The sequence below is a fragment of the Cupressus sempervirens genome, chromosome 9 (genome assembly GCF_028749045.1).
Source record: "Cupressus sempervirens isolate cs-2001-9-10 chromosome 9, ASM2874904v1, whole genome shotgun sequence".
Lineage (NCBI taxonomy): Eukaryota > Viridiplantae > Streptophyta > Pinopsida > Cupressales > Cupressaceae > Cupressus > Cupressus sempervirens.
Genome location: NC_143126.1, coordinates 417,930,601 through 418,002,689, shown reverse-complemented (window position 1 = coordinate 418,002,689; position 72,089 = coordinate 417,930,601). Strand labels below are relative to the sequence as shown.

At 35.3% G+C, this 72,089-nt stretch overlaps 1 protein-coding gene and 2 pseudogenes across 1 annotated transcript; 1 reads left to right on the top strand and 2 right to left on the bottom strand.

The window, feature by feature from the left end:
- Window positions 1-3,662, bottom strand: part of LOC149539076 (6-phosphogluconate dehydrogenase, decarboxylating 1-like) — an 8,065-nt pseudogene extending 4,403 nt beyond the window's left edge.
- A 5,436-nt stretch (window positions 3,663-9,098) lies between these two features.
- LOC149539075 (origin of replication complex subunit 6-like) lies at window positions 9,099-9,991 on the bottom strand. Its single transcript, XM_089802516.1, has 4 exons — window positions 9,878-9,991; window positions 9,720-9,766; window positions 9,248-9,352; window positions 9,099-9,132 (listed from the first exon to the last, which is right to left on the bottom strand). Exons 1-4 carry the CDS (start codon window positions 9,989-9,991, stop codon window positions 9,099-9,101), a joined length of 300 nt encoding a protein of 99 aa, XP_089658642.1.
- A 15,677-nt stretch (window positions 9,992-25,668) lies between these two features.
- On the top strand, window positions 25,669-59,865 carry LOC149539074 (uncharacterized; annotated as a pseudogene).
- The last annotated feature ends 12,224 nt before the right edge of the window (window positions 59,866-72,089 follow it).

Sequence of the window (72,089 nt, the reverse complement as noted above, 5' to 3'; positions counted from 1 at the left end):
ACATAACACTAAGAAGTTCTATATGGTCAAAATTTGACTCCTAAATTGCCTTGATGTTGCACAAAACATCAAGTTTTCATGGCTTCAAAAACTTCATCAGAGGTTATACCACCATCTTCAATTGATTATGTTTGGCATTGACTTGAGCCCTTTAGCAACATAAGGATCAACAACTTGCATTGAGAGTTGTGAAACCTTGTGGAAGGAGACTACTTTAATTTGAGAAAATATACAATTAAGCTTTGAGTTCATTGCCACATAATATGGATATCCAAAGCCCTCTAATATGGTATCTACCATCAATTTACATATTACCAAAGTCTTTGAGATCCTATGAAATATAAAGCTCCGTGCAAACTTGGCAATAAGAACAAGTTAATTAAAATTTATCCACTTTGACCTGCACCACATAACCAAAAGAGGTGGCATTGTAGATAGGAATGGCCTATATGCTAGTGGTTGGTATAAAAATTCAAGTCAAAATTGGCATTTCATGCTTACAGATCAGAGACCAGAAAATCCTTTGTCCAAGCAATAAAAAATTTGTGGACATAATAAGGGCCATAACTAAGAACATCTATGATTGACTATTATAAAGTGATTAAGCTAAAGCTTTTGTTAAGTTCTAGAAAACACATTTCAACTTAAATCCCATGAGAGGACCACACAATATAGATCCAAATATTGAACATTTCCAAGTGATGTCCTCCTAACAAAGAACCCAATGAACATAAGCTATATCAATCATTTGCAGGCAAGGCCAACAAATCCAGCTTTCAGGAATCAATATACATTTATATTGACATTAAATATGGATGATCAAGCTTTACAATGCTTGCAAACTCAAGAACAACTACATGCTCCCCATATTAAATGGTCTAGTTATTTGTGGACTTTCACATTTATAATCAAGTACAAGGTAGGGAAGATAAATGTGGTTACCAGTGCTTTGGTTCTCAAAGGATTTCATGTACAGCTATGACTAATGAGGTGGCAGGTTTGAAGCATCTCAAGGATGTATTACACTAAAATCTAGCCCTTCAAGCCACTAATAATCCTTGTAAAGAATCAAATATAGGCATTATGAGTTCCCATTTGGACTTCATGATGCATGATCAATTTTATTCCAGAGAAAAGAAATTGTGTTGTCCTCAAGCTACCACGAGGAAGACCATATTATGTGAAGCACATGCTAGTTAGCTATCAAAATAATATGGGAGGAATAAAATCCTACAACAACTAGAAGAGTGTAAATATTTTTCTTCTAAGACTTGAGATATTGCGATCTAAGTGAACAGATGTTACATTTGAAAACTTGCCAAGCTTAGGCAACTAAAACTAGGCAAAACATTGATACTTAGTATCTTGGAAAATTTAAAAACATAAGCAATGTATTATCATGGATTTTATATTGAGTCATACATAGAGGTTTTGATGGTATATTTTGGTCATTGTCATGGATCAATTTTCCAAGATTGTTCACATTGTAGCTTGTGAATACCACAAAGATGCTTCTTATAAGGAGAAATGAAATTCTAATTCATGCTTGGTATAATTTATGGAAGAAGCCATGAGCATGACCATAGTGTAGTTGTGGATGTTATTCTAAAGCTTAAGAGCAACGAAAATTGATTCATTGAATGCAAGGAAAGTTGTTGCAATGTTTCCTCAGATACAAATGAAGACTATGGCAATGGTTGTATGCATAATTTTCTTTAACAATTCAATTAATTGCTTCACAAAGTATGTCTCTTTGAAAATGGTGTATACCCACTCTTGTAAAGAGTTCACACAACATAAGTATTTTTTAAGGGATGAAGAATTTCTTTGAAACGATGAAAAAGGATATTTAGAAGTGACCAAATACTGAAACCTGTGAAGAGAAGGCTCATAGGAGGATGCTTAAAAAGGAAAAACATAGTTGGTGATCTACTATAGTGTATGTGCAAAAGGATTGATTCAAAAAATGTCAATGTAACAAATTACAATGAAATCGATCAGTGATACTTATTTCCTCTAGATTTTCCAAAAGATCTTCTACATCTTAAAATTGTTGATATGTATGAATAGAAAGAGGACAAAAGCATGATACAATCATGCCGCAAGGCAGCTAATCCACCTTCGAGTTGGACCACCCAAATGTCCAAAAATTTTCAAAATAAAGAAAGTGAAAAAATAATAGAATATAAAAGAGTCTAAGTTTGGCTATCTTGGCATGGATTCAAGAAACAATAAGCAGTCAAGTTGGAACATCTTAAACAAAAATAATTTTATCTTAAACCAAGCAGTTCAATACTTCAAGATTTTGAGGATTCAATATAGAAGCATCGATCTCCTTTCGGTCAAAATTAAGGTTGGCGGCAGTTATCCAATGCAGAGTTTTGAAGATCATAATATGGTGTTTCTAAAGATGGATTTAGTTAGAAATTGGGTTCAAGTTGTAAAAACTACTTCTAGATAATTGAGATTGGAATAACATTTTTATTTTGATAAGATTGCAATACAGTTTTTATCTCATGGAGATTGTATAGCTGCTATCATAAAGAAGGTTCCACTTGTCTTGTATGCAAAAAATATGCAACCACACAAAGGATGCCTTTTTGGATCTTATAATAAGGGAAGAAAGTGGCGAATGTTAAGGTAGAATATTGAATTTAACTATATCAGAGTTTGATCTAGATCTACTTAGATTCTTGGGTGCTATTGTAACTATTTTTTATTGTTTGTGAGGAATTTCATGCATCAGTTCAATTCGATGAAAGTTTAGACAGGATTTCCTTGATAATTGGGATTTACATTTTATAAATTCATCTAAATATGAAGGATGATCCTAATCATCTTCTACCCAAGATGATGGGTTGGAAAGTTACAACTCCAAATTGTCAAAAATAATGACCACAGATGAGAGGATTGTGATACTGAAACCAAATTGACTCTTAATTTTCTTTACCTAGAAACTTCAGCAGATCATATCACCCATCAAAAAAAAGCACTCATGGAAAGTGAGAAATAATTGAATCTTGAATTTCCTTACCTATAGACTTCAGCACATCATAAGCCTCTGCAATAAGCTGTATGTCAGCATACTCAACCCCATTGTGCACCATCTTGACAAAATTGCCAGATGCAGCCTTTCCAATATAGGTAACAAAAGGGCCACTATCCACCTGCGTAGCGATCTTAACAATTTTATCCTCAATATACTTGTAAGCCTCATATGACCCTCCAAGCATAAGAGAAGGACCATTCCTAGCACCCTCTTCACCCCTTGAAACCCCCATGCCCAAATATAGAAGCCCCCTCTTCTTTGCCTCCTCCTACCTTCTCTCCGTATTTTCATACCATTCATTCCCACCATCCACAATACAGTCTCCTTCCATGTGGGCAACCAAAATCTCAATTGATTTGTCCACAGGGGGCATTTCTTTGATTAGAAGGATTATGACTCTGGGCTTCTGGATTGAGAGCACAAATTCCTTGGCATCACAAAAGCCTTTTACTGGTAGATTGCCTTTCAACTTGGCTCTATCTACCGCCTCATCTAATTTTTTTGGGCTTCAATTGTAGACTGACATGGAGAATCCTTTTTCTGCAATGTTGAGAGATAGATTCTACCCCATCACAGCCAATCCAACCAATCCTATTCTCGACAATTCAGCCATCTCTTTTTCTTGTATTCACATAATCAAAATCAAGAGTAAGGTTAACATCCAAGGGAGGCTTAGAACTTTTAGCTTACAAAGGACATTTCAAAAAAACTTCCTTGGATTTTTATGGCAATGTCATTGTATAGAGCTCTAAGTTTAACTGTTTCAGGATCAACTATTGAACCAAACTATTTTGGTGTCATCTTCAAAAAGGCTAAACCATCCAAGAGCAAGGTTTTCACAATAAAGGAAACATATGAAAATCTCATAGTAATCTAGATTGCAATTTAAACTAGGAAACTAGGCAAGGGATACAAACACTGCAATTAGATCAGCTCTCTCAAGCTCTCAGACCATAATGTAGCTTTTTTATAAGAGCTAGTGTTTTGTTTAGTTAACCCCCAAGTTTTTGCCTTGTGTTTTAATTGGATGTGAATATTTGAATTCCACTTACACTTTTCCTACATTGTTTCACTACCATGCAAATGGAATGTTACTATAGTTAGGATAAAATATTATTATGTTTAACTACAACATCCTTCAACCATGCAGAAATATAAGCTTGTGCTTCCAATCATCGATAAAAGAAACACTCAAGTACCAATGCTTACCTAAGAAACACATTCTTTCACATAAAACAATGTAGCTAAGTTGATTTTACATTCTTAGTTATTAATTATTATATGAGAAATGCATTGCATGTCTATCCACATTGGAATAACATCAAATATATAAAAATAACTTCGTAAAATTTTAGGTATAATATATGAACCGAGTTACCTCAAGTTCATATTCATCATCAATTGATTTGCCACTATTGTCAAATTTTTCCTCATCTTCACGTATTCTCTTGCTTGGCAATGCATCCAAAAGTTCTGTCCATACAAACCCAATACATTTAGTTGCCTACAACAATCATAATAACCAAAATTTAGACCAAGCTTTTGTTCCAATTTTCCATACTAAATCAATGTGAACCTAAGAAATAGTTAAAGATGGTGTAAAAATAAATTCAACCATGTAAAGAACAGAAAAATGATTATGCAGCTGGTCTATCAAACCAATGTAAGACATAAGAGTACAATGCACTTTGAAATCTTCAACAATAAGGATCTGAGATATGCCAGCCCATATGAATTTTATATAGGAGAAATTTGTAAAGGCCACAATCACTACAATGTAAACAAGCCCGAAATAATCTTTCAAACTTTTCAGCACCAAGCAAGCACAAAAATATAAGAATGTATCTATTAAGTAACAAGAATGAACCTAGTTTTTAGGATTCCGGTTAAGTTTGCGAAAAGAATGGAGAGGATTCAGAGGGATTTTCTCTAGATAAGGACTAATGACCACAAGAGATACCACCTGGTTGCATGGGACCTAGTCTGCCAGCCCAAAAGCCAGGATGGTCTTGGTATTAGAAAAATTTCTCACCTTAATCAATCCCTTTTAGCTAAACATCCTTGGCGCATCTTCCAAAGCATAGGTGTTTGGAGAGATATTCTAGCTGAGAAATATCTGGGTAGACTATCTCTTAACTCCATATTTCAAGGGGCTGAGTTGCCGACGAGATCCCATATTTGGAATGGGATCTTGAAGGCCCTCCCCCTTGCTAAATCCAGAGCTAAATGGAAAGTTGGAATGGGAGACAAAATCCTTTTTTGGTAGGATAGCTAGCTGTGTCAGGAACCCCTCATTAATCACCCCATATTTGGTAGGTGGGTTGATCAGTGTATTGGTAGATACGATTTGATGGTAAGGAACTATAGAAATGGTAATCAATGGCACAATCTGGCTGAACTCTTGCAGGACCTCAAGCCTTTAATGTCCTCTCTGAATGCCATCTTCATCAACCAGAATGGAAACTATTTAGTTTGGGGAGATTCTTCAGGGGGCCTTTACTTTGTGGCCACCAGCTATCTATCCCTTGTGAGTAAAGAGGAGAAACCTATTTGGGCCAAAGCCTAGATCCCTGGGCTTACGCCTAAGATAAACATTTTCTTCTGGCTCCTCCTTCAAGATAAAATCCTCACCCAGGATAATTTAGCCAAGAGAGGCAAAATCTTACCTAATAGATGTTGCCTCTGTAAGGAAGATCTGGAAACAGTTAATCATTTGTTCATCCACTGCCCCTTCTCCTCCAGGGTGCGGACCCATCTGACTACTAACCTGGACTTCAACTGGTGCCCTCCAGCTTGCATCCAGGATTTCTTTAGTCAGTAGAGAAGCCACCACCAAGGTTTGAATTATTAGTTATTGAGCTCCTAGATCCTCCCACACTTCTATTGGGGAATCTGGAAGGAGCGCAACAACAAGATATTTAGAGAGAGAGAAGCCCCTGAGGTTATAATAGCTGAGAAAATCGAAAACCTTATGACAAAGAACTATGCCATAACCAGAGAAGGAGACATAAAGGTTCAAGGGAATAGTAAAGCCAGGAAAGAAGATAGGATCAAAAGAGGACAGGAGGCTATTTGGTCTTTTCCCCTTGAGAACTGGCATAAAGCCAACTTCGATGGGGCAGCCAAGGGGAATCCATGTCCATCTGGATGCGGAGGTATCATAAGAAATAGTTCAGGAGGTGGCATTGCTGCTATCTCTTCCCCTATTGGCCACCAAACCAATCATCTAGCTGAAGCTAGTGTTGCTAGGTTCACTATTAACTTGGCCTTGGCCTCAAGGATTGAGCAGTTGTGGCTTGAAGGTAACTCCTTAAATATAATAAATTGCATTTTAGGAGTCACAAAACCCTCTTGGACCATTGAAAGCATTATTGAGGACCTAAAATCGGACTTAAGGAAATTTAAAAACTACCATGTTGGCCATGTTTATCGTGAAGCAAACACGGTCGTTGATTGGTCCACCAACAAAGCAGTTGTTAGCAACTCAGTGATGATGTGGGGAAGAAACAATGACTTTTCAATAGCGATGATTGAGCTAATTCGAAAGGAGAAAATCCATGGCACCAACATAATGTCCTTTTAATAATGATAGGAATTGCAAAATTGTACTTCAAAAAGGAAATTATTGGGAGTTATGCAGAAAACTCTCCGCTCCATAATCACATGTACTGAAGACACGAGCTGAAGGAAGCTAGAAATAAACCCATAAACACGCGCAAAATTATTTTTTCCCTCGGTGCCTTTTGCTACTCTGAACTCGACAATACTACTAGTGCTTTAGGGTTAGTTGAGCCAAAAACTACAATGGTGGGTGAAAGGATCAAAAGAGAGCCATGGGGCGAAGCGGAGAGATGGAAAGAGAAGAGGAAGGTCTGGAGAAAGCTTCAAAAGGGAGGTAGAACCAAATTTATAGAGAAGCTTCATGGATTTGATGCGGAGGTTACTAAAGCTATGGTTGATTTCTGGCAAAATGGCAGGGTCAAAATTGATGGTGTTTCCCACCAAATCACTAAGGGTCTTATTGCAGAGGTGACTAGCTTTTCTCAGGATAGCTTGAACTTCTACAGGGACAAGAAGATTTCTACCAACACTGTCAACAACTTTGTCAAGGATGATAAGGAGAAAAGCAAATTGGTCAAGATTGACACCTACTACAACATTGATTTCATCAAAAATTTCTGGAGGTATGTTCTCAGGATTATCATTGAATATGTTACTCTTGACCCCAGGTTTGATAGAATCAGGACTCATCATTTTGTTCTGTTAAATCATTTTAGACACAAAGTGAAAATTTCTTTTCCTTTTTACATTTTCACCTCCATGGCCAAGAATATAGAGGGGTTCAACAAATTCCATATCAAAAATCTTTCCCTCCATGAGGGTCTCCTGCTTCTAATTTACGAGTTCTTGAAAACCCAAACTAGAGGTAAAACCATTGGGGATTTGGGTAGTGCCTCAAAGGACACGACTAGTTCTGATTCTGGGGATGACCTTGTAGTGAAATCAGAGAAAATTGACACCCCGAGCAGGAAGAGCCCCAAATGTCTTCCCCCTATCCCCCCCTCTCCTCATCTTAAGGAGGTAAAAGAGGCCAGTGATGATGATGTGGAGTCTGATACAGAGTCTGAGGAGGAGGACTCAGAGATGGGGAAGGAAAGTGAGATGGAAGAAGATAAGGGGAGAGAAAATGACAAGGAGGTGGTGACCCCTATGTACCCCAAGGTTAACCCCAAGAAAAGAAAAGTGAACCAGGCCCTGTCCCAAGATCATCCCAACAACCCTGTTGATGTGCCCCCCAGCCCCACCCTGCCCAATTCACCTCAAGATGTTCTCATTTTGCCCCCAAAGGAGATGATTGAAATCATGGTTGAAAAAGGGGGGGAGGTAATCAGAAAGAACAAGAGGAGGGCATGGAGGAACTTCTATGGGGACAAGGTCAATTTGGGTGTTGTTAAAGAACCTGCTAAAATCCACGTGCTGGAGGACCTTGACAAAAGTACCCACTACGACGAGCTCATTGACCTGGCTCTTTTGGTTATCTCTGACAATATGAATAATATTACAAAACCTTCAAGATTTCTATGCACCCAAAAAGAACACTCACATTTGAAAACTCAAAGTTCAATGTACCACATATCTCGATCAGTTTCATCCTATCAACTTTTAACTACATCTAGATAAATAAGTTAGGTTTTTGCACAGCAAGTTCCAGAACTTAGGGTGGGTACATGGATAAACAAGCAACCAAATTTTAAAGAAGAATAACTTAAGGCCATTACTATAGCATTTTCATATGTGTGATGATAAAAAGCAACACAAGAGTAAGGGTTTGAATTTTGTTTAAGTTGTTCACCCAAAAGAAAAAGAAAAAAGAGAAAAAAATTGCTCCTAGGTTATATCCTTCATTCATATTGATTAAAGAATCAAAGGATTATTATTGGCCTAATAACAAGCTTAAAATATGCAAGTACAAAAAAAACTTATTTCTTCTTGCACATAGGTAAAAAGCTACTGCAGTGAACATTGGATGACCAAAACCAGCACTTGATCTATGGGACTCTAGTAGAGCAGCTATAAATCTTTCTTTGTATCTGTATAAGGTTAATATTAGAATTGCATATTCGATCATAATTTTGGGCTGACAAGACTCGAGGATCATATGCTAACCCCACACTTATCAGAGAGCTCAAGGTCAAAGTATAAGAGCATAGGATTTCATTTGGTATGCCCTTAGGCCTTGCTCTGATGAAATCATTATACCCACCCAAATAATTTCCCCAAGCATAGAGCATACTATAAGCCTTTGAGCCATAAATTTCAAAAGATTGGAAATCCAAGAAAACAAACCATTTGGGTTCTGAAATCTGAACTAAGGAAACTTGGTTTCTCAAGTTCCATAGAGCACTATACAAATATTTGACCAGTATGTTGCAAAAGGTCTGAAGTTTAAGTAAATAGACCATTTGAGAGCTGAAAACTGAGTCAAGGAAAATGGAACTTACAAAGACAAGACTCTTTGGGTAGACCCAATCAATCTAAGACATCCAAACTAGATTCCAAGTTCTTGGATGTCCAGCTTTGGCCTGCACGAAAAATTAAAAGTGCAGACTCATCATCATTTTTGAATATAATCCATTAATGTCAAAAGAGCAAATAGACAAAGAATTGCAACTGATTCGATTTAGATAATTAACCTACCTGACTCCAAGTGCATTTTGCATTGCATTCAAGGATCTAGTATATGCCTTCTCAGACATGCCACTTAGCCTAATGGCCTTCTGTCTATCAAAGGGAACTTGTAATCTGTACAAACAATGCATTCAATCATTGCAAATTAAATGTCATTGTTGCAAATTTTCTAATAAAATAATAAAGAATGAGAACTGGAAATCCATGAAGGGTAAGCAATGGGAATCATCTAATGTTCAAGGAATAATTTCTCCTCTTGTTAAATTATTTCTTCCTGGGCAACATAGATCCAGTCCTAAGGAATATAGTGTAATGGCAAGGATAGATGACATTAATAAGATTTGACCTAGTGTTATATTATCTCACTATCGGCATGTGGCATGATCTTTGTTGTAAGGATGCTATAAATTTGAGAAATGACCTGATCCTTTTCATTGTAAAATCAAATGAACCCATCTGAATAAGGTTTAAGAAAAATTACTTTGTAGCAGCAAGTTCAAAGCAGAGAACCAATTTGCAAACCTCACCCTGTGGATGAAAAGGGGTTAAAAAAGGACTCAATGATTAATATTACCAATAAATTGCATTCCAGATGATAAAAATTGCACTAAATTTGGCGCATATCTTAGATAAACATACCACACCAAAAGTGAAAGAATTAAAATGCACATTACATCTTAGCTCCTCGGCTTTCCCGATAACCTTGTTGTCTTCTGCAAGGCCCAGTTTTCTTCCTAGACCATCCATGCCCATGTTTCTCTGTAGTGTATGGTTGGGAAATGAATGTTACCCTCCTTTGGCCACTCCAACTGAAGGACTTCTCATCCTTTGCAGCCCACAAGCTCATCCTCCAAATGGACCAACTATAGTTCCACTCGCAACCCATGCAAATCAACCCATGCGAAATAAAAAAAATTTGATTTTAACATAACAAGCCCGTGTTGGTCAAAATTTTGAGCAACACAGGCATGAATTTTAAAAAAAAGACATTTTTCCTTGCCTATTCTGACCAATTTGACCCATTTTAATAGCTAGTCAAAATTTTTGGTCTAAAAATGAGGTCAAATGTACTAGTGTCGGAGGTTCTTACTCATCTTTGTATTCAAGTTGTGGCATGGGTGGTGGATACTTAGGTGGTAGTGGCTCATCCTATTATTAAACTGTAAGTATAATTGTCAGATTTTCTACTATAAAATTTTAGTCTCTGACAATGAAGTCTAATCTTTTCTTTGTGAGAGCTTACTAGTGTTTGAGTAGTAGACTACAAAGCTATCTTAGTATGATGTCTCCTTAACACATCTCTATGGAATACATATATGTGATCATGAGGTTGCCATAGGCTGGAATAGAATCAGGGTTTAAGAGGCATAACTTAATTTTTTAAAGACAACATTCTTTTTAAATGAGAAGAGGCTCTTGTAGCTTGAGGTGGCTGAATGAGAATCAAAGTGCAGAAATATTATACAAGCTACTAGTTGGTAGCTTGAGAATTTGAAGAGATTCTAGTGGCAACATTTACTATTTCATACATTAAAGATATTAATATCTCAGGTGTGGGAAGGCATAGGATGCAAGATGAGTAGCACATTATTGTTTGCTTGTATCTAGAACTTTGTTATTTTTGTAGGAATTTTCATAGAATGACTCTTGCAGATAGAGGTTCTATGCATCATCTCCAAGTACATATTACAAGTACATTTTGGTATTATGGATCTTATGTTGATCTAAAAATGTTTGCATAATCTTGCCTTTCTGGCACTTTTAATGATGGGATGTTGTTAGATCAATAAGATATATCTAAGTTTGAACTGGTATATGGAAAATTGGAAGATTTCCTTTATGATTGCTGGAAAGTGCTTCATTATGCCCTTGATACCATCAAAGCCTACTATTAGAAAGAATGTTAGATGGTTTTCTTGTAATTGAGATACAAACCAAGTCGGCATAAATGTTTCCATTATGAGATAATTATTGTTTTTAGACTATTTGTCATCTAGTGGTGTTGATGTATGTAACTTGATATCTTTTTGTTTTGATTTGTTTAATTTTTTAACAATATTAACTAGTTCCTATTATATTCAGATTGGTGGAGGTTCTTACTCATCTTTGTATTCTAGTCGTGGCATGGGTGGTGGATACTCAAGTGGTAGTGGCTCATCCTATTATTAAACTATAAGTATAATTGTCAGATTTTCTATTGTAAAATTTTAGTCTTTGAGAGTGAAGTCTAATCTTTTGTTTGTGAGAGCTTACTAATGTTTGAGTAGTAGACTAAAGAGTTATCTTAGTATGATGTCTCCTTAACACATTTCTATGGCATATAAATATGTGATCATGAGGTTTCCATAGCCTATAATAGAATTAGGCTCTAAGAGGCATAACTTAATTTTTTAAAGGCAACTTTCTTTTTATATGAGAAGAGGCTCTTGTAGCTTGAGGTGGCTTAATAAGAATTGAAATGCAAAAATATTATACAAGCTGCTAGTTGGTAGCTTGAGAATTTGAAGAGATTTTGGTGGTAGCATCTAATGTTTCATAAATTAAAGATATTAATATCTCAGGTGTGGGAAGGCATAAGATGCAAGATGAGTAGCACATTATTGTTTGCTTGTATCTAGAACTTTGTTATTTTTGTAGGAATTTTCATAGAATGACTCTTGTAGATAGAGGTTCTATGCATCATCTCCAAGTGCATATTAAAAGTACATTTTAGTATTATGGATCTTATGCTGATCTACAAATGTTTGCATATTCTTGCCTTGTTGGAACTTTTAATGATGGGATGTTATTAGATCAACAAGTTATATCTAAGTTTGAACTGGTATATGGAAAACTAGAAGATTTCCTTTGTGATTGTTGCAAAGTGCTTCATTATGCCCTTGATACTATCAAAGCCTTCCATTAGAAAGAATTTTGGATGGTTTTCTTATAATTGAGATACAAACCAAGTTGGCATAAATGTTTCCATTATGAGATAATTATTGGTTTTTAGACTATTTTTCATCTAGCAATGTTGATGTATGTAACTTGATATCTTTCTATTTTGATTTGTTTAATTTTGTAACAATATTATCTAGTTCTTGTTGTATTTAGATTGGGGGAGGTTCTTACTCATCTTTGTATTCGATTCATGTCATGGGTGGTGGATACTTAGGTGGTAGTGGCTTATCCTATTATTAAACTATAATTATAATTGTTAGATTTTCTACTGTAAAATTTTAGTCTCTAATAGTGAAGTCTAATCTTTTGTTTGTGAGAGCTTACTAGGGTTTAGGTAGTAGACTACAAAGTTGTCTTAGTATGATGTCTCCTTAACACATCTCTATGGCATACAGATATGTGATCATGAGATAATTATTGGTTTTTAGATTTGAGGGAAAGGCATGTCAAATCCTCTACTATAATGCCCATGTTGCTATGGAACTTAAGTGTTTTAATCTAGACTGATTTTTGTTATGTTTAGACTATCATGAGTAAAATCCTTAACCCATTACTTTGAAGATAAGTTATTTCTTCAAAAATTAGGATATCGGTTAATTTAAGGATTAAAGTGGGAAGGTAAAGGCTACACTACACATATTTGTTTAAAGGTTAATGCAACACTCTCTGCAAGGTTTCTTGTAAAGGAACTTAAGCTCCCAAGATAAGGTGAATGTCAAGAAACTTAGACAAAGATGAGTTGAACAAATAGATGGGGGATCTCTTGATGAAATTTTGATGTGTTTGATTATGAGAGTTACCCTTGATTGATCAAAATTGGTCTGTGTGATGTATGTATGGGTTTAAGCTGGTATATTTTAGTGCTCTAATCTTTCAAAAGAATAATATGTAGGAACACAATTGTTTATGGAACCAATTCAATCAAGGTGGATGATTGGAGAAATTTTTCTATTGATACAAAAAAAGGTATGGCTTTGATTGAAGAAATTTTTATAGTGTGCTTGATGGAGGTCATCCTTGATTAATTTAGATTGTAGTTATTAAGGTAGTTGTGGGTTCACGTAGGATATAAGGATGACAAAGAAAATTGCTATTCATGTAGATAATATGGGCTATTTCTCCCAAGATCTTAGTTTTGTTAAGATTTTGGATTGTGAATCTTCCTTTTGATCTTTTTGGGTTATGGCTAAAACAAAATTTATGAGGAATTGGTGCAACCAAAGGGTGGGTGGGGTACAATGGGATTTTCTTGTGATGCTAAACCTAAGACATCTAAGGTATATATTCCTTCTTGGCTTAGTTGTGGCTTGGGGCTATACACTTATGATAATATTCAATTAAGTTTCACAACTTTCATGGGATCATGTTTGTTTAATTGTATTGTTCAAGGAATAGTGGCGGTGGATTTGTGGAGTTGTGATGTGGGCTGGTCCAATACTAAGATTCTTCTTTTAGATTTGAGTATTACATTATTATATAGTCAAATCAAAGCTTAACATGTGATTTAATTGATCCCATTTGACATGAATTATCATGGGATGGATATATTTTATTGTTATAGCATGCCATATGTTTTATATTTTATCATTACAACTTGTCAATTTTCTTGAGCTATTGATACTAGTCATTTACATAGGTATGTTGTCAGATAGCAAAGCAACTGAAACATATAAATGCAAGTCTTTGAAATTCATCCCATGCAATGCATTTGAAAGCAGGAAGAATCAAACTAGAGGAATATTGAAACTGCCTCTTGAACTGTGCCTAACTTGAGCAAGCTAGTTAAACCTAATCCTTTTCTATTACACCTCTTTAAGGATCATTAAATGTGCTCCTGTCTTTTTTTTTTAAATGGAAGCTATATTATGTAAATTAGCTTTTACCTTCCCAAGAGTTAATACTTATTACCAATAATGTTTTATGAATGTGACATTGTATTGAGTTATGCTTGTATAGTGGCTTAGTATGGTTTAAATAGTATAATTCACTATCAACCTTTAATGGTTTCAATGGTTCCTGTAGAGTACAAGAGTGAAAGGAATCAATGACTATTTTTCTTTTTGGTTCATGGTTTCAATGGTTCCATAGACATGTAGGCATAAGGTTCATTTAAAGTGATCTAGTGTTTCACTCTATCTCCAAACTCTTGAGAGCAGACTTCAGTGTAAGCTACAAAGTCCTTCTTGCATTGTTAGGAACACAGTCTCTTTTATGCAAGTATGATGACCAAGTAAATAAATTAAAGTTTAATGATTTAAAAGTGTTGCTTACACAATGACTTGAAGAAATTTTTTAGGAGGGCAGCAGATCTTGTGTTTCGAAGAGGCCTCGATCTTGCAGCTGCGAGGAGCACATATGTTACCACTTACATATGAATGATAGTTAAAAAAAAATTTCCTCACAAGGCCTTTCAAAGGATGGCTACACAAAATTTCTCAAGGTTTTGTCATATTAACACAAGGGCTAGGTAGATTTCTCAACCCAAATTTAATTTTCTTCAAACTAAAGCAATGTAATTGGGATTATTTTAGACTTTTTCTACATACTGACATCTGAGGTCCTCTATTCTTGTGGGATGATCAAAACCACCAACTATTTTTGCAAAGGGCATCTAGGTTCCCAAATGGAAGAGCATAATACTCACTTCAAGAACCTCATTTGAAGGTACAAATTTAACATCTCTAAACAATTTATTGCACTTAACTGTTTAAAAGACTTATTCCCGCATTAGCCATCTCCAATATTGAATCACTACACATAGGCTAACAGGATGGTTTGTGCTTTGATACCATTATAGGACACTACGTTGTTTCATATTGAATTTTTTTTAACCTAAACTCTGACAAAATTTGTCAAATAGTTTGCTTTATTTTACCATTGTGAAAACCCAACTAATTTGTCCTTGAAATAAAATCTAAGGATTACCTTCTGTAGTTTGCACAAGCTCTGTCCTTTGCTACATGAGAGTTAGGATTCATATTGGGTTGGTTACTTGCACAAGTTCTTTGTGAAAAGCATTTTATTATTTTAAAATAAAGCATGGAGTAATTCTGAAAGTAAATAACAACAATTTTTGTACTTTAGCTTTTAATTTATGATATTTACAAAAAGTATTCCACCAATATGACCACCATGCAATGCTGACTACTGCTATGTAATATACTAGCCCTTGTAAATTTGATATATTTCTTGAGAAAAGAATTATATTATTTATAATCAGAGAGTAGAGCCATATAAAGAATAAATATACCTATTAAGAACATGCTTGCCTCTGTAGAATGATTTTCAAAAGGTAATGTCCATCTACCTGGAGCACACATAGATCACATCTAATTCATATTTCCTTTTATATCTTACTGAAGAGCACATATTTCCTCAAGAAAAACATTGCTATACATTAATATGTTTTAATCTTTTAGTCCTCTTCATTAGTTGATGCATTAATCACATTAGTCATTTCTATCAAGATTAGTCAAGGCATGTTGCTGATAGCACCTAAGTAACTTTCACCTTGTGACATCTGTTTGAGGCATTTTGCAAATAATTAAGATACATTATCTACAACTCCACATTTTCCAAACATCTAGGCCTTCTAAAAATTATAAGATCATTTTAGTTATATTTGAAAATATTAATCAACAATTTCCATATGTGCAAATATAAACATTAACTACAACATGTCTAATTTATTTGTAGATATATTTTCCTGTGAAAAAAGACCATACCTAACAATATGAAAGTAGAACAAAATAATGAGACAATGGTTGCATTGTGTGCTCAATTTCAAAGAAAACCTGATAAATGTTATTGTCCTTGAAAAAAGTGTAAGGGCTTAAAGAATTGAAGAATTCTAATCACAACAGCCCAGAGTCATTGTAGGCAACATGGTCACATTGAAGGGGGCCACAATTTTCATCCATTTCTGAATGTGGATTTCCTACTAGAGGAATGTGGAGGTGTGAATATCCAAGCTGAGGATAACACTCCCATGGAAGAAGATGATAATGTGCCAAAGGATATGATTGAAGAAGATGGTATTGGGGTAGGTGATGAAGAGGCTCACAATGATGGAACTAGCAAATCTGATAATGATGATGAAATGGTCTTGATATACCTTTACTTGAAAAGGCACACAAGCCCTTATATGAAGGCTCCCAAACAACTCTACTCTTAGCTATAGTGTTATTGGTGAACTTAAAGGTTATGAATGGTATATCCAATGTAGTAATGTCACATATGCTAAGGTATGCCATTTTTGTCATCTTCAATGTTAGCATACAATTACTATTCATTATATTAACAGTGTATATTTGTTGTTGTAGGTTGATTAGTGAGTTTTTCTTACCACCATCAAACATTATTTCTTGTTTGTACCGAGAATTATCTAACATTATGAATCAGATTGGAATGAAGTATTAGACAATAAATGCATGTCCCAATGTTCACATTCTATATCATAAACAACATGAATTTGCAACAGAATTTCTTAGTTTTCATATTAGTAGATATCAATCAGTTCAAATAACAAAAAAGGTGCCTCACAAGGTTCTTTGGTACATTCTAATTATTCTACATCTTCAATAATTATTCAAGTGCACTAGCTTGACACAATTTATGGATTACCATGCATGCAATAGAAGTCAAGATGACATTATGCAAATGCCTGTCGATGGTTCTACATTTAAAGAGATAGAAGAAACATGGTCACACTTGAAAGAAGAACCTCATAATCTGAAGCTTTCATTGGCAATGGATGATGTCAATCCATAAAGAGGGAGCACATAATTTTTTCAAAGATTGTGCTAGGTATCTTTTTATTCTATAGTTATCTAAATTAATTTATAAATAGTGCATAAAATGGTCATAATAATTATGTAATGTTTATGTTCATTCAATTACTAGGTAAGTACCAAGTTAAAGATATGAATGTGTATATTGAGCCTCTAATTGATGAGTTTTTGATGTTATAGAATGGCGTCACTATGTATGGCATCTCTAGATCAATAGGACATCAACAATTTCAATTCCATGCAATGCTTGTATGCACAATACATGATGCCTCTGGGCTAACTCATTTTTGCGGTATGTTATATTGTTAAGTTCAAATATTTTTGGTCTATTATAGTGCTTGCACATTACTATCATATGCTTAAGTTGTGCATGATAATTGTACATGATCCAATTGTACATGATCTTTTAGATCTTTAGACAAAGGGAAAATTCGCATGTCCAGTTTGTGGTTTGAAGATCTCATCATTCGAGAAGTTTAAGAAAATAGGTGTTCGATGAGTTTAGGCACTTTCTCTACAATAATCATAGGTATCAAATTGCTGAAAAACATCATTTCAATGGGAAAGAAGAAACATCATCAAGGCCATGAAGAATGGCACCTCATCTATGAAAGTTGGAATACAATCGACTAAATCATTGAGGTAATGTCCAATTTTTTATCTAAAGTTTAAAATTTATATTTTGATATTGTCTTGTATTTATTAATGTTGTAATTGATGCTTGTGAAGGTCATCGAGGCATCAATGACCAACTTCCTAAAGGAATGAAAAGTTATCCTACTCAATTTAGTAGGTTACTGTACTACAAAGATCTCCCACTCGTGCATTTTTTTGATGCTATGCATATTGGAAAGAATGTAATAGAGACACTATAGAAAATGTTGGATGGAAGGTGTGATAGAAAACAAATTGTCAAAATTTGTATTGACATTCATGAATCCAATCATCCACTAAAAGATTTCATTGAGTCAAATAGCAATGGAGACTGCATAAATACAAGTTCCCTTCCTTGGCTATTAACGGAGCAACAACGTGATGCATTAAAAGAAGTCATAAAAAAAAAAAAAAAATCAACAAGATTTGCTACAAATATAAGCACCCTTCTATCAAAGAAAGGTGATTTTGGGCCAAGGTTGAAAACACATGATTGGCGTACCTTCGTCAAGGTAAGTCATGTTCTCTATTTATAGTATATTTGTGAAATTGAATGTACTACCTATTGCATTATTTATTACTATATTAAAATGATTATTTTTTAATGTTTGCAGTACATCCTACCTCTATCCCTTCCACACCAGTCATGTTCTCTATTTACAGTATATTTGTGAAATTGAATGTACTACCTATTGTATTATTTATTAGTATATTAAAATGATTATTTTTTAATGTTTGCAGTATGTCCTACCTCTATCCCTTCCACACTAGTTTGACAATAGTATTAAACAAGTTATATATGATCTTGAAAAATACATGAGGTTAGAAGTGTTTTTTCTTAGATTTGTAGCTTTTTATCTGAAATCTATTGTATAATTTTATTTGAAATCTTGTTTATGTGTTTTTGCGTGTTGAATCTCTTTTAGGTGGTTATCATCTAAAGAAATTGATAAAAAAAGATATAAAATATTGGAAGAGAAAAATTCCATAGCTTATATGTGAAATGCAAAAGTGTTTACCTGTAACCTTTTTCAATGCTGAAGAACACTACTTCATACATCAAGTTGAGGAGATTGAATTGTGTGGACCTATACAAACTAGGTCAATGTGGATGGTTGAGAGGCACTTGAAATTTATGAAGGGCTTGGTTCGAAAAAGAGCACATCCTGAGGGTTCTATGATAGAGTTATATATGGTATAATAGACCATGGTGTATATTAGTGAATATCTTCCAAAGTTTGTAGCAGATATCCATGTAGATCACATTTGGGATCCCAACTCTAATGAAAAATTTGAAGGGGAGTGCCTAATGGGGAAAGGTAGATTGAGGAGGGTGAGTGGTAATTATAAGTTTTTTTTTGAAATTTAATAATTCTTATCCATCATCAATATATAAGTTGTTTCTAACTAGTGTAATTATCTTCTTTATAGTTGGTCATGAGTGGGATACACTACATTTGTATATTGAAAACAATCTTGATTGGATGATATTATGGATTGAACAGTCTCAAGAAAATGGTTGCTCATTAACATGGGATGGTGTTGCATCATTGGTTAAAGAAGCTCATCATAATGGAGAACCCAATGTTATGCCAATGGTACTTGATCTAATATATGGCTTAAGAGATACAAAGGTACACATAAGATTACTAATCATGAGACATAAGTTTAATATCAACTCACAAATCGATGCGAATAATCTTGACATGTTTAAATAATTATAGGTTAAACATCACAAAGCTATGTACTACCACATGTGGCTATAAATTTTGGACAAAAAAGTTAGATGAAATGAAGAAATGTGTGATTTCGAGATAAGTGCTATCTTCATGGTCACTAATATTTCATCTAGAACTAACATACATCCTCAACAATTTGAAAATTGATACTATGGCATTTTGGATGATATACTTAAGTGCAACTTTAATTCATTCAAAATAGTTCTATTTGTCATCAAATGGTTTAAGTTACGACTGAATCAAAATGATCCTAATACGACTATTATTGAACATGATAGTGGATTTACTATGATTAATACAAGGTCATTTGAGCCAGTTGGAGATTAGTCCTATGTTCTTCCAAGCCAATGCGAGCAAGTGTTTTACTTTGGTGTTCCACACAAACCAAGTTGGTCATTTTTTGTTAGATATGACCCAAGAGGAAGGTTGGTAAAGTATAATGTGATGGAAGAAGAAGATATTGAAGAAGCACAAGACAAAGTAAATGATTATCAAGAATGATAGTTACCCAATGATGAAGAAGAAGATGGTAATGATTTTGTTCATACTGACGATAATGGTGATAATGATGATGATGATGTTGTTGACAATCATGATAATGGTGAAGAAGATGGTGATGATCATAATGATTATGGTCATGATGATGATGGTGATGAACATGATGATGATGGCGATGAAGATGGTGGTGGTGATGATGATGATCAAAGTGACAAGTACGATGATGGTGATGATGATGATGATGATGATCATGACATGGATGAAGATCATGATGATCAATGAAATGTCTAGGTAGGATCAATGTCAACTATGATGGGGTCATGTATGACCAAATTTTTCTTTCCAAACCATATGTGCAAATATAAACATTAAGTAGAACATGTCAAATATTTTTTTAGAGATACACATTAGTTACACCAAATTTTTGGCTAAATTAAGACAAATGATTTACATATACAATCTACTTAATTATTATTATTTTTGGTAAGTCTATTACTTTAATTTTGCTGCTAATTTCTAGGACTTACTAATTTTTTTCATAGGGTGACATGGATGCAACATCTCAGACACCTTCAATGGAGGTAAACATTAATTATTGTAAATTTTAATGTTAATATAGAAACAAATGGAATATTATTATATTATTTTCCTTATGGATTTGGAGTTATTTTGATGAAATTTTATTGATATTTGATATCACAAATGATAGGAAAAAGTTAGAATGACCGCTGATCAAATACGATCTGAAATACAGGTGTCATTTCTACATGACATTACCCTTAGTGCTGACCTTGTGTTCATCACCCATAAAATTAAACAAAGATACATTGATGAACTTGTTAACATTATCATTGAGGGTGACAAAAGTGAGGAGAAAGAGGCACTAAGAAAAGAATTGGACCGTAGAATCCAATCTTTGAAGGTAAGCAGTAATTCGACTAAAGCAATAATAGAGGTTCAATAAATGTTAATATTTTATAGTATCTTATGGATCATGATCTCTAATTTTATGTGTTCTTATATAGACATATGTGCCAGTTGCAACATCATATGGTGAACATGGTGAGGGTTGTTGTGCACAACCTTCGTGTAACTAACACTTTCTTTGTTTATTTTCATCAACATTATAACACTTACCTTTTTTTTGTGGATGCTTCTAGCTAGTATCCCATTTGATCTTTATCGATTGAAAATGTCTTTGCTAACAATATTGTATTCTTCAACTCATGATGAAGTGCAAACTCCTCCTTTAGTTGGCAGTCCAATATTGCTTGGTGCATTGTCAGCAAAAAGGACCATGCAAACATCCTTGTCTATGCCCACTAGAACTGGTAAAACCTTATTTTTCTATATTTTGTAATGTGCTATATTTTGTAATGTATTTCTACAAGTTGATGAATAGTGAAATAGCATATCAATGCTTAAATTATGTCTACAGAAGCTTGCATACACACAAACACATGCATACACACACTAAGCATACATACATACATACATATATATACCCATACATAGAGAGACATGGTGATAGGAAAAGAGGTATTTCTACAAGTTGATGAACAATAAACTAGCATATCAATGCTTAAATGATGTCTATAGAAGCACACATGCGAACCACATTCCAAAAAGGCATTGTTTGTTTGCACTTCATGTCCAATACCACATTGTACCAAAGTATGGCTAATGCACCTTTATTTTCTTTTTCAACTGATTAATGATAGACTCCAATGATATCAAGAATTTTGAAGTCTGAAACCTTTCTAAAAGGTAAGATCATAAATCCAAATTATTATCGTGTTAACTGTTATATCATCAACTATGAATCTAAATCACAATTTTTACTTCTGTTTTACTACAATCTATTAATGTCACCCCCATAATTATTGATCTTATTTTTTATGTAATTCTATTGCCTATCATGATATATTTATTGCTGCTTTTATCATGCCATCATGTTATACTACTGTAACAATGCTGTCATGATATAGTCAAGAAATTTCTCTGAGCCTACTATTATTTTCCAGCAATTCCACAATAATGTAATTTTTTTTTACAATTCTTCTCATGTGAATAAAGTAATTAACTCTCTAAGCAATGCTAATACTACCTATCTATGATTTTCATCAAAAAAATCATGTCAAGTCCATAACCATTCCTAGATCTAAATTTTGAAGAGTTGTTGCAAACAACTGCAACAAATAATTTCTATATATCTTGTTCTTTTACAATGTTTGTATGCCCCAACCTATTAGAGGCACCAAATCCTAAGTGTATGTGCGCCAACTCACTAGAAGTAGCAACTCTAACAATTTTTAGGCACCAACCCCTTGAAGCAAAGAACCAACTTCACTTAAGTGTGAAATTTCACCTTGACAATGTTGCTATCTTTAGCTGATGATGGACATTATAATCTCTTTAATTCTTAAACCTTTCTTCTTGCATTTTGCTTCTTCAATGATCTTCTCAAATCCACCTTTTATAATCTCTTTTAATATATGTGCCTTTTTATATTTGCTTCATATAAATCTACCTTGTTTGCACTTATCCTTTTCCCAAATCAACACTTTTTATCCTTTAATGTTTGCCCTTATTATCCTTTCAAATGTGCACTAATTCCTCATACAAGTCTTCCATAGGCATTATAAATCTGCATATACTATCTCTTGTTAGTTTATATGATATATCTTTATCATACACATGACACACACATGTTCCATTTCACCTACCCTCATTATGTCTACTCTTTACTCAGATATTTCTCATTGCACACACCACACATGTACTTCTGTTCTATATCTGCCCCATTCTGTATGATGATATATTGTAGAACTTACACTCTTTTCCTCTCTTAATGATTTTCAATTATCTTGTATGCCTTCATGTCTTCATGTAGAAAGATTTTTTTTTGAAATGGATGTAACCTTTCAGTTTTGTCACCTTTCCTTTAATTGCACTTGTTTGTTAAAACATATTAATATATCTCAAAAAACATTTAATTGTGCTTCTTTAGTCATGAATCACACCTTTTAAAACAATAATCATTATTTTCCTCTTTGAAATAATAAAATATTGCTCCTTTCTATGAATCACTGTCCTCAAACAAACTCTATAATTATTGTATCTTTTCTACAACACACTCTAATTATTTTTTTCAATTTGTTGATTGGTAGTCTTACTGATGCAATGTGATTGTTGTTCATTCTGAATAAACTCAATTTGAATATCTAGCACTGAGATACTTTTGCTAGCTTATAGATATATAATCCAACTGTCAAGTCTATCAGTAAATTAAAGTCTTTTATAAAGTTGACCATATTAGGTTAAGTTGGCCATGACCAATTTGAAACATTATTCTACTTGGTTAGCATTATAATTTACATTTGTTTCTAGGCAACAAATTAATTGGTCATATTAACAAGGTGTGATTGGTGGCGTCTCTCTGTCTTTCATTTCATTTGGTGTATGCTTTAATTGTCATGATGTTTCAATTGATAGAGCAACAGAGAGCAATGCTTTTGAAGCCGATCCATTTCCTAGAGCAATCCATGTGATTAGTACTAGTTCATATGAGCAACAGAGAGCAATGCTTTTGAAGCCGATCCATTTCCTAGAGCAGTCCATGTGATTAGTACTAGTTCATATGAAGGAACATTGTTGTTGAACAAGAAAATTATGTTTCTGTTAAAAGAACAAAAGCTTCTAGGTGCTTTAAAATTGTTTTTATTTAAAGTGTAAATTTAGTTTAGTTTTACATTACTCATTGTGGGCTAATAAACCCTTTATCTTTTTATAGGTAATAATGCTTTCTTTGATCATCTTTTCCATATGACATTGAGACTATTTGGACCCACCATACGTAAAAGGTACGTAGTTTCATATCACTGCTACATAATTTTTCTTTTCTTCCATTTATTGTAATATATTAAAGTTATTGATCTAACAATCTTTTTTTTTTTAAAGGTGGAATTTACAAGTTGTGGAATTAAAAATCAGCTAATTGCATCTTTTGAGGAGAAATTTGAAGAAAACATTTTTGACACTGGCCTACTTCTCAAAAGAGCATCAAAGCATATAAAGACTATAAGGGATCAATATAGAAGGGCTCTTAAGGATAACCCAAAGTATGACCACCCTCCTATGATTCCACCGATGGAGTGGAATGAAATAATAGAAGATGCAAAGTTGAAAAGGCTATGTGAAAATAGAGTAAATGAAGTAGCATAGGCCTAAAAAAGGTAGGTCATGATAGTATTAAGTACATTGTAATGATGCACTAATTATTCATATTTGTAAATATATAATCTAAGATGTTTGAAATTGTTCATAGATTGTAGGACACATCTATGGCTACAAAAGTGAGACTAGAAAAGTTTGGCCAACACGAACTTGGCTCTGGTGGCTATATGAATCTCCAGTCTTGACTTGTAAGTAGGAGCAATGAAATTTCATTTATTTATTTACTTATAATGTTGCAAACAATTTTTTTTAATGAAACCATACATGGAAAACTAACGATATTAAGTAAAAAATATAGGGTACAGAATTCAATGTGGAACTCACAGATGAAGATAGAAAAATTTCCTTGAAGGAAGGCTACAAAGTCGTGGTTGCACGCTTATGCAAAGAATCTGAAAGCCTTGTCCAAGAATCCAGTGTACGAAATGATATCTCATAGGTAAATTGGTTAGATGAAAAGTAAATGAATTGAATAGTTGAGAAGATTCTTTTTTTGTATTAGTTTTGAACGTAAATTGACTGCATAACAATGTGCATAACATTTTACTGCAACCCTCATATCCTACCACAGAACTTGCTCATGATGAAGACCATGATGTGCATTATAGTGGTGGAGGTATTAATTTTCTATTGGAAATCAATTATGCAATTATAAATACAATTTAACATCTTCAATTTCAATTTGACGTGTATCCTTTTTTTGAATATTTTAGAGCATGTTGAAATCATGTTGAAGGAGTGGAGCATGTTCCAAGTGTTCAACATGTTGAAGTGGTGGTGGATCAAAATGTTAATGTACATGATGTGGCATTGTCAGGTAAGAAAAATGCATGTTATGTTGTACTAGTACTTAATTATAGACTTGTAATAGTTAAAAAAGAAAATTGTTGCAAACAATTTTGTTTAATGAAACCATACATGGAAAACTAATGATATTAAGCAAAAAATATAGGCACATAATTCAATGTGGAGCTCACAGATGAAGATAGAAAAATTGCCTTGAAGGAAGGCTACAAAGTCGTGGTTGCATGCTTACGCAAAGAATCTGAAAGCCTTGCCCAAGAATCTAGTGCACCAAATAATCTCTCTTAGGTAAATTGGTTAGATGAAAAGTAAATGAATTGAATAGTTGAGAAGATTCTTTTTTGGTATTAGTTTTGAACATAAATTAACTGCATAACAATGTGCATAACATTTTACTGCAGCCTTCATATCCTGCCACAAAACCTACTCGTGACGAAGACCATGATGTGCATTATAGTGGTGGAAGTATTAATTTTCTATTGGAAATTAATTATTTAATTATAAATACAATTTAACATCTTCAATTTCAATTTGACGTGTATCCTTTTTTTGAATATTTCAGAGCATGTTGAACATCATGTTGAAGGAGTGGAGCATGTTCCAAGTGTTCAACATGTTGAAGTGGTGGCAGATCAAAATGTTAATGTACATGATGTGGCATTGTCAGGTAAGAAAAATGCATGTTATGTTGTACTAGTACTTAATTATAGACTTGTAACAGTTAAAAAAAGAAAAAGATTTAAGAAGAATCTTAAAAATAGCAGAGTATGATAATTGTAAGGTAACTAATATATGGATTGAAATCATTTTTGCCATTTTTAGCCTATTTTGAAAATGAGCACTTATCATTTAGCTATTGTAAGAGAGTGTTTGGACATGTATTAGGAATCAAGAAACTTTACATACAAATGAATTTATTCTACTTTACAACTTGTAGCTCTTGTTGGTTGATAAGAAAATAAAAAATGCAAGAGATATGATTGGCATATTGGACGAAGCAATTTGTGGTGGTTATCTTATCTTAATAATTGTTGAAGACATTGAGCAAGAAGCCCTGGCTACCCTTGTCATCAATAGGCTTCGAGGTGCACTAAAGATTGCTGCTTTAAAAGCTCTTGGATTTGGAGAAAGGAAAATTCAGTATTTGGATGACATTGTTGTGTTGACTGGAGGTATTATTTAGTAGTATGATTATCAAGTGAACCTTGAATTTTTGTCTCTTAATCATTTATCATGGCAGTTTTCTATCCAATGTTAATTATATTGGTCAATTTGTCATAGGCCATAATGAAGTAGCCTTTTTAATATTTTAAACATGAGTTTAAATTGAGTACAAAAAGTAAGTTGTCAGCTTAGGATTATGTCATTTCAAAGTTCATTCTCCTAATATGTTATTCAGTAATATAAAAAACTATAAACATCTGAACCATGTATTCTAATGTAGGAACTATCATTAGAGATGAAGTGGGGCTGGCCCTTGACACTGTTGGGAATGAGGTTCTGGGAACTACTACCAAGATAGTGTTGACAAAAGATTCAACAACAATAGTTAGTGATGGAACAACTTAGGAGGTTATTGAGAGAAGAGTTAATCAAATTAGGAGCATGATTGAGGTATGCCTTATTGTCTGTGTGTGTGTGTGTGCATGTGTTCTTTGGGCCTTAACATGGACTATCAGTCTTATGCTTTATAATTAGAACACTTTAGTTTTATTCTTTATGTTATTTCTCCTTTGTTTGCACCTAGTATCTCATCATGGTTAACACTCTATCTTTTTTTGAGCATATCAATATATTGGTGAAGAATAACTCATTAGAGAATTGTGCTATTGTCAACCTAGCTTGCAGAATGTATTTGACAATTGAATACTTTCTTTATTTCTAGGTTTCTGAACAAGATTATGAGAAAGAAAAATTGAATGAAAGGATTACTAAACTATTTGGGGGAGTTGCATTTGTACAGGTGAAGTTATTGAAATGTTTCTAGTCTTCGGTAGTGTCTCACTATTAAATACTTCTCTGAGTAATAGATAAATTTTGTCAATGTATATCATTCATTAAGATAGGCTTTATTGTTCCTATATCATTATGATAATAAATAAGCATGAGCCAAGTTAGGTGATGGATGATAAGAAGTATGATTGACAGGTAGGAGCACAAACAAAGACAAAGTTGAAGGAAAAGAAGTTATGAATGGAGGATGCTTTGAATGCTACAAAGGTATGGCAGTCTTCTTTGTAAATAACTTTTTCATTTGATACGAATGCGTAAAACTCCCATGCCAATTCCTATGCTAGAAAAAATTAACTATTAAGCCATTTGTGTATGGAATGAAAAATTCTTATGTCTACTATTCTCCAATGGTGTAAAGAGGACTAATTCTTTTGTCTACTATCCTTTGATCCTCCCTCATAGAATGACAAATTAATTGAAGTTATATTAATTTTATTGGAGCAATTCACTAATTAATTTCTATAAATAGGCAGCTATTGAAGAGAACATTTTTGTTGGCAGAGGGTGTGCTCTTTTGAGGCTTGCTGCAAACGTTGATGCTATTAGAGATACACTTGAAAATGAGGAATAGAAGGTAGCTTACTTTTATGTTTGCTACACGAGCAAGTATGGTTGGCATGGAAGTGGCTTTATAATCCTTAATGGATATGTAGATAATGTTTTGTCATATAAGACTTAGCTCTGCAATGTGTTTGTAACATCTAGCTCTGAAATTTGTTGGTTCTTTGGTGTTTGCAGATTGGTGCAGGTATTGTTAAATGAGCTTTGAGCTACCCGGTGAAACTAATTGCAAAGAATGTAGGAGTAAATGGAATTTTTGTGGTTGAAAAGGTTATTACAACTCCTAAGAAATTGTTGAATAGAATCAAGTATATTTAAACTCAATTCTTTCATAGCTATTCAATAGAATCTCGTTGATTTAAGCTCTTTTGCCTGGGTATGTCCTGTTCAATTTCATTGGACATCAGCCTAAATGCAGACAGCTCTTTCTAGTCCTTATGAAGCCTGTTGAATTTAAGTAAATTGACATTGTGCCTAGGTGTACAATCTTATTCAATTTCACTAGATGCAAATAGCTCTTTCTAGTCTTCATAGTAGTAAAATAATAGCACTATCCTTGTCTTTTTACAAGTCCTTTCCAATGATAATCCTAATTATGGATACAATGTTGCTACAGGTGGTTATGAAGATTTGATGGCTTCAGGAATTATTGATCCAACTAAGGTAAGATGGTATATTCATTTGATGTAATTTTTTTTTATTTTTTCAATTTCCTAATTAGTGAAATGAATGCAAATTAGTGTCATTTATTCATTGTCTTGTATTCAAATTGAATTTTGATTCAGGTACAAAATATAATGTGCTTGCATTCAAAGTAAAGTGTTGAATAAACAATATACAATCAATTATTGATAGTACTAGCGATTCAACCTCTACACATAAATATTGTTAAAAAAACTTGCTTCTTGTAGAATAGAACATTGTGTTGACTGACTGGATTTACTTTTATTTATTAGGTGACAACTACATGGGGAATTGGTTTGATTATTGGTCCAACAATTGGAGGGTTTTTGGCACAAATAAATTTTTTTCTTAATTGTTCTCTTAATATCTGAAATAACATAGACTTAATTTTCAATCTATTTATTATTATTTTTCTATTTTGACTATTGAACTGGGCATATTTGACATATTTTCAAGCTTTCATTTCGTGAGATGATTGAATATTTTCTCATTTCGCAATAGGATACAATAGATAAGAAACTATTTAGTGTTTCAGGGAAGGAAAAGTAATCCTTTATTAAACTTATTTCTTATTTTCTCCTTTGTAGATGCTCTTTGAGTCTTTGAAGATGGAGATGTGTAGACTCTTGGATTGATGGATTATGATGAGAAATTAACTTATTCATTCACTACACACCCAAAGATTGATCCAAATACAAGTAGTAGAACAAGTTTTTCTTTGATAGTTAAAGCTTAATGTAGTTAAGAATGTTCAAGTAAGCTATAGGCTATTTTAGAACAAAAAAGAAGAATCAAATAACTATAATGCATAGCCAAAGTTTGACCTAATCACAATAGTAGAACACATTCAGATTTTATAGTTAATGTAATTAATCATAAAGCATGTTTGAGAAAGCTATAGACTGCTTTAAAATATAGATTTATGTGCCTGATCACTTTTTCCATTATGTGTAGGAGAAATGTTTACATTTGGCTACCAACATACTCCTCCCTATGTTACTTATTGAGTTGTCACAAAGGAGGGAATAATGCTTGATCTAGTTCCCATAATGCTTTCAAAGCTTGTCATGATACATGACTTTGCAATAACTGATAACTATGCAATTTCATCGATCTTACTCTCTATTTTGCCCCAAAGGTATTTTTATTTCAGAGTAGTCTTATATCATTGCCTTGCTATTTGAAGAGTATGGAGAAGTTATTGGAAACTATCTAAACTCAAATAATTAAGCAGTATGAATAATGTATTTAAAGCCTTAGAACTTTAGATCCTTTTTGTTCTTCATAAAGAAAATATAGGATAGAGATTGTCTATACATCTCTCCAAAATAAATCAAATTGCTCAATTTTACTTGTTGCTATCTCAAGATATGGTGAAGGATGGAAAATTCATTATTTCTTACAATACTATAGTGAAAGTACATTTTGGTATACTGCCTTGATATGCCAAAAATGATCTTCAAATGAGACGGTTTGCACTACCAAACTACTACATCTACCAAAAATTTCCAAAATGAATTGTATGTGAATTGTTCAACTTAACTATTTCTTTTGTGCTTCACTTACTAACCCATGCATAAATAAAGGATGAGTCATCTGGTATTATTTTTTTTACTTTGGTGATCAAATATGAGATGCATTTCAATTTAAAGAGTGGGAAGGCTTCACAAAAGAAACTATCGGAGTCTGCAATAGATTTTCCAAGGATTAATGAAAATTATAGTGGCAAGTAAGAAAATTTTGAGTGATTATACTAATACATACCCTCTTCATAGAACACTACATCTCTGATTTTGTCTCCATTTCTGGTCAATCTTATTTCCTTGGATACAAGGTTGATTGGGAAATATCTAATTCTACTTTATAATTGAAAATGCATGCAGAAAATAGTGTTTTGTGTATGGTACTACACTAGATTCAATAGCTAATGTCAAGGGACTCGTAAAGTTTAATCTTCAAGCAGAACCTGAGGTGGGAAAGTTTTAGATTGAAGTTGGAGACAATGTACCAGGGGTTTTTGACTTTGGACCTAGAAGATTTGGTTCTAAGGCAATATTTATACCCAAGGATTCTGGGTTAGATCTGGAGGAGGACGATGGTTACTTGATCTATTTTGTTCATGATGAGAACATTGGGTATGGTTCTAGCTTACACTCAGCTTTTTTGAGTCTCGAGTTGTCTTATATTTTTCTCTAGAGATGATAAGAAGAAACTTATATTTATGTGAATGATATTGTCTCTCAAATACATGATGAATAGGTTGTCTAGTACATGCCACTATTTTGAGAGATATAGTCTTTAACAAAATGGCTCAAAATAATAACAATATCATAACCAATACTAAAACTAAGATTGGGATAAATCATAGTATTTTCTATTAATCACTATATTAACAGGTGACATGTCAAGAAAAAACTAATTATGTTAGAGAAATCAATAGTTATGAGATGATCAATCAAGAGGAAATAGTTCAGAGCTTAGAGTGACACAATTTTCAGATGATCATATGAAATGAAATGGGCATGCGAGTAGAAAGAAACTAGAAAGAAATTGTGTATAGATGAAGGCATGAGATGGATGGTTTTGGAGCACTCAGCACAAATACTCAACATTCACTATATATCATTATTTGAGATCAAATGGATGTGTGGGATTATACACACAGTAAAAAATAAAGGAGGGAATTGAACCCTTCCTGAGGCTCACACTTGTTGAGGTCCACTTCAGCAATGGCCCTCCCTATGAAATTGTTATCTAAAACCTTTCGAATGAGATAATGTGTTATGAGCTCTTCATAATTGTCGTGCCTCCTGGATTCATGTTCCATCCCATTAATGAAGAGCTCATAACACATTATCTCATTAGAAAGCTTTTAGACATCAATTTCATAGGAAGGGCCATTTCTAAAGTGGACCTCAACAAGTGTGAGCCTTAGGAAGGGTTCAATTCCCTCCTTTATTGTTCACTGTGCATATAATCCCACACACCCATTTGATCTCAAATGATGATATGTATTAAATGTTGATTGTATGTGCTGAGTGCTCCAAAACCATCCATTTCATGCCTTCATCTATACACAATGTCTTTCTAGTTTCTTTCTACTTGCACTCGCATTTCATTTCATATGATCATCTAAAAATTGTGTCACTCTAAGCTCTCAATTGTTTCCTCTTGATTGATCATCTCATAACTGATGATTTCTCTTTAAAAAATTTGACCAATGCTTAGGGATTTTCTACCAAGCATTGGTCAAAATTTTGACCAATGCTTAGGGGTTTTCTACCAAGCATTGGTCAAAATTTTGACCAATGCTTGGTAGTTTTCCACCAAGCATTGGTTGTAATTTCAACCAATGCTATATAGTTTTCTATTAGAATTGGTTGAAATTTTGACCAATGCTTGGCAAAATTTGTGCCAGCAATTTTGAAAGTTTTTGACCAACGTATTGGTCAAAATTTCAACCAGCCAGTAAATTGTTTAAAATTTTGACTAGAAAATTTTTGACCAATTGGTTGGTCCAAATTTTGACCAACCTAGGTCAAAATTTCAACCAATAATGGTTTAAAAATGAGCCCAAATGTACTAGTGAACTATCATTCTGAAGAAGTCTTAGAGCTTGTTTATACAAACTTATGTGGACCTATTGGAATGGAGAGTTATAGTGGAGACAAGTTTTTCATTCTTTTTGTTGATGATTATTCTAGAATCATGACTTAAATGTATCCAAAAGAAAATTTTGAAGCATTTCAAAAATTTAAGTGGTATCTAGAAAGAGTAGAGAAAGAAACTAAGCATTTTGAGATTGGACAAAGGTGGTGAATTCATTTCCAATGAGCTCAATAAATTTTGCATTGAAAAGGGAATTAAGAGACAAGTATCAAGCCCTGGTACATGCCATAATAAAATGGTATAGCTAAAAGAAGGAATAGATCCATCATAGATTGTGCAAGAACACTAATGATAGAAAAGATTGTTGCAATCAAGTACTGGAAGGAAGCAATTAGTAGTATAGTACATACCTTGAATAGAGAACAATTGAAGAAAGACTCAGATAAAACTCTTCATGAACTATGGTATGGCTACAAACCTAATGTAAGTTGCTTGAAAGTATTTGGTAGAAAATCTTATATCTTGAAAGAATCTAGAAAAGGTAAATTTGATGTTAAAGGTGATGAAGGCATATTCCTAGGATACTCTTGTAGAAGTAAAGCACACAAATGTCTAAATTTTTCTACTCATAAAATCATAGAAAGTGCACATGTGAGAATTGATGAGTTTGTAGAAAAGGGTGAAGAAGAAAGCAACAAAGAACCAAAGGACTACAGAAGGTTTGTGTATTATGAACTTGATACATTGTCAAATCTATCTAAAAGTTAGAAAGCTTTACCTCCTAAGTCCCCAAAATCTCCAAAAGCTATCGAGTTGCAAGTAGTGTAACCTAAGTCACAGTCTGAAGGACCCGAGTCACAGTCAGAAGCTATTGAGTTAGTGCAAGAGAAAATCAAGTTCGATGGACCTGAGTCATAGATAGTGAGACTTGAGATTAAAGATAATGAAGAGGTTAGTGGAAAAAAATCCAAATACAAAGAACTTGTGTTATCAAGATATGTTAGAATGCATTATGCACATGATCAAATTATTGGAGATAATTCAGATGGAACAATGATAAGAAACAAATTGAAAGGTACATGTTTTCTTATTGAATTTGAACCTAGAAATGTTAAAGATGCTTTGGATAATAAAAGTTGGATCGAAGATATGAATGAAGAAATAAAATAGATAAAGAAGAATAAAACTTGGACTCTTGTTCCTAAACCCAAGGATAAAAATGTAATTGGCACAAAGTGGGTATTTAGAAATAAGTTGAATCAAGATCAAGAAGTTTCTAGAAACAAAGCAATGTTAGTATGTAAAGGTTATTATCAAGAAGAAGGTATTGATTATGGTGAAACTTTTGCTCCTGTTGCAAGATTATAAGGTGTCAGAACTTTACTAGCATATGTAGCTCACAAATGAATATTAAATTTTCATTCTTGAATAGAATTCTTGATGAAGAAGTCTACATAGAACAACCTAAAAGTTTTATAGATCCTAGCAAAAGAGATATGGTTTGAAAATTACACAAAGTATTGTATGGTCTCAAGAAAGCTCCCAGAGCTTGGTATGAAAGACTTCATAAATACTTGATAAACATTAGTTTTCAAAGAAAAAATGATAACAACAGTATGTACATCAAAGAAGGACTAGACAATAAGATTGTGTTGGTAAAAATATTGGTGGATGGCACTTTATTTATAGGAAATGATGACTTGTGCAAAGCATTCTCATAAGAAATGAGTAAAGAATTTGAAATTTCTATGTTTGGAGAGATAAAATTCTTTGTTGGATTGTAGATCTAGTAGAAAAAAGATGGTATCTACATTACTCAATCTAAATATATCGAGGAGATACTAAAAAATTTGTGAATGGAAGATTCAAGACCAGTTGGAACTCCTATGTCTACTGGACATAAAATTTCCAAAAATTATGATTTCAAGGAGGTCGATCAAACCAAATTTAGACCAATGATTAGAAAATTGAAGTATTTAGTGCACACAAGGCCTAATATTGCATTAGTGGTTGGTATGGTCGAAAGATTAGCAGAAAATTCCAAAGAAAATCACATGATGACAATCAAGAGAATCATGAGATATCTTAAAGGTACTAAAGACTATGGATTATGATATAGAAAATGAGGAAATTTGGATTTAAAAGAATTCACAGATGCTAATTGCGCAAGAATTGTTGATGACAAAAAGAGCACCAATGGTGGAGCATTTTTTCTTGGTAAAAGACTAGCGTCTTGACAATCAAGAAACATAATTATATTTATCAATCCACAACAGAGGTAGAATATGTGGCAAAAATAATTAATTGTTCAAATATTGTTTGGTTCAAGCAACTGTTGGCATGTATGAAGATAGAAATCAAGGATCTGATGGTTATCTTTTGTGATAATACCAATGCAATTAACATATCAAAGAATCTTGTGATGCATACCAAAACAAAACATATTGTTATAAAACATCATTTTTTGAGAGAATTGGTACAAGATAAAGAGGTAAGATTACAATGTGTGAATACTAAAAAACAAATTGTAGATATATTCACTAAATCATTACCTAAGGATGCATTTATGTATCTAAGAGGTAAATTAGGGGTCATTCCCTATCTGAAGATCACTAAATGAATTTTTGTGATGCATCAACCATAGCATGTTAAGATCAATTAGTTGATGCAGTATGACAAGGGCACATTGCAAATGAATTAGTACATGAGGTGCATTAACATTCATTGAATATTGTCTTTAGCATGAGATGTCAAAGAGGGAGAAGTTTACTATCATATAATAGAAATTTTCTTAAAAGGGAAAGTTTAGTCATAGAGATGTCAAAGAGGGAGAATGAACTTGGTCTAATATTAAAAATAATGTTTTCTATCAGAAGAAGATTTTGAAGATAGAATTTTGCTAACAGAGGGAGAAACTAAAGGAAGAAGGAGTTCACACTGATAGAGGGAGTTCTCATGGATGAGAATCAGAATCAAACTAAGGATATGTTCCTTACTTTATCCTTGCTCCAAAATGTTTATTGCATTATGACATGTTGTGTTGCCATCAATGCCAAAGAGGGAGATTGTTGGTAACAATTGATTAATTTGTGTATTATCTTTGATGTTACAAAAAATATCATATCATTGTCAGTCAGTGTATGCTGAGCTCACTTGAGAATTAAAGATAGTTTCCTATCTCTACTGAGCATTCCAAAGTTTGCCTAGTTTACAAGAAAGTGTCTACTGAGTTCACTTGGGTGACAAAGGATAGTTTACAAAAGTTGGGTGTTAACTGAGCTCACTTGGTTAATGAAGGAGATTTTGGAAGGAACTAGTGTTAACTAAGCTCACTTGGTTACCAAAGGAACTTTGTGAATATGCAATGTTAACTGAGTTCACTTGGTTCATATAGGAAAATTTCTTTGAGTTAGTATCTACCAAGCAGGGTCGACTAATGAAAGATTTTCTTGTTTTGGCATTTTGAGTCAAATTATTTTTTTTGTTGGTTCTAGCTGACTAAGGAGATGACTATTAATTATTCTAAGTTTTATTAAAGCCAACTTAACAATTTGTAAGATATAAATATAAGGTCAAGTTGAGAATTAAAAATGTGTGGAACATATTGAAGATTTGATGATGCTTATAGGAAGTGAATTAGAAGGATAAGCAAAATATCCTTATTGAAATGAAAAGATACATTTGATCATGAGAGTTGAGATTTGTAATCAATAATTTAGTTGCATTATAAATAAGGTAATCTCATTGTTACTCTCTAACCATTGTAGTAGTGAAGTAAATCTCTTAACAAAGTTGGATTAACAATTATTTGTAAATCTTCTAACAAGGTGGCATTTCTGTTGAATTGTCTAAAGACCTCTAACAAGGCCACTCCTAATAGGATGATTAAATCCTCTAATAGGGTCATACCTAATAGTGTGTTTTGTAACTTTTAACAGGGTTGGTTCTTAACATGGTTCACTTCAAAAGAGTGAAAATTAGTAACTAGTTACAAATGGCGGTTTTTCCCAAATTGGGTTTCCACATTAAATCTTAGTATCAATTATGTTCATGCTATTTATTTTATGTGTATGTACTAAGTTAAACTAATATTAATCACAAATAATATCTTAAGATTTTCATGATAAGTATTTGCTAAGTTATTTCAGTGTTTATCGAGTTACAACATTTGTTAGTGTAAACCAAGTGCCTGTGTTTTTGTCGAGTTACAATGGAGTTCAGTTTATACAAAGTTTTGATTTGTATTGACATCTAAGGGATTTGAAATTTATTTTTTAGTAATTGATTCATCCCTCCCCTCTTAGTTACTCTTATTTTTTCAACACTATCAAGTTGCAACCAGTGTAACCCAATTCACAATCTAAAGGACCCTAGTCACAATCAGAAGCTACCAAGTTGTTTCTAGAGAAAATTGAGTCCAATGGTCTCGAGTCTTAGATGGTCGAAACTAATCTTGATATACAAGATAATGAAGAGGTCAGTGGAACATGTTTTAAATCCAAAATATGGACTATCTCTGCTTCCCAAAATTGGTTCGGATCACTCTTCCATTTCTCTTTTAGTTTCCCCATTGGTACACAGGAGATACCATCCTTTCAGGTTTGAGAAAATGTGGACCTCTCACCCTGAACTCTTGGATAATATCAAGAAATGGTGGGGGATAGAGGTGGAGGGCTCAGCCATGTTCAGAGTCACCAGAAAACTTAGCAATGTGAAGAGGATGATTAAAATTTGGAACAAGTCTAATTTTGGTCACATCTTCCATGAAAAGAAAGAGTTATTTGATAATCTAACTATTATCCAAGATTGCATTTAGAAGGAAGGTTACACTGAGACCAACAGGGTTTCAGAGCTCAAGACCCTGTCTGAAATTCATAACATTATTAATAAGGAAGAAAAATTTTGGAGGCAAAGATCGAGGATCACCTAGCTAAAGGAAGGAGATCAGAACACTAAGTTTTTTCACCTAACCACCCTCAAGCACCGTGCTAGTAACAGGATCTATGGTATCAGAAAGGGGCAGGAGCTATTAACTGAAGAATCTACCATCTCGAAAGAAGCTGTTTCCTTTTTCTCTAGCCTTTTCTCTAAGGACCCAATACTTTCCAATTTGGACCAGGAGGAATTGTTACACTGTATCCCTCAGATCATTCAACCTATCCATAATAAACAACTCTGTGCTATTCCTAATGCTTCGGAAGTTAGAGAGGCTCTCTTTTCTCTGCCTGCTGACAAGGCTCCCGGACCGGACGGTTTTCCCACTTTTTTCTTCCAAAGGTTCTGGCCGGTGATCATGGGAGAGGTTGTTCAGGCTGTCCAGGAATTCTTTGGAGCCAAATCTATTCTCAAGGAGCTAAACTCGACTTTTGTGGTTCTCATTCCTAAATCCCCTGGGGCGGACTCACTGGACAACTTTAGACCTATTAGTCTGTGCAACTCTCTCTACAAGATCGTCTCTAAAGTTCTCACTTTAAGAATGCTCAAGATATTGCCCATGATTATCTCACAGCATCAATCGGGTTTTGTTCCAGGGAGAAAAATTTTGGATTCTATCCAGATGGTGCACGAAGTCATCCACTCTCTTGAGGCATCCAAATGGGAAGGTTTGTTTCTCAAACTGGATCTTTCTAAAGCTTATGACAGGGTGGACTGGTCTCTCCTTGGGAAGGTCCTCTCGACTTTTGGCTTTGACAGTAAAGTTTGTAAAATTATCTCTCAATTGGTCTCCACCTCCTCTTTGGCTGTTCTGGTTAATGGAGTCCCTTCTAATTTTTTCAAACCATCCAGAGGCCTCAGACAAGGAGACCCCCTTTTGCCCTTTTTGTTCATCATTTTAGCTGAATGCTTAGGAAGGATTATAGACTGTAGAAAGCATGAGGCTTGTATCAAAGGGATCCTTCCCTCCTCTAATTGCGTTCCCTTCACTCATCAGCAATTTGTTGATGATACTATCTTGGGGGGGGAAGCTTCTGTCAAAGAGGCCAGAGCCCTGAAGAAGATTCTGGATACTTACTCCAGATGGGGCTTCTAAGGGTAACCCAGGCCCTTCAGGCTGTGGTGGAATCATAAGAAATAGCTATGGGGAGGGAATAGCTTCCTTTGCTTCCTCGTTGGGAATCCAGACTATTCATCTGGCTGAAGCTAGAGCTGCGAGTAAGGTGGTCAAGTTGGCTTTTGAAGCTGGGATTACTAAACTTTGGCTTGAGGGGGACTCCAAAAACATTATTAATACCATTAATGGTATTTCCCCTCCCTCGTGGACGATTGCGAACATAATTGCTGAGACTTGCGCCACTCTCACAAAGTTCGATAAGGTCCACGTCACTCATGTTTACAGAGAGGCAAACCCAGTCGCTGATTGGTTTGCTAATAAAGGGGTTAACGCCACCAATAATCTATCCTAGCATGCCAGAAAAGATTTTTCGGCGGAGGCTAAGTTGCTCATCGACCAAGATAATATCTTGGGAAGGACGACTCAAATCCAATGCAATTATGGATAATAAAGATAGCTTAATAAATGGTAAGTGCCATTATTGGCATCGTGATTTGCACCAGCAAAAGGGGTTTCCTCTAACTTTTCGACACATTTGAAAGGACGATACCATTATTTTCAGAAAGAGGTTTATTCACGGGTATCATAAAAGAAACATCACCATTTTTTCGAATGCAAATAACTTGCACAGATCAGAGTTCATGAGAATTGTGGAAGTTGATCAGGAAAACATGACGGGTGAGAGGAGCAGAAAGGAGTCGGTGGGGGAAGTTCAGAAGTGGAAGAACAAGGCCAAAGTTTGGAGAGAGCTGGAAAAGGGTGGGGTTACTAATTTCTTCAAGAAACTTCATGGCTCGGATCCTGAGATCACTAACAGCATGGTGAATTCGTGGAATAATGGTAAGGTTAAGGTGAACGAGGTCTACTTTCAAATTACTGAGGATGTGGTTGCTGAAGTCACGGGGATTCCGATGGAGGGGCATAAATTCTTCAAAGACAAGAAGATGTCTTCTAATGCAATCAAGGATTTTGTGAAAAACACTAAAGAGCTGAACAAGCTGGGCAAGAAAGAGACATTTTTTGTAACGGATACTATAAAGAAGCTCTGGAGGTATGTTCTCTACGCTGTCGTTGAATATATTACCCTAGACCCCAGGTTTGATAGGGTTAGGACTAACCATTTTGTGATTCTGAATCATTTTCGCCATGGTAGTAAGATCTCCTTCCCGTATTATCTTTTTAACTCGATGAACAAGGCCATTTCTAGTTTTAAAAAGAAAGCCACCATCAACCCGGCTCTGCATGAGGGTCTTTTGCTTCTGATTCATGAGCATTTCCATGCTCAAACCATTAGCAAAAACCCTATCTAGGGGGTGGATGTTGACAAGAGCAGCTCCAATTTTTCCTCAGATTCTGACGATGTCGAGAGCATCAGCTCTGATGAGGTTTTTGAGCAGTCTGGTAAGAAGACTAAAAGCCATAAGAAGGATTACCCCTCTATCAATCTACCCAGCAGAAAGAGCCCTAGAGGTCATACCCCAGCTAAAATTGGCTCTGCTGAGGTGGAGGAGGAAATGGATACTGATGATTTTAACAAGGTTTCGAAGGAGGAGCTGGATGAGGAGAAACTGAGAAAAAGACAGAAGAGGGAGGGAGAGAGCATGGAGCGCTCCTGCAGTCAGGGAAAGGATTCTCTGCCCATTCCCCTCTCCCCTATACATCCTCAGCCTCCTTTGGAGGAAAATGACAACTCTGGACAGATTGAGGGGGAAGTGCAAGTTAATAACAGAAGGAAGGCTTGGAAGAACTTCAATGTGAGAACGGCCACTATGGGAATCTACAGAGAGGCGATGAACCCCCAACTCTTGGTGAACGACCTCGAGAAGCCTAGACTCAATGAGCTAATTGACCCGGCTATGGTGGCTATTTCTGATAATGCAAGAGAAACGGGCATGAATCTGTTGAACAATGCCCGCAATAGCATGATCGACAACTTCAGATCAATTAAATGGCTTTTCCATGAGCTTGAGGATGTCAGAGATAGGGTTTTCCAAATGGAAAAAATCAAGAGCAAGACAGGTGCTGAAAGCCAAGGCGACCGAAACAGCTGGGAGACTCTGATGGAGAGGAGAGTAAAAAATATTGAGAACTACAATCACAACCTAGCTAGTCAAATGATCTCCCTCCTCGCTTCGATCAACGACAACATCCTCTCTCTCTTGGATAATCTCAAAGACAGGAACCAGATGGAGGAAGATGATAAACAGAATAGAGATAAAGATAGGCTGGATGTGGATAAAGCCAAGGATAGCACTATGGAGCAGGATTTGATGAACGCCCAGGATCATAAGGTAGAAGAGCAACAAGAGTGCGCCGAAGCTACCCAGACCATGCTTGAGATGGAGAAGTAGTCTGCTAGGTTGGGTCTCTGTCCTTTGGCTTTTGTTTCTCCTGGCTTTGGCTTTTTGACTGGTCTCTATTTTTCTGGTTGGCTCTCTGGCCTTTTTAGTGGGCAGTTGTTTTGGGCTGGGCCTTTGGGCTTATTTTCAGCCGTAAGGACTATGTTTTGGCTGGGCATTTTTTCGCTTATTTTCAGCCTTTCTTGTTGTTAAACTTATGGGTTTCAGGACCCCTTAAAACCTGTTTAGCTTATCAAAAACATATGTTAGCAAACACCATGCACCTCATCAGATCATTGGAGACAAGTTAGATGGAACAATGACAAGAAACAAATTAAAAGGTACATGTTTCCTTGCTGAATTTAGACCTAGATCAATGAAAGATGCTTTGGATAATCACATGTTGTGTTGCCATCAATGCCAAAGAGGGAGATTGTTGGTAACAATTGATTAATTTGTGTATTATCTTTGATGTTACAAAAAATATCATATCATTGTCAGTCAGTGTATGCTGAGCTCACTTGAGAATTAAAGATAGTTTCCTATCTCTACCGAGCATTCCAAAGTTTTCCTAGTTTACAAGAAAGTGTCTACTGAGTTCACTCGGGTGACAAAGGATAGTTTACAAAAGTTGGGTGTTAACTGAGCTCACTTGGTTAATGAAGGAGATTTTGGAAGGAACTAGTGTTAACTAAGCTCACTTGGTTACCAAAGGAACTTTGTGAATATGCAATGTTAACTGAGTTCACTTGGTTCATATAGGAAAATTTTTTTGAGTTAGTATCTACCAAGCAAGGTCGACTAATGAAAGATTTTCTTGTTTTGGCATTTTGAGTCAAATTGTTTTGTTTGTTGGTTCTAGCCGACTAAGGAGATGACTATTAATTATTCTAAGTTGTATTAAAGACAACTTAACAATTTGTAAGATATAAATATAAGGTCAAGTTGAGAATTAAAAATGTGTGGAACATATTGAAGATTTGATGATGCTTATAGGAAGTGAATTAGAAGGATAAGAAAAATATCCTTATTGAAATGCAAAGATACATTTGATCATGAGAGTTGAGATTTGTAATCAATAATTTAGTTGCATTAGAAATAAGGTAATCTCATTGTTACTCTCTAACCATTGTAGTAGTGAAGTAAATCTCTTAACAAAGTTGGATTAACAATTATTTGTAAATCTTATAACAAGGTGGCATTTCTATTGAATTGTCTAAAGACCTCTAACAAGGCCACTCCTAATAGGATGATTAAATCCTCTAATAGGGTCATACCTAATAGTGTGTTTTGTAACCTTTAACAGGGTTGGTTCTTAACAGGGTTCACTTCAAAAGAGTGAAAATTAGTAACTAGTTACAAATGGTGGTTTTTCCCAAATTGGGTTTCCACATTAAATCTTAGTATCAATTATGTTCATGCTATTTATTTTATGTGTATGTACTAAGTTAAACTAATATTAATCACAAATAATATCTTAAGATTTTCATGATAAGTATTTGCTAAGTTATTTCAGTGTTTATCGAGTTACAACATTTGTTAGTGTAAACCAAGTGCCTGTGTTTTTGCCGAGTTACAATGGAGTTCAGTTTATACAAATTTTTGATTTGTATTGACATCTAAGGGATTTGAAATTTATTTTTTAGTAATTGATTCATCCCTCCCCTCTTAGTTACTCTTATTTTTTCAACACTATCAAGTTGCAACCAGTGTAACCCAATTCACAATCTAAAGGACCCTAGTCACAATCAGAAGCTACCAAGTTGTTTCTAGAGAAAATTGAGTCCAATGGTCTCGAGTCTTAGATGGTCGAAACTAATCTTGATATACAAGATAATGAAGAGGTCAGTGGAACATGTTTTAAATCCAAAATATGTGTGTTAGAAACATATGTTAGCAAACACCATGCACCTCATCAGATCATTGGAGACAAGTTAGATGGAACAATGACAAGAAACAAATTAAAAGGTACATGTTTCCTTGCTGAATTTAGACCTAGATCAATGAAAGATGCTTTGGATAATGACATGTTGTGTTGCCATCAATGCCAAAGAGGGAGATTATTGGTAACAATTGATTAATTTGTGTATTATCTTTGATGTTACAAAAAATATCATATCATTGTCAGTCAGTGTATGCTGAGCTCACTTGAGAATTAAAGATAGTTTCCTATCTCTACCAAGCATTCCAAAGTTTGCCTAGTTTACAAGAAAGTGTCTACTGAGTTCACTCGGGTGACAAAGGATAGTTTAAAAAAGTTGGTTGTTAACTGAGCTCACTTGGTTAATGAAGGAGATTTTGGAAGGAACTAGTGTTAACTAAGCTCACTTGGTTACCAAAGGAACTTTGTGAATATGCAATGTTAACTGAGTTCACTTGGTTCATATAGGAAAATTTCTTTGAGTTAGTATCTACCAAGCAGGGTCGACTAATGAAAGATTTTTTTGTTTTGGCATTTTGAGTCAAATTGTTTTGTTTGTTGGTTCTAGCCAACTAAGGAGATGACTATTAATTATTCTAAGTTGTATTAAAGCCAACTTAACAATTTGTAAGATATAAATATAAGGTCAAGTTGAGAATTAAAAATGTGTGGAACATATTGAAGATTTGATGATGCTTATAGGAAGTGAATTAGAAGGATAAGCAAAATATCCTTATTGAAATGAAAAGATACATTTGATCATGAGAGTTGAGATTTGTAATCAATAATTTAGTTGCATTAGAAATAAGGTAATCTCATTGTTACTCTCTAACCATTGTAGTAGTGAAGTAAATCTCTTAACAAAGTTGGATTAACAATTATTTGTAAATCTTCTAACAAGGTGGCATTTCTATTGAATTGTCTAAAGACCTCTAACAAGGCCACTCCTAATAGGATGATTAAATCCTCTAATAGGGTCATACCTAATAGTGTGTTTTGTAACCTTTAACAGGGTTGGTTCTTAACATGGTTCACTTCAAAAGAGTGAAAATTAGTAACTAGTTACAAATGGTGGTTTTTCCCAAATTGGGTTTCCACATTAAATCTTAGTATCAATTATGTTCATGCTATTTATTTTATGTGTATGTACTAAGTTAAACTAATATTAATCACAAATAATATCTTAAGATTTTCATGATAAGTATTTGCTAATTTATTTCAGTGTTTATCGAGTTACAACATTTGTTAGTGTAAACCAAGTGCCTGTGTTTTTGTCGAGTTACAATGGAGTTCAGTTTATACAAAGTTTTGATTTGTATTGACATCTAAGGGATTTGAAATTTATTTTTTAGTAATTGATTCATCCCTCCCCTCTTAGTTACTCTTATTTTTTCAACACTATCAAGTTGCAACCAGTGTAACCCAATTCACAATCTAAAGGACCCTAGTCACAATCAGAAGCTACCAAGTTGTTTCTAGAGAAAATTGAGTCCAATGGTCTCGAGTCTTAGATGGTCGAAACTAATCTTGATATAAAAGATAATGAAGAGGTCAGTGGAACATGTTTTAAATCCAAAATATGTGTGTTAGCAACATATGTTAGCAAACACCATGCACCTCATCAGATCATTGGAGACAAGTTAGATGGAACAATGACAAGAAACAAATTAAAAGGTACATGTTTCCTTGCTGAATTTAGACCTAGATCAATGAAATATGCTTTGGATAATGAAATTTGGATTGAACTCATGAATTAAGAAATAGAATAGATAGAAAACTTGGACTCTTGTTCCTTGACCTAAGGATAAAAATGTAATTGGTAGAAAATGAGTTTTCAAAAATAAGCTAAATGAAGATGGAGAAGTTTCCAAGAACAAAGCAAGGTTAGTTTGTAAAGGTTATTCCTAAGAAGAAGGAATTGATTATGGGGAAATTTTTTCTCCTATTGCAAGAGTAGAAGGTGTTAGAACTTTACTATCATATGCAACACATAAAGGATTTAAAGCTTATCAAATGGATGTAAAATTTGTATTCTTGAATGGAGCTCTTGAAGAGGAAGTTTACATAGAACAACCTGAAGGTTTTGTGGATCTTAGAAAAAGAGATATGGTCTATAAATTATATGAAGTATTGTATGGTCTCAATAAATTTCCCAAAGCTTGGTATGAAAGACTTCATAACTACTTGATAAAGATTGGTTTTCAAAGAACAAATGATAACAATGGCCTATATATCATAGAAGGACCAGACAAAAAAATTGTGTTGGCATAAATATTTTTGGATGACACTTTTTTTATAAGAAATAATGATTTATGCAAAGCATTTTTAGAATATATGAGTAAAGAATTTGAAATGTCCATGTTTGGAGAGATTAAATTCTTTGCTAAATTACAGATCTAGTAGAAGAAAGATGGTATCTACATTACTCAATCCAAATATATCAAGGAGATACTAAAGAAGTTTGGAATGAAAGATTCAAGACCAGTTGGAACACGTATGTCTATTGGACATAAGATTTCCAAGAATGATGATTCCAAAGAGGTAGATCAGACAACATATAGATCAATGATTGCAAAATTGTAATATGTATTGCACACAAGGCTTGATATTACATTAGCAGTTGGTATGGTGGCAAGATTCTCAGAAAATCTCAAAGAAAATCATATGATGGAAATCAAGAGAATCATGAGGTATTTGAAAGGTACTTGAGAATATGGATTATGGTACAAAAAAAGAGGCAATTTAGATTTGAAATCATTCATAGATGTTGACTGGGTAGGAAGTGTTGATGATAGAAAGAGCACCAATGGTGGACAATTCTTTCTTGGTAAAAGACTAATGTCTTAGACAAGAAAGAAGCATAATTGTAGTTGTCACTCCACAATAGAGGCAAAATATGTGGTAGCAATAGTTAATTGTTCAAATGTTGTTTGGTTAAAGACACTATTGGTAGGTATCAAGATAGAAATCAAGGATTCAGTGGTTATATTCTATGATAACACCAGTGCAATTAATATATCAAAGAATCCTATGATGCATACCAAAACCAAACAGTTGCTATAAAATATCATTTTTTGAAATAATTGGTACAAGATTAAGAGGTAAGATTAGAATATGTCAATACTAAAGAACAAATTGTAGACATATTCACCAAGCCATTACCTAAGAATACATTTTTGTATCTAAGAGGTAAGTTAGGGGTCATTCCCCATCTAAAGATCACTAAATGAAGTTTAGTGATGCATCAACAAGAGCATGTTGAAGATCAATTAGTTGATGTAGTATTGGAAAGGGCACATTGCATATGAATCAATACATGAGGTACATTGATACTCAATGAATATTGTTTTTGGCATAAGATATCAAAGAGGGAAAAGTTTTCTATCATATCTCACAGAAATGTTATAAAGAGGGAGAGTATATATTTTCAAATATTTCAAAGAGGGAGAACTTGGTTTCATATCAATGAAGGGAAGTTTTCTATTAGAAGAAGATGTTGAAGACAAAATTTTGTTGGTAGAGGGAGAAACTGAAGGAAGAGGGAGTTCACATTGATAAAAGGAGTTCTCATGGATGAGAATTAGAATGAAACTAAGGATATGTTCCTTACTTTATTCTTTCTCTAAAAAAATCATTATATTATGACATGTTGTGTTGCCATCAATGTCAAAGAGAGAGATTGTTGAAAATAATTGATTAATTTTTTATTATTTTTCATGTTACACAAAATGTCATATCATTTCTAGTCAATGTATGTCGAGCTCACTTGAGCAATAAAAATAGTTTCTTGTGTCTGTCGAGCATTCTAGAGCTTGCCAAGTTCATAAGACAATTTCTACGAAGTTCACTCAAGTGACAAAGAGAAGTTTGCAGAAGTTGAGTGTTAACTGAGCTCACTCAATTACTGGAGGAAATGTTGGATGGAACTAGTGTTAATTGAGATCACTCAGTTACCACAGGAACTTTGTGAATATGTAGCGTTAACCAAATTCACTTGGTTAACACAAGAAAATCATTTCCAAGTTAGAGTCTATTGAGCAGGGTCAGTTAATGAAGAATTTTCTTGTTTTGGCATATTGAGTTCAATTGATTTGTTTGTTGGTTCTAGCCAATTAAAGAGATGAATATTAACTATTCTAAGTTGTATTCAAGATAACTTGACAATGTCTAAGATATAAATATTAGGTCAAGTTGAGAATTGAATGTGTGGAATATAACCAAAGATTTGAATATGCTTAGAGGAAGCAAATTAAAAGGATAATAAAAATATCCTTGTTGAGCTACAAAGACACATTTGATCAAGAAGGATCAAGTATATAAACTAGAATTGAGATTTGTAATCAGCAATTCAGTTGTATTAGAAATCAATTCATCTTATTGTTACTCTCTAACCATTGTAGCAGTGATCTAAATCTCTTAATAGAGTTGGCTTAACAACTATTTGTAAATCCTCTAACAAGGTGGCATTTCTAGATTCAATTGTCTAAAGGCCTCTAACAAGGCAACTCCTAATAGGGTGATCAAATCCTCTAACATGGTCACAGCTAATAGTGTATTTTGTAACCTTTAACAGAGTTGGCTCTTAATAGGGCTCACTTAAGAAGAGTGAAAAATAATAACTAGTTACAATTGGTGATTTTTTCCAAATTGGGTTTCCATGTTAAATTTGGTGTCAATTATTTTCATGCTATTTCTTTTATGTGTTTGCAATTAAGTTAAATAAGTCTAATCATAGATACTATCTTAAGATTTTCATGTTAACTAGTTGTCGAGATATTTTAGTGTTTGTTGGGTTACAAAATTTGTTAGTGTAAACTAAGTACATGCAACTCCTAACAGGGTGATCAAATTCTCTAACAAGGTCACATCTAACAATGTATTTTGTAACCTTTAATAGGGTTGGCTCCTAATAGGGCTCACTTAAGAAGAGTGAAAAATAATAACTAGTTACAATTGGTGATTTTTTCCAAATTGGGTTTCCATGTTAAATCTTGGTGTCAATTATTGTAATTCTATTTCTTTCATGTGTTTGCAATTAAGTTCAATAAGTATAATCACAGATACTATCTTAAGATTTTCATGTTAACTAGTTGTCGAGATATTTTAGTGTTTTTTGGGTTACAACATTTGTTAGTGTAAACTTAGTGCATGCAACTCCTAACAGGGTGATCAAATTCTCTAACAAGGTCACATCTAACAATGTATTTTGTAACCTTTAATAGGGTTGGCTCCTAGTAGGGCTCACTTAAGAAGAGTGAAAAATAATAACTAGTTACAATTGGTGATTTTTCTCAAATTGGGTTTTCATGTTAAATCTTGGTGTCAATTATTGTCATGCTATTTCTTTTATGTGTTTGCAATTAAGTTAAATAAGTCTAATCATAGATACTATCTTAAAATTTTCATGTTAAGTAGTTGTTGAGTTATTTCAGTGTGTGTTGGGTTACAACATTTGTTAGTGTAAACTGAGTGCATGTGTGTTTGCCAAGTTACAACATAATACAATTTAATTATAGTTTTGATTTGTATTGACATCTAAGGGATCTAGGATTTATATTTGTAGTAACTAATTCACCCCTCCCTTCTCAATTACTTCTTTTTGGAATTCTTTAGAATAACTAAGAGGTGGGGGTGAATCATTTATCCAAGGTCCAGATGTACAAACAAAACTTTTCATAGCTTAGTGAACCCATAAAACATTTATCATCATGCATGCATCCATAAGATTATGCAATCACTTAAAGCTTGTAGGTTATTATCAAATTAATTTGTAGAAATGTAAACATGAAATATAATAGATTTAATAACATGTTTGACACAATGATTTACAAGAAAATCCAATTTGGGAAAAACCACTAATAACATGCTACTCTTTCTCACTCTTCTGAAGTGATGCCCTATGAAAGGCCAATCCTATTAAAGGTTGTAATGCACACCATCAAATGTGACCTAGTTAAAAGATTTACAAATGACTATTAGGTCAACCTTAATCCAAAGGATTTACCCTAAATTGATACAATTATTAGAGAGTAACACTAAGGATTGATCTGATAACAACTTACAACTCCATTTGTAGATTATATATCTTTATTTCAGTCCTCCATTCTTCTTGACTTTCACACACTTTAGCTCTGATAGCTTGTTCACCATTCAAGCATCCATACCATTAAGCCTTCTTGCTTAACTTGCTAGTATAGACTCTTCACATAGGTCATTGAATGAAGCAATACCTTAGACTCCTTGTTTTCCTTAAGTTCTCGCACATGAAAACTCTTGCTTCTGACCAACCATTCCTATAAATAGAGAATTAAGATATTTTTTCATTCATTCTCCATTATCCAAATTAAAGTTAGGATAGATTAGGAAGGATTCAATGAATCTACCCCTCATTCCATTTCATTTTTAGAAAATTCTCCTTCAGTCCTCTTTGAATTTGCCTCAAAATGATTTACCATGAATTCTGTGCCACCAACTCATCAACCTTATCTTCCAACTGGTTCACACAATCTAAGAAAAAAAACTTGTCAACTTAGATCCATCGAATTCATGATCTTTCTAATAATCCTAACACTCGGCATTAACTTGCTTTTGATGTTCAATACAAGCTATGTTGCTTAACATCCTCTATAAAATCACTCAGCATGAGCTAAAGTTTACTATTGCTTGAAATCAATGAAACTTTACTCAACATCAACTATTTTACTTGGCATACACTAAAATAGACTTTTACTCAACTCTAACTAATTTTCTGCTCAACTTGCACTGACTTTGCTCGACACCTACTGTCCATTTGGTCAAGCTTGGTAGACAAACTTTTTTTAACTTGTTCTTCTAAAAAAATTTAGTGTAACTAACCTTTACAACCTTATGTAGATTATCAATGCATTATAGTATAACTATCTTAGCTAATTCTTGTACTCCTTTTCATATTATAACTCAACCTTTCCTCTACATGCTATTGTTACATCATTTGATCAAATCCTCTTCATCAATCAAATAAGTGATAGTACTTAAATCATATAAATAGTTGTCTTACCAACAAATAGTAGGTTTGACATCAATGAAAAAAAATAATTGAAACATAGTTATCATACTTGTATCAATCTATTTTCAAAAATATCCCCTTTGGCATTGATAGCAATCCAAACTGATCAACCAAACTGAATTAGTTTAAATAGTAAGACCAACAAAATACCAAAAAGAAAATAATTCTTTGTATTGAAATATTTCCCTCTATCAGTATCTTTCATCTTCTGAATGGATTACAAAATTCTATTTTATTCTAATCAATAGACAATCAACTCATCCTTATGACTCTGTCTAAATTACTTCTTATATCTCCCTCTACATTATCTTCCTCTTACTAGGTAGATGTAATTAGCTCTATATTAGTAGTTAGAATGTCTCCCTTATACTATGTTGATCACCCTTTAGATATATGTCTCTTCTAATTAGTTCCAATCTCCCTCTTTATTTAATGTCTATCTCTCTAAATATCTCTCAATCTCTTGTATTTCTCCCTCTTTGACAACAATGCTAAAGACTTGTCATCATTGCATGCATATATGAACTTCTTCAGTTTCTCCCTCTATCACCTTGCTTATGACTAATTTGTAGTTCTATCTCTTTGATTACTTTAGGTAGCTGCTAAAGTAAGATCTATTACATCTATGTGTAATATATTCCAATCAACTTTTTTGATGTAGGGCACTCCTCTTGTTTCTTAGATATCCTTTAATAGGGGTATCACGCCTAGTTTACCTCTTAGATACTCATTAGCTTAGATAATGATTTTGTGAAGATATCACCAATTTTCTCTTTTGTGTTAACATATTCCATCTTCACCTCTTTATCTTGAACTAATTATTTCAAGTAATGATACTTGATTGCAATGTTCTTAGTCTTTGTGTGCATCACAAGATTCTTTGATATATTTATAGCACTTGTATTATTACAATAAAGTGTCATTGATTTAGTGATCTCTTCCTTCATACCTTTGAGTAGTTATTTGATCCATCAATTAATGTACAATTTACAACAACAACAACATCTTCAACTTCAATAGTAGATTGTGAAGTGCAATTTTGTTTCTTTCTAGTCCATATAACTAGCCTCTTGCCTAAGAAACATATGCCTCCACTTGTGTTTTTTCTGTCATGAATGTTTCCAACCCAATTAGCATCAATATAAGCTCTTAATTCCAATTTCTCATTTTGCTTTTAGTATAGACCATATTCCTCAGTTTCTTTCAGATATCTCATTATCCTCTTTATAGCCATCAAATGATTCTCCCTACGATTAGCAAAAAATCTTGCAACTATCTCTAGAGATAATGCAATATTAGGTCTGATATGTACTACATATTGTAATTTTCCACTCATAGAACTATATAATGTTTGATTCACCTCAGTCGAATCATCATTCTTTGACAATTTATGTCCTATCACCATTGGTATACTTACTAGCTTGGAATCCTTCAATCCAAAAGTTTTTAGTATCTCCTTGACATACTTTGACTGAGTGATGTATATACCATATTTCATCTAATATACTTGCAAACCTATGAATAACATGATCTCTCCAAACATAGACATCTCAAATTCTTGTTTTATTTCATTTGCAAAAGCCTTACATAAAGCATCTTGACCTCCAAATATGGTATCATCAACAAAAAATTTAGATAACAAAATACCTTTGCCTTTCTCTATCTTCAAGTACATATTGTTGTTATCATCAGTTCGCTCAAATCCAATCTTCACAAGATAATTATAAAGTCTCTCATACCATGCTCTTGGTGCTTGCTTTAAACCATATAAAGCTTTGTGTAATCTACATACCACATTTTTATTGTTAAAATCAAGAAATCTTTTTGGTTGTTCTATGTAAACTTCTTCATCTAATATACCATTTAGAAATGTAAATTTAACATCCATTTGATAAACTTTGAAACCTTTGTATGCAAAATAAGCAAGTAGAGTTCTTACTCCTTTCAATCTAGCAACAAGAGAAAATATTTTTCCATAGTCATTTCCATCTTCTTGTGCATATCCTTTGTAGACTAATATTGCCTTGTTCCTTGTGACTTCACCATTTTCATCTAGCTTGTTTCTATATACCCACTTGGTGCCAATCACATTTTTGTCTTCTGGTCTAGGAACTAGAGTCCATGTCTTGTTTTTCTCAATTTTTTCAATCTCCTCTTCCATGGCTTTACTCCACTCCACATCTTCTAAGGCATATTTGACTATTTTAGGTTCTTTCATGCTCAACAAACATGCATTATTTCTCAACTTTTTCTTGTCATTGGTCTAGCATCTTTATCTCCAATAGTTTATGCAATAGGATGATGTCTCTCGACATATTTAGACAATATTGGTTCAGCTATGGTTTCTTCATTTGGTCTTTCAACTTTTGAATCACTATGTACATCTCTATTAGGTAATTTAGCATTTCTTTCATGTACACTAATCTTACAATCAGAATGTGCCTCAACTTCATTCTATAACTTAGCATTTGAATGTAGCTCAATTTTTGAATGCAACTCAACATTCATAGTATGTGACTTGGTAGTCACTAAAACCTTTTTTTGGTCTGTAACTTGATTTGCAACATCTTCTTCAGTAAACATACTTTCATAAAAGTATACAAATAATTTGTATTCTTCTAGTTCCTTCATAGGTTCTACCTCATGTAATTCTATATGTTCATCAAATTTCACATTTGCACTTTTCACAACTTTGTTAGTGTTAGTATTTAAACACTTATAAGATTTACTTCTTGTGGAATAACCTAAGAATATACCTTCTTCACTTTTTGCATCTAGTTTACCATTCTTGAAATCTTTGAGAATAAAGCATTTTCTTCCAAATACCTTAAAATATTTTACATTGGGTGAATATCCATACCATAGTTCAAAAGGTGTTGAATGAGTACCTTTCTTAACTTGTACACGGTTCAAGGTATAGGCAGTTGTACTTACAACTTCTCTCTAATATTTCAAAGAAACATTTTTCTCCATCATGAGTGTCCTAGCACAATCTATTAAGACATGTTCTCTCTTTTAAAAATTCCATTTTGTGGAGGGTTTCTAGGAGAAAATGTCTGTCTTTTGATTCCTCTGTCATTACAGAACATCTCAAACTCATTTGATGTAAATTCTCCTCCTCTGTTAGATCTCAAACATTTCATACTTTTACCTATTTCCTTTTCAACTCTTGCTAAGTACCACTTAAACATTTGGAAAGCATTAAATTTCTATTTCAAAAACATAACTCTCATCATTCTAGAATAATCATCAATAAGAAGCATAATGTACTTATCTCCTTTGTAGCTTTTCACTTCAATTAGTCCACACAAGTTAGTATGAACAATATCTAGTATTCTTTTACAGATATGAGTTTTACTCTTTAAACTTGACTTTGTCATTTTGTCCAACTAACATTGTTTGTATATTATATTATCAGGATTCTTCAACTTAGGCAAACCTCTAACTTTTATCATGTTACTGATACCAACCAAGTTATCAAAATTAAGATGACATAACCTCTTGTGCCATAGCCACACATCATCAAATTTTACAACTAGACAAGGACCATCCTCTATATCAAGGTAGAATAGATTACTCCTAGTTTGATTACCCTTTCCAATCAATTTTTCATCAATATCATATATATTAGAAATATTGTTTTCAAACTCAACCATACATCTTAAATTATTTAGTTGTGACACACTCAATAGATTATTGTTAATTCCTTCAACATAGTAAACATTTCCATATAAAATCTTTTGTGTGAGTTTGATAAAAACCTTTTCCTTTTATCAAACATGGTGCATCATTACCAAAATTTACACAATTTCCATCATAAAAATTCAAGGTAATGAACTTACTTTTATCTCTAGTCATGTGATATGAACACCCACTATCAATGATCCATCTGTCATTCTTGTTCACACTAGACACAAGTGTAGTTGCCTCATCTTCATCAGATTCATCTTTCATTGTAACATACACCACTTCATCATCAGATTCATCTATTGTTTCCTCTTAAGTAATGTAGCAAGATTTCTTGCCTTTGTCTTTGTAATCTTTGTTTTCTTCATCTCTTCTATTTTTGTACTTGTCACCACCTCTGTAATTCTTCTTCTCTAGACATTTAGAAGCAATATGACCAACCTCATTGCAATTGAAACAAATGATAGGTATTTTACCTATAAACTTGCCATTACCTCTATGGAATCTCCTTGCCAATAGTGCTTCAATTTGATCTACATCATCCTCATCTGTATCACTATCATTGGAAACATATTTTCTCTTGTTCTTCTTCACATTAGGTTCTTTCAATGACAGCTTAGCTTTGAAATCAAATTCAATATTTTCAAGTTTGTAATTATCAAAGTTAAATATCTCAAAAGCAGTGAGTCTACCTACTAGACCTTCAAGAGTTAGAAAATTCCATGGTATACATCTAAGTTCTTGAATTGTAGAAACTCTAATAGCATATATAGGTAGTAATTTTCTTAAAACTTTTCTTAGTATAGTATCATCATCTATTGTACCAATAGATTCTCTTATTGCATTAACAACATCTTTTATCTTTGAGAAATATTAAGCAATATTTTCACCTTCTTGCATTCTCATATCATCAAGCTTAGCTCCGAGACTCTCAAATTTGGCTCTTAGAACATTCTTGTCTCCTTCATAGATGGTGTGTAAAGCATCCCACATTTCCTTTGCATTGTCAAGACTTTTGATATCATCAAACTCAACTTAGCTTAGGGCAGAGGCAATCTCCAACATTTCTTGGTTGTGTTCTTCCTTCTTTTTCAGATCCTCAGCAATTAAGGCTCCAGCAGGATTAGCATGCTCAATAATAATGGTATACTATGCATGATCTCCAAGTCCTCCAAGGTGTAGCTTCATCAAATTTTTCTATGCAGGAAAGTTATCTCTATTAAGCTTGGGTACTTCTCTTTTTGACGTCTTGATCTTTGTGCTTCTAGTACCCTCAAACTAGTCCTCTTAAGTAGATGACTCTAATACCAATTGCTGAAAATCTTTAGAATAAATGTGGGGGGTGGGGGTGAATTAGTTATCCAAGGTCTAGATATACAAATAAAAAAATTTCACAGCTTAGTGAACCCATAAAACATTTATCACCATCCATGCATCCATAAGATTATGCAATCACTTAAAACTTGTAGGTTATTGTTGTGGTGTCCACAACACACGCCCCATTCCTAAGGAATGGGGACCCCCTACTTTTTTTGACTCCCAAACTCACTGTTTGAGAGTGAGGAGAATTTTTTTTATTAAAGTTAAAGTATGAGTCATCAAAAATCAAAAAAACACAAAAACATTGGAAAATTTGAAAAAACACAAAAAATTAGAAAATCAAAAAAATTACAAAAACATTGGCAAAATTGAGAAAATTATTTTTAAAAAAATTAAATTTTTTTTTAAATAATAAAAAAAATATTTCAAAAAAAAGAAAAGAAAAAAACTATCACATGCATCCATGCACGTGGGCGAAGTGTGCACTGCGCAGTGAAGCATGTTGCACATGACGCCTGGCATGAGGGTGGGGGGTTATAAAACCCCCAAAACCCTTCTCATATTTTTTCCATGTTTCAGTCCACAAGTGAAGAGCCACCGAATAGGTATGTTGTGAGACTCAAAATATCATCGTGGCTTGCAACACCATTCAAAGGTCATGCCCTTGCTGGCAGTGCCATCTGTTGTGGCACCCTTTGTCATGCCCTTGGAGCTTGTCCATAGTAGCACCCTTTGTCATGCCTATGCCAGCAGTGTCATCTGTAGTGGTGTCATTTTTTGCATTAGCACCGATGGTGCCATCCACCATGGCGTCCTTTGTCGCACCCTTCGCGCTTGTCTGTAGTGGCACCCTTTTTCGTGCTCGTGTTGGCGGTGTCATTCATAGCGGCATCCTTTGTCACACCCACATTGGCTATGCCATCCGCCATGGTGCTCTTTGTCATGCCCTTGGCACTTGACCGCAGCAATGCCCCTTGTCGCACCCATGCCAGTGGTGCCTTCTACTGTGGCGCCATGTGTAAACCACACCATGAAAACGTGCCCACAGTGATGTTTTGTCCATTGTGCCATGTTAAGGACATGCTCATGGTGTTTTTGTGCTCGTGGTGTCATTCAAATCCCATGCCTGTGACACTGCTCTACTCATGGCGTTGCTCCATGCCATCGCACATCAAATGCCCAAATATTTAAAAATTTTAAAATAAAAAATATATAAAATGTTTAAATAAATATATATATATATATAATGTTTTAAAAAAAAATTAAAATATATAAAATGTTTAAAAAATTTTTTAAAAATTAAAAAAGGGCATAAAATAAAAATAATAAAATTTCCAAATGGGATTTTTTTTGGTTCAGTATTTTGCTTTACATTTTATCTAATGACTAATAAACATTTTTCTCGCAATATGTAGGTGATTAAATGGTATCTACATCAAGAGTAGGACCAAACCTATAGTATTCAAGTTCCAAGGTGTACCTTCAAAGTCAAGATTTCATGATGATTGCATTGAGATTAGAGACACCGACCTCAGACACATAGACTTAGGTGAATTCTTGAGAGTTTGCAACAAGCCCACAAAGAGGTAAACTTTGGTCTCCACATTGATCTGTTTTGGGTTAGTGAATGCAGCCTCTCACGTTGTGTCAGTTCAATTGGCTAAACTAATCATGGCCCTATCACAACATTTTGTTCCTAATGAAAGAGTGGTCAAGAGCATCATAGGGGAAGTGGTATTGAATTTGTGACTTGACAACATTGACAAGGTTTTCCACCTACCAAGAGTAGATTAGTTCAACTAACTTTCCTAGGAAGTAGCTGAGAGATGGTATAGGGATCATCAGCAAGAGGTCATTGACATTATACAATCATCATACCTTATTGAGAAGCCTCCTTGGGGAAGGATAACTAAAAAAGTGGATATGACTTGGGGATACATGAAGGAAGACATTGGATACTCCATTATTCTCTTGAGTAGAGTCATGGGCTTACCTATAGAAGGTCACCTCAGCACATTCATGGTCAAATTCATTGAGACCATTAGACAGGTGAAGATACCATTGGACTGGGCCACCACACTAAGTGAAAACTTGTGTGAGCAAGTAAGGCTGGTGAAGGACAAGAAGAAGTTTTACATGACTTCTTACTTGGTGTACCTGCTTGTAGCAAGGGCAACAAAATATACCAGTTTGTATAGGAGAGGTAGTATGTAGGACTCTAATGCCTGGCCTTACATAGTTTATCCTCAGTTGGTGAAGAAGAAGCTCTCAGCATAGAGCAAGAAATATATGATTGTGAATGATGTGTTCATCTTTGCTATCATATGATTCATTGAGGGTGACTATAGGAAAATGCTATCTTACGAAGCCAAAGCACAAGTCATGGCTCTTGGAGCCTACTTCATCCAGTTCAAGATGTTCATGTTTTTATGGGTAGCTAATGCATCCATAAATCCTAGGAAGCTTTCGAGATACCCAAGTGACAAGTTGGTACTATTGAAGATCTCTAGCCTATGAGAAGATAAAGAGGCAATAGAGACACTATTGGGAATGGCCATTGGTCATTGGGCCATATCAGGTGAAGCAAAAACAAGATATTCCCTCCTTCAAGTGGGAGTGGAAGAACTATCCTCTTGAAGAATACAACTCTCCCCAGCCATACTTTGACAATGTTAAAAAAGTGGAGAGTCTAGCAGGAAAAGACTTCCATCATGAGGATGTTGTTGAAGATCATTGGATGAATGCTACAAATGACTACGATGTTTGCATTAGAGATTATTGTAGGATGACTTTGTATCTAGTAGAAAAGGCTCTCCAGTTGAACATCTCAAAGGAGATAAGGCAACAAGATTCTAAGGAATTATTGGATCCCCTGTTCAACACAGATAAAGTTGGTGAAAGATCTATTCTGAATGGCAAGGTTGATAGGGAAGAAGGTAGTGATATTAATCGTCGAGCGAGGCATGTTATTAGAATGACAAAGGATTGGATCAAGAAACATTTTTCCATTTGATCCAATTCCTAACACAATAATCTTCCATGCAAATGCTCACCTAGAAAGAGGTAGAGGCAAAAAAGTAACAGTTCTTATTTTTGTGCTCCAATCCCCTATCAAGCCAGAGATAGTCTACCAGCTTGATCGCTCAGTGATATATTATTGCACAATCAAAAAGGTGCACTTCTCTAAATCATTCTATTCGAGGTTCTCCATAGATTGGAAATTTCGAATGCCGACTTGGAGCTCCCTAGTCATGGAGTGCAAGGGGCATACAAATGAGCATATAGGAGCTCTCAGCTGAGCCTTGGAAATACAACCCTTTCTAGTAAACCACAAAATGGGAGATTCTTTAGACAAGAGCAAGAGTGCTAGTGTCAAAGAACTCTTGGATCATGCAATGCAAAAATGAAACTAAATTAGGATGAGATGCACAATGCAAGCTATGCTAAAAATGAGATGGGAATGTTACAAATCCAACTATTAAGCTATGTGATCTAATTATTTGCAAAAGAAACTACACTATCATGCAATATGATCTTAAGACTAATATGAAGGAAATGAGAGAATGAGACAAGGAAGAGAAGTTCTCCACAAAGCTCCAAGGAAACCTGTTAGAAAACCTGCAGCATGAAAATATTCAAAAGATGGATCCCTTTTGAGGGGGAAAGCTCTCTCCCTTTTAAAGATGTACGAACGGTGGAGACCAAGATGAAGATGGTGGATGATCAATGGTGGAATTCGAAAATAGGAGTGATCCATGTGCACACACAAGTCAACCAATAGAATATAAGTTGACTTGTCATATAAGACAAAAGTCTCACAAGCCTTTTCTTTTAATTGTAAAATAGAAAAATGACTTTATGTGTGCACTTTAAGTGAGTTAGAAGAATGGGGTGTTTTATTTAATTAAAAGGGGACATGTTATTTTAATCAAATAATGAACTTAGGATATCATAGTCAAACTATAGGTTATAATCAAATAAATTGATTATTAGCAATTTGGTCTAAGTAAATGATTAAATTAATTTAGCCAAAATGCTAAGAAGGGGGCTAATAGTCTATATGACCATTTTTAGGTGATTACATTTGCCCCTCTTTGACTAATGCATGATCAATCTGGGAACACATTATGTCAAAGAAAAATAGAAAGCCAAGTAGGCAGTGATAGATATAGATATCTGATTCCAAAGAATGAAATGCAGAAATAGATAGCAAGTCCTGAATGCATAGCCTGATAGTGGTAGTACTGAACATTAGGAAGATGATGTTAGGATCCGAAAAGAATTCTAACATCTAGCAAAGAAAATAGATCGAGAGCAAGTGATTAGGTCAAACAAATGTTCCTAAGAAATAGATAGCTGTAACAATCAGCAATAGAGTATTTCTGCCCCCTCGGGATCGGAATTGAAATGAGGTAAGGGGATGCAGAAACTGGCTAGACATGAGAAAATTAGAATAGAACAATGTCCAAGATGACAGATAGATGATTAGAACCCAAGAATGACTATAAGAAATTGGTAAAATGCCCTAGTTTGACTAGAGTTGACCTTGAAGGATATAGCATAAAAATTAGGTCAAATCTAGTAGAGAGATGATTTAGATGTGAAAAGGTGAATAGAAGGAGATATGAAGTATAGAAATGATGAAGACATGAAGAAATGAAGATGCCCCAGCGATGATTCAAAAATTAGACCTCAAACAGTCAGCTAACTGCTCAGAAGAAGGTAAAATTTTAAAATGTGATTTTGACCATTAAGATGAACTCAGATTTTGATTTCGATCCCAAAAATGGATCCAAGACATCAAAATTAGCTAGGGGTGAAATTTTTGCACAATTCTAAGGAGTTTTAAAAATTAGGTCAAAATGAGGTTAGAGGCTATAAAAGGGGTCCAAGTGTCATTTTCACTATTCATTTGTCTTTTTGTGATTTGAGAGATTTTGTGTGGTCCACATAGCATCATGGCTCAGGCGAACATTCTTCTTCATCGACACCATTTCGAGCGCAGCCAGTTGCACAACTGGCCAGAGCGATATGGGGCGCCGGTAAGTGACTATCTTTTTGTTGCTTTTTCGAGCTTTTTGTGAGTTTTTCGCACATTTTCAAGCTTTTTAAAAAAAATTCGCACGATACTTTTTAAAGTATCACACGACTTCAGAAATATTATCGCACGATACTTTTTTTCAGAAAAAATGTCGCACTGCTTAGGAAAATGTGTCGCGCGAGCCACACCCAAATGTCGCACGACATGGTGCGAAGTGTCACGCCACATAAAAATGTCGCACTCTTATTTAAAAAAGTATCGCACGACACTGTTTCAGAAAAAAGTGTCGCACTCTTATTTAAAAAACTGTCGTGCGACACTGTTTCAAAAAAGTGTCGCACTCTTTTTGGAAAAAGTGTCGTACAAATAGTTTTGTTGTTTTTCTGAATGCTTTTTTTTGTCATGTGACTATTACTGATGATTTCTTGTTTTACTTGGATAGGAGGTATTCCTGGCATTACAGATTAGAGCTCCCAAGGTGGTTGGTTTGCGCATTTAGCAGCATTTGAGTGATGAGAAGCAGATTGCGCTAGTGGCTATGGGCTTGCGTTGGGTTGTACGGATGCCCCATATTTGGGCAAACCACGATTTGCTATCTGCGTTGGCAGAGAGGTGGCATAGCGAGCATAACACCTTTCACTTACCGACCGGCAAGGCGTCGATTACCTTGGAGGATGTATATCGCATTCTGTGAGTGCCATGCCATGGCAAGCCGGTAAGTTACTTGGTTAGTAGTTTGTTGATTTAGCCATTTCAATGTTGGATGCCAGGTGTAATGATGTTAAGTTTTCATGATGGCACAAGTGTACTATGACACGACCCCGACAGAGGGGCGAGCGCGAGTGTAGGAGCTCTTCCAAGATGTGACCATTCTGGATTGTCACCTGAGTTGGGAGAGATTGATGACTGAGTATGGATATGATTATCCTTTGCCCAGCTTGTTATGTTCTTTGGTAGCCCAAGCCCTAGTGACAGACCAAGGCCAGAAGGGCTTTCCACTAGGATGGGGTCAGCTGGTATATGATTTGATCTCTCAACCACGTAGGATGGCATGGGGGCCTGTGATATTGGCAGAGATGTACCACGAGCTTCATGAGATAGTATATCATGAGGGTGGATCATGGGCATGCGAAGCAGTGTTAGCGCAGATTTGGGCTTAGGAGCACATCGTTGTGATCCAACCACGGGTGCAGCTACGAGAGCGCAGCTAGCTGTACATTTTTTGTTATAGAGGTTTCATCCCACAGAGGCATAGTGGAGATGTGACCTATTACCGATGCGTGTTTGATGAGTTGACAGCATTCACATGGTGACCATACCGGGAGTGTCAGTGATGGTCAAATTCATGGGAGTTAGATTACATGCAATATAGCAGACCGCTGGTGGGTCAGAGCACAGATATTGTGGAGCAGTTTGTGATCAGGCGACGGTTTGTAGAGCAACAGGTGGTATCAGTGGAGACTGCTACCTATGCCCGGATGCACATAGATGAGGGATTGGGATGGTTGTCGATGCTGGACTATCATACAGCAGTTCGAGATACCGCAGCACTAGTGGCAACTCCCTGGGATTATCGCCTAGATGTGGCATATGTAGGGGTTGATTCGGGGTGTCTTTATGAGATGCAGAGACACCCGTTCCCCCGATTCACACATCCAGATGCAGCACCTGCAGGAGTGGGAGGTGGAGGTGGCAACGGAGGAGGAGGAGGCAAAGGAGGAGGGAGAGGTGGGAGGCAGATGGAGGGGGAGAGTTCCTGAGCAGGGCGAAGGAGGATGAGAGCGCAGGAGAGGCATGCGGCAGAGGAGTCCTTAGAGTCTGAGGAGGAGGAGGTTCCCTTGAGGAGGTGGCAAGTGGTGAGGGTAGAGGCACCTGCAGAGCAGTGAACAGGAGGAGAGGAGGAGGTGCCCTTGAGGAGGCGGCGAGTGGTGGGGGTAGAGGCACCTATAGAGCAGCCAACAGGAGGAGAGGAGCAGGGTGCAAGGATTCGTGCCTTGGAGGTAGAGATGCAGGCACTTCAAGTGACTATTGCAGTACGGGATCAGCAGATGATGGATGAGCGAGCACGAGCAGATGACCTGCGCCGAGAGCGAGATGCTGCGAGATGAGAGGCAGCGCATCATGGTGCCCGAGCTGCATACTATTATGCCGCCTATAGGAGTGTGGTACCACCAGGACAGGGTCTTCCTAATTATTTAGAGCGAGCAGGCAGATTAGAGGGTGCAGTGCAGGCACCAGATAGGAGACAGGCTCCTCCACCAGGGCCAGCACCAGCCGCAGAGGGTGGCAATCAGACATGAGATTGTGTTTTGATTTGTACCTTATGTATTTTTGAGACATATATCCAAATTTTGGATCTCACATTTGTATATGTACCATGACACATTTGATATATATATGAGATACTGGGTTTATCGATATTCTTGTGTACTTGTCTCAAAATGTATGTTTCAGCTTTCATGTGATGTTTCAGTTTTTTGTTTCTAGCTCATGCATGTGTATATGCTTATGTGTATTATTTTTTATCTCTCATATGGGTGGTATAGATTTAAATGTTTTTGTGAAAATGTGACACTTGGATAGATCGTATGTGATGATTTTTTGGATTAACCCCTTGTGATGACAGGTTTAGCAAAGAAATGTAGCGAAAGATTAAGAAGGTGAAAAGACATGAACAAGAAGAAAGTAAAGAAATATATGAAAGGAGTTAGCTGATATGTCCACAAAAAGATGAAGAGAGAGCTCTCCCCATATGCAAGAATGCAAGAATAAGCTAGAAAATGAACCTAAAATGCAAGCTAATATGCAAAGTTGTTTACTAGCAAGAAGCGCATAACATTTAGACTCTTAATTTCATCATTGAGCATTTATTAGGGACATCATGAGATCATACAACCATCACTAGTATAACTATGAGGATATGAATATGATCGATATTAGATAGGTATGTGGAAATCTAATCTAAGCATCAGAGACATGTAAGTCAAGATAACTACGCGATTAGATTCCCTAAGTTTAATTTAGCAAGATTACACATGTATCAAGGCATAAGTGCCAGGATAAACCCTGAGTGCGGTCTTGCAAAATAGTCAAGGATGATACATTTGTAAGTCAACGTGTTGAATAGGACAAGCACGAATGCTTACAACACTATAGACAAACAAAGTATACCCACAAGCAAAAATCAAGAAGACATGCCTCATGCCCCCAATATTCTAGTCAATGACATCCTCGAAAGACTATTAGGGAGGGAACACATGGAAAAGAAATCATCATAGACAGCACACAAAGTAGATAAATGTCAGCATAGCTCAGTCTTTTAAGTGTTAAAGTGTGTGTGTGTAAGTCACTTAGCCATTTCTTCAAGACTTGATTCTGATGGTGAGAAATATTGTGACATCGAAGACCATAGGTAAACTATTTGAAAAGTGCTGAAAAACACTTGATGTCAAAGTGGGGGAAGTGTTGAGAAACACTATTTTGTGAGTTGTCAAAGAAACCCTAATGCACAAGAATACCTCAAAAGACTAAGTAGCTATGCCCTTGAGACAAGGACAAGAAACAATTCCAAGCTAGGAAATGTGTAGCAAAGTGGATGATTGAGACTGATAGACATAGGTGCAAGGGTTTCAAGTAGCGCCTATTTCCAGGTTTTCACCACTTTGACAGATTTTTTTTTTTTTTTTTTTTTTTGGTGATACATCAAAGTGAGGTTTTCACTAAGATGATCATTTTGTCAGGAAATTTTCTAATTTTTAGGATTTTTTTAGGCTCATAGATATATACAAGATAGCTGAGCAACAAGCCTCTAAGTATAGAACTTCTTCAAGTGTAGGATGTTGATAGGCTCTACAAGTTCTTCGCCTTCTGAAGTAGACAACTGGTAAGTACCAGACCCAAATGTTGTTGTGATAATGTAAGGACCCAACCAGTTAGGTTCAAATTTCCCTTTCTGTTCTCGATTTTGCTGATTTTTGGGATTCTCTCTAAGCACGAGTTCACCAACTTGGAACTCACGGGGGTGAACCTTTTTGTTATATTGTGTAGACATGCACTTCTGATAAGCTCTCATGTGATCAAAAGCAGCCTTGCGTCGTTCATCCAGAGTCTCTAATTCCTGTACTCTCATAGCTCTATGATCTTCATCGATTATTAACCCATGTAAGGAGACGCGCAAAGAAGGTATCTCAACTTCTAATGGGAGAATAGCCTCAGAGCCATAGACTAGAGAAAAGGGTGTAGCCCCTGTAGGAGTATGAATAGAGGTTCTATAGGCCCAAAGTGCCGAATTTATTTGCAAGTGCAAATATTTCTCAGACTTGTGAACTGTGCGGTGTAGGATTTTCAGCAGTGTTTTATTAGAGGCCTCAGCTTGGCCATTCCCTTGGGAATAGTAAATGGAGGACCAGTGTTGCTTAATTTGAAACTTTTAGCATAGCTGTTTTAAGTCCTTATTTTTGAACTACCCTCCATTATCCGTAACAATAGAGGATGGGATACCATATCAGCAAATGATGTGATTTAGTATAAACAGGGCAACATGTTTGCCCGTAGTAGCAGATAATGGTACAGCTTCAACCCATTTAGTGAAATACTCCATTGCTGTGATGATGAATTTATGATCGCTGGATGAGCTTGGATGAATCTTTCCTACCAAGTCAAAGGTCCATTGTTGAAATGGCCAGTATGTCACAGAAGGGATTAATTCTCGCCCAGGAGCATGTATCAAGTTGCCATGGAGCTGACATTTCTAACAAGACTTTGCATAGCGCATAGCATCAGCTTGCATGGTGGGCCAGTAATAACCCATCCTAAGCAGTTTTCGGGCAAGTGCAAGGCCATTAGAATGCACCCCATAAATGCCATCGTGGACTTTGGCAAGTGCCTTATCAAACTCTTCTAGCTCTAAACACCTAAGTAATATTCCATCTAGACCCCTCCTATACAAGTCACCAGAGACCAAAGTGTAGTGTGAGGCATTACGAAGGAGTTGGCATTTTTGGTTGCGCGTGAGGGTTTCAAGAATAACCTGATCACGTAGGTAGGAGAAAATAGCCACATAGCAGGAGGAATCATGACCCACAACAGTGTAGATCACCTAGTTATCTGAGGAATCATAGGTTGGATGACGCAATTCTTCCACCAGGAACTCAAATCACGATTGATGTTCTTGTAATTGGAGGATAGACGCTAAGGTGGCTATAGCATCAGCAGCCTTGTTTTTTGCTCTAGGAATTTGTTGGAATGTTACAAAGGTAAAATAATTCCTTAGAGCATCTATCAACTTTTTATAAGGGATCAATTTATCATCCTTTGTTTGATAGTCATTATTCACTTGGTTCACAACCAGTTGAGAATCCCCATAGATGTGTAGCTCAGTTATTCGCCATTCAAGGGCCATTTTGATCCCATTTGTTAATGCTTCATACTTTGCAATATTGTTTGTACATGGGAACAATAATTTGTAGGACTTTGGGATCATATAACCATGAGGGGAAACAAACAACACCCCTGCTCTTGCTCCATTCTGTGTATGGGATCCATCAAAAAACATTTTCCATGTTATGTCAGTAATGTTCATGATTGAGGCATCCAGAAACTCAATTTGCATAGGTGCTACATCTTCAAGTGGGAAGTCAGCCAACTGGTCAGCTATGGCCTGTCCTTTGATTGCCTTACGTTCAACATACTGAATGTTAAATTCGGAAAGAATCATCATCCATTTAGCAAGGCGACCAGTAAGAGCAACTTTACTTAATAAATATTTCAAAGGGTCTATCTTGGCAATCAAGTGAACTGTATGGGCCAACATATAATGTCAAAGTTTTTGGGAGGCAAAAACTACAGCAAGGCATGCCTTCTCTATACTTGTATAATTTAGTTCATAAGCCACCAAATTTTAACTGATATAGTATATGGCTCTTTCTTTACCCGTCTCATCACTTTGGGCTAAGAGTTCTCCTAGAGAAGAATCCGTAGCTAAAATGTATAGAATCAAAGGTTTTCCCAGAATGGTGGCATCAAAACTGGCAGTTTTGCCAAGTAGCCTTTGATTTGGTCTAAGCTTTGTTGACAATCACTATTCCAAATATGGGTAGATCCTTTATGCAGATTTTTATTGAAAGGTTGAGCCTTATTAGCTAATTGAGAGATAAATCTTCTTATGGATTGTAGCCGTCCTTGCAAACCTCTAAGCTGACTGATAGTCTTTGGTGGAGGCATATCCATGATAGCTTGGACCTTTTCAAGGTCAACCTCAATGCCTTTTGCTTAAATGATATAACCTAGCAATTTTCCAGAAGTGACACCAAAGGCACATTTTTTTGGATTCAACCTAAGTTGGAATTGTTCCATACGGTCCACTATCAAACTAAGGTCTTTGAGATGTGTGTCTCATTTCTTTGATTTCGCCAATGTGTCATCAACATAGTCTTCCATGTTTTTATGCATCATATCATGAAAGATGGTTGTCATTGCTCTTTGATATGTAGCACTAGCATTTTTGAGCCCAAAAGGCATGACATTCCAGCAAAAGGTACCCCATGCACATGTAAAGGCTATCTTTTCTTGGTCTGTTGGAGCTATCTTTATTTGGTTGTACCCAGAAAATCCATCCATGAGCAAGTACATCTCATAACCCGCAATCATGTCCACTATCATATCGATGTTTGGTAGTGGAAAGTCATCCTTGGGGCACGCTTTATTGAAATCTCTAAAATTAGTACAGACTCCTATGGATTTGTCATGCTTGGAGACAGGTACAATGTTGGAAATCCACTTAGCATAATCAATGGCCCTAATGAAGTTTGCATTCAATAGTTTTTCTAACTCTGTCTTGACCAGTAGAGCCACATCTGGATGCATTTTTCTTAACTTCTATTTGACAGGCTTGACATCTGGTGAGATTGATAATCGATGCATGATGAGATCTGTATCAAGCCCTGGCATGTCAGAGTATGTCCATGCGAAGTTGACCTTCTTGTCTTGAAAGAACTGAGCAAACTATGTCTTTTCTTTGTCTAACAAAGATTGAGCTACATGGATAATTTGAGGACATTCTTCTATTCCCAAGTTGATAGGCTATGTAGGTTCGACTAGAACTGAAGATCTATCCTGGAAATAGCTTGGCAGACTACCAAGTACCTCATCTGCAGGTGCCTCAGAGAGGTTTTCACCATTAGATATGTCTTTATTTTTACTTTTTTGAGGTCAGACACCACCACAATGTGGTTTTCGCCATCTGATCGCTTATTTTTCCTTTTAATTTTTTGACTGAGGTACTTGATATCTGATTTTGTCATGTTAACTGCGGGTTCACTGGTGGAAGAAATAATAGGTTCAATTGCATTTAGATAACAAGCGATCTCATAGTCATTTTGGAAAGACCATATTTCAGGTCTTTGATTTTGGATAGACCAAAAATCTACGAGATCTGGGTAAATTAGTGAGAGTGAGGGAGAAGTTTCAATGTGATTGATATGGAAGGAGTCATCTTTGGTGACCTATGAAGTTGAGTCTATAGAAAATGTCGCAAAAGAGCCCAGCTTAGGAATAGTCCTAGAGGAACTAGCGTGATCCATTGAGACATGTTGTGAGTCAAACTCATCTGACCCCATACTAGATTGTTTGACTACATCGAGTTGGGTTGCATAGGCATGAATGACATCCACCCCTAGCTTGCAAGATGCATCAGAGAGGCTTTCCCACTCATACTCATGAGAATCTGTACTTTGACCCCTATCTATGAGATGAGCAATATTCTACCTAATTTGTCCTCTATTTATGTCCTCAGAAGTAGACCCTTCTTGTTCCTGTTGTTGGGAGGTAGAAGCTTCTTCATTATTAGCAGTAACTATTTCTTCTCCCCAAAGGAGGGAAGTGAGAGGAACAAAGTCTTCAACTTGTGCAATAGTAGCAATTACGGGAGAGTCATCATCCTCTGATTCACTAGACATGAGTAATCTTCGATCATAGTTTGGTGTATTATTGTCTAGCCCAAAGCCTAGACCAGAAATGTCTCGAGCATCATGACCTTGAGTGTGACTTAAAGGTTCAACTAGAGTGTTCTTACAACCAGTTAAGGACCCGTGGCCCTAGTAGCCCATTTTTGTCAAAAATTTATAGCCTTTTCCATATTTTTTGGGAGAAATAGGGGTAGTCTTTGTAACCTCCTCATCTTCCTCTTCTTTGTAGATCTAGTCCCTAATGGTTTGTTCTTCCTTTTCTGCTTCCAGTGGTATGGAAGATTGCACAAAAGTGCCAAAAAGTGTCATAGCAGAAGCAGAAGACTTCTTTGCAATAGTTGGTTTCCCATAAGATCGAGGGAAAATTGGTAAGGCAGCAATAGAATCCAAAGTATACTCGCCCATACCAAGGCTCATCATTTTCAGTTTTTGTTCACATTCTGTGAAAGATGGTGCTAGCTCATGAGAAGAGCGATTGTGTGGGACTAGCGTTTCGGCAGCAAATAATGTTTTGATAGACATGGAGTTGTCACTGGGGACAACCACTTCAGTACCATTAAAATGGAACTTAATGCACTGATGGTATGTAGAGGGTACTGCTTGCATATTGTGAATCCATGGTCATCCCAACAACAAGTTGTATGCAAGTGGTATGTCTAAGACTTGGAAAATGACATTCTTCTCAACTGGACCAACTCTGATTGGAAGTATAATTAGACCTTTAAAAGGCCCTTCAACCTCATCATAGGCCTTTATAGTGATCTTGCGCTTAGGATCGATGACAAATTCAGACATGCCCAATTGTTGGATTACATTGAACGAAATGATATTTAACCTTGCACCATTGTCTATCAAGACTCGACGGATGCGGGTACAAAAGATTTGAACTTCGATATGAAGAGCAAGGTTATGGGGATTACTGAGAGCTCGATCATCTTCTTCAAAAAAGGTGAGATAGTGAGGCGAGGAGATGTGGTTCACCATAGCTTGGAATTGTTCTACATCAATATCTGTGGGAACATTGGCAGCACGTAAAGCTTTCTCAAGGATATCCCTGTGCAAAGGAGATAACTCTAGCAATTTGAAAATGGAGATTTGTGCTTGCATGCATTGCAGTTAGCTAACAAGATCATAGTTGGAGATTTTGGAAGTAATTGGTTGTTTAGACAATGAAGCATTTTTAGGATCATTAGCAACTTTTAGGACAACCTTAGATTGCCCCCTAGTGACATCGTTGAGTGGTTCACCTTGAGAAGATGAAGACTCAGCCACCTAGAGTACCACCTTGGGTCTAGTATCAGTATGATTTTGAGGAGTGGATCGTTTCCTTAAGACCACTTTTGGTCGTTCCTCTTCAGCATCATAATTTGGCCAGTTGTCATTGTTGGAGCTTGTCATACATATGTATTCAATGGGCTCAAGCATGCTTATAACATTATCAGTGTCAGCGTAAGCATAACTGATTTTGGTGTCATGATTCTTTTTGGCAGCTACCCTTGAGGTCTCACCCTTTTCATATTTAGGTAATGGTTTTTGGAAAGCCTTATGATTAGTATTCTTAACAACACCATTTGTAACAACTTTTCCAGCTTCGATGAGGTCTTGAATTACATCTTTGAGTTTGAAGCAATTCTTTATGTTATGTCCCTTACTTCGGTGATAGCTGCAAGTATGATCTTCTCTCCACCATGGAGGTCTAACGGGTGGATCATAAGGACGTGAGTTGTCTGGCAAGGTGACCAATTTGTTTGCAATTAAGGTTTTTAAAACCACTTCATAAGGTTCGACCATAGCTGTGTAAACACGTCGCTTCTTTGCAAATTTAGAGCCTTTGTCAAAGGTTTGTGGTTTCGAACCTTTTTGTTGCTTTGCTGCATAGATGGCATTGGAAAGGTTAAATGCAGGTTCCTTAGTCTTAGGAGTGTCCACTACTGCGTCATTGATAACATACTTGTTTTTGTTCCAAGGTTTGCCTTTGTCTTTACTATTTCCATTGTTAATTTTGTCCTTGTTTATGGCAATATCACCTTTTTTGATAGCAACATCCTCAATGCGATATGCACTTTCTACCATGGTGTTAAAGGATGTGAATAACTATTTTCTTAGATCAAAGTATAATTCGGGTACAAGCGTATTGACAAAAATGTCAATTTTTTTAGCCTCAGGCACTTGCCGAGGATATCGAGAGTATAAAGATCTCCATCGTTGAAGTTATATTGCAAAAGACTCTCCTAGTTTTTGTTTGATGTTGCATAAGTCTAGCACTGTCACAGGATGTTGAATGTTGTACGAATATTGCTAGATGAAACATTGCGCAAGTTTGTCAAATGTTTTAAGAGGAGGACTCAATTTTGTGAACCACTCCATAGCTTGTCCTCTTAGACTTCTAGGGAACAAACACATAAGAAAGGTGTCTTCATGCATAAAGTCCATGCTAATAGCATAGAAATGTCTCACATGGTCATGAGGGTCACCATTTCCATCGTATTTGGCATACTTAGGAACCTCTATATCCTTAGGAAATGGTAGCATGTATAGACTTCTATCAAATGGAAGAGCGCAAATTGATTCAACAAATGATATCTTAGGTGGCTCTTTTGAAGTTTACAGTTGCGTAAATTGTTTCCTTAGTTCCTGTATTTCTTCCCTTAAGATTTTAGCCTCAGTGGGCTCTCATTTTGGAATAATATGTTCAATATTAAAACCTTGAGGGAGTTTCCATCCCCTAGCTGCCATGTATCAAAAGTATTGGTCTCCATTTTCCTCTAAAGCTCTGAGCATTAGTTTTTGGGTGAAGCCATCTTGTTGAAATTTGATCACATCTTCACTAGTTACTTCTTCATCACTATCATGATGAGATGGTTTAGGTGAAGGACATGCGCCAGCAGCAGCTCTAGGAGTCCTTGGAGGCATGTGATTACCATCATTATTTTCAAAGGGATTTCGAGGACAAGTTCCTTTATATCCTTCATAGCATGCCTGATTGTCAGTTTCAGCTTCTTGATTTTCTCTCTCCGTAACGTATATAGCCTCCAAAGTATTTTGGGTTTCACATGCTTGTTCTTCTAAACGACATTTATATTCATCAGGATGCACCATAGTGACTATACCACTCGTATCCTCGGGTGTCTCAAAGGGTGTACCAAATGGATTTTCAAAATTATAAAGTGGGTTGTGCCGAACGTTAGCTGTTTGTGTTTGAGAAAATTTGAGATTCTTATCACAAGATTGTTTGCGAGGACGTTTGGGTGGTGTTTCCAATTGCTTGAAAATGAAAGGCGTGTGGTTACCGTTACCAACTTGATATCTAGTTGTGACCAGCATGTAAAGAGTTGTCTTTCTTTAGTAGGACAAGAAGAGTGAGCCGAATTTGAAGCTTTAATGATCAGGACTAGTCACTTGTCAAAATGTGATAGATGGCTTGTCAAACAGTGCTCAAGATCTTACAGCACGGGTGACTCGAGCCAAGCGGATGAGCGAGAAGCTCAATAGCGGATAGCTAGAAAAATAATAGCTGAATTTTGACAAGTGATTTATCAAGACATTTCAGGACTTACATTTGATGGACTAAACCCATCTTTTCAACTTAGGACGAATTCTTCACACACAGATACGTGGCCAGGATCAAGGGTGACCAGAGTGACGTTCCTTAGACCAAATAAATCCAACTGCAAACTCTGTTTTTGACCAAAAATGACTCTAGACGATACTTTCTCAAAAGGAGGGTGACATAAGTTCAGTAAATAATGTCGTATGATAGAATTTCAAGAACAGTGCGATACTTTTTGTTCAGGTGACAGATATTTATACCAAGTGTGACAGAATATCAGACACAGTGCGACCTAATTTGCTACTGACGTGCGACATAATTTTTGAAAAAAATGTCGCGCGATATTTCTCGTGAAAGCGTGCGACAGAGTGCCAGTTTTGTGTAAAAAAAGTCAATTTTTTAGTTTAGAGTTTGTTTCAATTTGTGAATCAGGTAGTCGTTTCAATCAGTCAGCGTTTTGTCTCAGCTTGTATCAGTAAACAGCAAGGTTTGTGAATAGTAAGTGTTATAACATGTCTTCAAAACAATTGATCACGGGTAAAAACAACCTTGTCAATATGCACTTGGGATATCCGAACAACCTTCCTAACAACTTTTTATCAGAATGTTTATGTTGCAAGAATGTTAACACTGGTCAAAACATCAAAAACAATAGTCAAGCAATCTACCTTAGAGTCACGGTTCATTACTCAACAACTTAGCCCACGCTTGATGCTCCTTCGCCTCACACCAAGTGGTTGCCCACAAGAGATATTGGCTTTGTCATGGAAGTGCCATAAGCACAACCAAGGGAACACATATGGTGAGTGTAAATCTTGGGGTGATCTGGGTAGTCCACTAGGATCGATCCTTGCACCAAGAAGTTGAGCGGCTAAAAAGCATAGTTACTAACTTAGGATTTTTAGATCGGCTTCCGTTCATAGTGTCCCTCTTGCTCCCAATTATGGGACACCTCACCTTGCGATGAGTAACCGATCTTGCGATCACAAGAGTACCTTAACCATTCTTGCCTAGTGATATCCCTATGGTCAAAATCCCATAAGCGATCACACTAGGCGAAGACAAACACTACGTCTACCAAAGTTTTGTGTCCTTGGTAGCCTTGAGTTTATAGTGGGTTGGAAGAGCTAGGTAATCAGCTTGTCCCCACTTGGGTCATCCCTCTCAGGTTGTCCGAGAGCAGGCCCTCTAAAGGATCCTAACTATACAAAGTGGATCAACTTTTAGAAGTCAAGATTTCTGGTTCACCACAAGGGTGAAGAGCATACTCTCCTATTCCAATCGTTTTCTCCCAAACACGCCAGGAAGATTCAGTTACCCCTTGCTTTTGAAACCAAATGGCAAGTCAAGATTTCTGATTCACCACAAGGGTGAAGAGCATACTCTCCTATTACCAAAAGACTC

Bases quoted from the DNA above. Each gene is read 5' to 3' on its own strand.
- LOC149539075 (XM_089802516.1), bottom strand. From the start codon at position 9,991: ATGGGCATGGATGGTCTAGGAAGAAAACTGGGCCTTGCAGAAGACAAC. The intron at 9,767-9,877 runs GTATGTTTATCT...TTTCATCCACAG, and splicing joins ATTCTTTCACTTTTGGTGTG to GGTGAGGTTTGCAAATTGGT. The intron at 9,133-9,247 runs GTAGGTTAATTA...TTTTTCGTGCAG, and splicing joins CAAAATGCACTTGGAGTCAG to GCCAAAGCTGGACATCCAAG.